Consider the following 72,089-nt stretch of genomic DNA (forward strand, 5'->3'; position numbering starts at 1 on the left):
ATCACAGCGTGCTAGGCCGCAAAATGTCTGCCAAAGTAGGAAGAGTGCAGTGTGGCACTTTTTTGAACAAAATCCTCATGATAAGGCCAAGGTTATCTGTAAGAAGTGCGCAAAGACCTTTAGCCGAGGGAAAAATCTGAAAAATTTGAATACCAGTTGCATGCTTAGACATTTAACCAGCATGCACTTGCAAGCGTGGACACAACACCAAACCTCAAGTGCCACATGTGCAACTGATCACAACGAAGGTAGTCAGCAACGCTACATTGTTTCCCCCACTGTAAGCCCACCGGTTAGCACAGCAGCAAATGTTGAGGTGTCGTTGCAAGGCCACAGCAGTCAGGGAATCCCACTGTTATATCAACGAAAGACTGATTCTAGGACATCAGAAAGAACACCAACTCCATCGCCATCATCAACCCTCTCTCAGTCCGCCCTGTCCACCGCTACTTCCACCATATGCAGCTCTCAAGTCCAGCTCACCCTCCCAGACACTATGAGTAGGTCAAGAAAGTACTCAGTCTCTCATCCGCGTACACTGGGTTTGAACGCCCACATTGCCAAACTAATCTCGTTTGAGATGATGCCCTTTCGGTTGGTGGAAAGCACAGCTTTCCGCGAACTCATGGCCTATGCAGTACCACGCTATGACCTACCCAGTCGCCACTTCTTCTCTCGCAAAGCCATCCCAGCCCTCCACCATCATGTGAAAGACCGCATTGTCCATGCACTCAAGCAGTCAGTGAGCGGAAAGGTGCACCTCACAACTGATGCATGGTCCAGTCGGCATGGCCAGGGCCGTTACGTGTCCATCACTGCGCACTGGGTTAATGTGGTGGATGCAGGGTCCACAGGGGACAGCGGTGGTGGGACAGTGCTGCCTAGCCCATGGTATAGGAAACAGTTGGCTGTAGGCGTTCGACCCTCCTCCTCCTCCTCCTCCTCCTCCTCCAGAAGCGAAAGCTCGTCCACAGAGCGCAGTCGTACGAGCACTCCATCTGCAGCTGCCACTGTTGCACACGATGTGTCCCCCTATCGAGCAGCTAATGGAAAGCGTCAGCAGGCTGTGTTGCAGATGATGTGTTTGGGCAACAGACACACCGCCGAGGTGCTGGCCGAGTACTTGAAGCGACAAACTGAGTCATGGCTGGGCAGTGTACATCTTGAGGCAGGCAAGGTAGTTAGTGATAACGGCCGTAATTTTGTGGCAGCCATAGCCCTTTCAAAACTCAGCCACATACCTTGCTTGGCTCACACCTTGAACCTGGTGGTGCAGTGCTTCCTCAAAAATTATCCGGAGTTAACAGCCCTGCTCCAGAAGGTGCGAAGACTGTGCGCGCACATCCGCCGGTCGCCTGTACACTCCGTTCGTATGCAGAAGCTGCAGCGATTGCTCCACCTTCCCAACCACCGCCTCATTATCGACATTGCAACAAGGTGGAACTCCACCCTGCACATGGTGGAGCGGCTGTGCGAGCAGAGGCAGGCCATAATGCATTTGTGGGAGGATACACGGCCAGGCACTTTGAGAGCAGACATGGAGTTGACAGGTGTGCAGTGGTCGAAGCTGAAAGACCTCTGTAAAGTCCTTCAGTGTTTTGAGGAATGCACACGGCTGGTAAGCGCAGACGACGCCATCCTAAGCATGAGCATCCCACTTATGCGTCTGCTCATGCAAACTTTGACGCACCTTAAGGAGCAGGCGTCTGCAGCCAATGTTGATGAGGAGGAAGAGGAGGAGGGAATCCTTGATGACATTCAGCCATTGTCTGCTCAGGGACCTCTCCTGGACGAGGTGGAGGAAGAAGAGGAGGAGGAGGATGATGATGGTGATGATTACTTAGGGGAGGAGGATGTATCTCGTGGGGCAAGTGAAAATGTTGGCGTGGCAAGGTCTGGTACAGGGTTTGTGCGTGACTGGAGGGATGTGGATTTGCCAGAAAGTGCTCCTCCACCCAGCACTCGCAGTGCATCATTGACACCGGGAACATTGGCCCACATGTCAGATTATGCCTTGCAGATCCTAAAAAGGGACCCCCGCATTGCCAAAATGATGAACGATGACGACTACTGGTTGGCCAGCATCCTGGATCCATGCTATAAAGGCAAATTACAAAACATCATGCCACAGGAGAACCTTGACCCAATATTGGCTAATAAACAAGCAACTCTGGTAAATCGGTTGCTTGAGGCATTCCCAGCACACAGCAGCGGTGATGGTTCTCACACGAGCCGTACGGGCCGGGGGCAGCTTGGCAGAGGTGTTCGTGGTGCACACAGCAGAAGTGGCGTTGGAGACAGGGGTTTCATGACAATGTTGTGGACTGATTTTTCAAGTACCGCTCACACAACTGGTAATACTGCATCGATGGAAAGTGACAGGAGACAGCAGTTGTCAACTATGGTTACAAACTACTTTTCCTCCCATATCAATGTTCTCCCACACAGGTCATTCCCCTTTGACTATTGGGCCGCTAAACAGGACACCTGGCCTGAATTGGCCCAATATGCCTTACAGGAGCTCGCTTGCCCAGCTGCAAGTGTGCTATCGGAAAGAGTCTTCAGTGCAGCTGGATCAATCCTGACAGAAAAAAGGACCCGTCAACCCAAAATGTGGATGATCTAACCTTCATTAAAATGAACCATGCATGGGTTTCCAAGGATTTTGTCCCACCTTCCCCTGATGACACATAGGGTGACAGAAAAATGGCTTGCTTTGGTCGACCTCTTCCTGGGACTTCACCTATTTCGCCTTTTGCATCAGCTGAATGTCCAACATCAACATATGCCACTTTCTAAAACTCCCTAACTGTGCTGCCTCCCCCCCCATGGCCGGGGTCACCACCTAGCGCACGACACCGTGCGAGTGCCGTTGCCCTGGACAGGTGGGTAGGCCGACTCTTGGGCGAGGGCACTGGCACAGGGTCCCTCATAGTGCAATCAAGTGTCTCTGACGGTGGTGGTGCACACCCGCCTTCACACACACCGCTGTACTATGAGGGGCCCAGTGCCAGTACCAACACCCACGAGTGGGCCCCCTTGCTTGGGCAGGGCCCCAGCATTTGCAATCTTTACCTCTCCCTGCTCCTCCGCTGTGTAATCTGGGCCGTCAAATCCATACTGTGCCTGACACCGTCTGAGCCTGCCTCCTGATGTATAGACATATATTTTGAATGTGTACGCTATCCATACATATTATCCGGGGAAACGGTACCATTTCTAACCTTTGTGCAATCACGTGCAATCCATACTGGGCCTAACACCGTCTGAGCCTGCCTCCTGAGACATATATTTTGAATGTGTACGCTATCCATACATGTTATCCGGAGAAACGGTACCCTTTCTAACCTTTGTGCAATCACGTGCAATCCATACTGGGCCTAACACCGTCTGAGCCTGCCTCCTGAGACATATATTTTGAATGTGTACGCTATCCATACATGTTATCCGGGGAAACGGTACCCTTTCTAACCTTTGTGCAATCACGTGCAATCCATACTGGGCCTAACACCGTCTGAGCCTGCCTCCTGAGACATATATTTTGAATGTGTATGCTATCCATACATGTTATCTGGGGATACGGTACCCTTTCTCACCTTTGTGCAATCACGTGTAATCCATACTGGGCGTGAGAACGGCTGGCGAGCTGTTAAGCAAGCTACAGCACCTGTGGTTTGCACACGTAAGTTTTTCATTTTTTCAGGAATGACGGTTAGGCCTAATTCCGGAACTGCGGTTGACCTGCACTTACTGGGAAATCATTGTTCGCGGGTAATAATTGTAATCAGTGATCCCCATCACTAACGTTGTTCAGCGGGTTATCTGCACCTGTAAGCGACAAACGCTGGCCTTTTCAGTGTAGCGCACATGCAGCCACGGACATGTAAGGGCATGACACACCAGTTATTGGCCAATCTCATGTGCCAGAGCCTCACGTGTCCCTCTAGTAAGCCGGACTCGGACCGCGGGGCATGACGGAGTCTCGTTCGTTAACGGAATTAAGCTTGCAATGTGTGCATCTGTTCTGTAGCTGGCATGGTTGAGGTTTCCCAGGTGGAGTCGAATTTAACCGTAGGCTCCACTCCTGGTGGTGCCCTTCTGGACATTCCTTTAAGGTTCAGCTTTGCAACCATACTGCCCACGTAAAACAAACACTTTGCCTTCATGAACGCTGTTTGGAGGGTCATGACTCGTGGGAATAACGCCGCCCAATCAGTTAACCTGCTAGAGAGATCCTTCATTGCTCCCAAGCATGACATCACACTCCCTAGGAAGAAGGTAATGCCACTGTGGCGACCGTACTCCTGGGGGAGACACAAGTGCACTGATGCCCAGCCACTGCTCGATGAATCTGCTGGTACATTGACCCAGACCACTACATTCCCCTCGCATGCTACACGACCTAAATCTGACCCTGATGAAACTCAGGTTACCCTTCCCATATACAGTTCCATCTTACACGGTGACAAAGAGGAAGCTGCAGATGAAAGTGCAGGTTCGGCCCACCCGCCATCAGACACACCACCGTACTATCAGGGGCCCTGTGCCAGTGCCGTCGCCAACGAGTGGGCCCCCCCTGCTTGCCCAGGATCACAGCACTTGCAAAGTTGAAATACTGTGCAGTGAGATGGAAGATGGGGACGGCGAGGAGTCCAGACAAGTACAGGGATTCCCTAGTGAGGAGACTTATTTGATTGTTTTCAATGTTGGGACAGCAATTTTTGGGGAGCACTATACTCTGGAGAATGATAGATGGGGCCCACCATACACTGGAACATTCCAAAGGTGGACATCAGACACTGGAGCAGCATTTACAGGGCCCATTATACACTAGAGCATTAGAAATGGGGCCCATTATGTTTGGAGCATTATTTGGGCCCATAAGACAGTGGAGCTTCATCCATGGGGACCAACATATACTGTAGCACTATGTGGAGCTCATCATATACTGTTTCAAACATTATATGGGACCAATGATTCTGTATGGAGAAATAGATGGGCCTCGTCATGAGATGTAAAAAGTGAGGTATTTTTCATTGTACTATACCGCTATTTCTCTGCCGTATCGGAGCATGATGAGTTGTGGTATGTGTTAAAGGGGCGCTCTTTCGCCCAGGGCACATGAAAACCTGCAGCCAGCCCTCCCCCCCCACAACTTTAGCCAAATAACCCCCATTTTTCAGTGCGTAACTTGCATTATGAAGTTAATTAAGGTTGACAAGCTTAATGTGACGTCTGCCTGCGGTCTGGGCTGCAGCCAGACAACACCCTGAGAAACACTGATACCCTTTACCCCTATACAGGGATCTGGATTTATAGCAGAGCCCAGGAGGTGCTGTCTGAATAGGAGCAATGACCAGAGCAGGACGGTCGCCAGACAGGTGTTCCAACACAGGACACAAAGGCAATGATATCCGAGACTAAACCAGTCAGGCAGAAAAGGTATAAAAACGGTAGACAGCAGCAAAGACAGATACCAGGTCGAAGCCAGAGTCATAAACCAGGGGAGTCGCAGAGGTACAGAATCGTTAGGCAGAAGCAGAATCAGAATCCAGGCCGAAGTCAGTGTCATAAACCAGGAGAGTCGCAGAGGTACAGAATCGTTAGGCAGAAGAAGGGTCAGAAGTCCAGGCAAAAGTCAGAGTCAGTCAACAGTAATACACACAGTAACACGCATGGGAACCAAGAATATATCCGGCGGCCTGCAAGAGCAGTCCCGAGGTATTTGAGGGATCAGGTCATCCCTCACAGGCCCGTGGGCTGATGATGTCATCCAGACCGCCCCCAGGACCAGGCTGGATGGTGATGCACCAGCCCCTTCATGACTGACCGAGGAGCGAAGCCTGCGTCCAGCGGACGCCTGCGCAGGAGCCTCATGACTATCACCGCCACCACTCGGGGTTGAAGCACAGCGCCTCCCAGAGACCAAGGCCGGGACTGCAGGCCACGGGTCAGACGGTGATAGGACAGTCCGGCGCCTCCTAGTGGTCGAGGCCGGGACAGCAGGCCCTAAGTCTGACGGCGAAGTGATAGTTCGGCGCCTCCTAGTGGTCGAGGCCGGGACAGCAGGCCCTAAGTCTGACGGCGATGTGATAGTCCGGCGCCTCCTACTGGCCGAGGCCGGGACAGCAGGCCCTGAGTCTGACGGCGATGTGATAGTCCGGCGCCTCCTACTGGCCGAGGCCGGGACAGCAGGCCCTGAGTCTGGCGGTGACGTGACAGTACCCCCCCCTCTAAGAGCCTCTGGACCCTCAAAACCCGGTTTGTCAGGGTGGAGGAGGTGAAACCTTCTAATCAACCGCTTAGCACGAATGTCACTAGCGGGGACCCAGGACCTCTCCTCTGGGCCATAGCCCTTCCAATGCACCAAATATTGTACCGAGTTTCTCACTAGATGGGAATCAAATATGCCTTGGACCTCGTACTCCAAGGCGCCCTTGACCAAAACTGGAGGAGGAGGGGACTGGACGGGACGAATTGGGGAATGGTATACCTTGAGGAGGGACTTATGAAAAACGTTAGGAATTTTAAACGACTGCGGGAGCTTTAACCGAAACGCTACCGGGTTAATTACCTCTAAAATTTCATATGGGCCGATGAACCTGGGACCCAGTTTGGCCGACGGTACCTTAAGTTTGATGTTTCTTGTAGAGAGCCAAACCTTGTCACCAACTCCCAGGTGCGGCCCCTGGGATCGTCGTCTATTAGCCGCCGAAGTCTGTCTAATTTGAGCCCCTTTTAAATTAGAGTTTACTTCGGACCAAATAGTCTTCAGACGATGTATATTTTGCTCAACCCCTGGGATTTCCGACATCTTGGCCGAAAATGATCCAAAGCGCGGATGTAGTCCAAGGTTACAGAAGAAGGGGGTAGTTTTGATGGAGTCTTGGTATCTATTATTGAGAGCGAACTCTGCCAATGGCAAATGTTCCACCCAATCTGACTGATGTGCTGAGACATAGCAGCGGAGGTATTGCTCCAGCGTTTGGTTGGCACGCTCAGTTTGGCCATTCGTCTCGGGATGGTATGCCGAGGAGAAGGACAACTCAACACCAATACGTCTACAGAACGCCTTCCACAACTTCGAGATGAACTGGGTACCCCTGTCGGATACGATATTTGCCGGAACGCCGTGCAAACGTACCACGTGAAGAACAAACAACTTGCTTAAGGTTTCAGAGTTGGGTAAGCCGGAAAGGGGAACAAAGTGACTGTTTACTGAACCTGTCCACCACCACCCAAATACAAGTTTTCCCCTCGGAGGGTGGCAGGTCTGTATTGAAGTCCATGGAGATGTGGGTCCATGGACTGTCAGGGGTGGGCAAGGACTGAAGCCAGCCAGTAGGATGGTTATGGGGGGACTTGGCGCGGGCACAGACTTCACACGCTGAGACGTACTCCTTACAGTCCTTGGCCACCGTTGGCCACCAAAAGTTCCTGGTTACCAGCCTAGTGGTATTATTGAGACCCGGGTGGCCTGCCAGGACGGAGTCGTGAGATTCTTTTAACACTCATAAGCGAAAGGTAGCTGGAACGAATAATTTTTTGGGGGGCGTAGTGTCAGGAGCTCGTTCTGATGACCTACGGATCTCCTCCAGAAGGTCCAGAGATACTGCCGACACGACAATGCCATTAGCCAATATGGGACCTGGTTCATAGTCCTCGGTGTGTGTGTGACAAAAGCTGCGGGAGAGGGCATCTGCCCTCACATTTTTGGTTCCGGGGCGAAAGGTGATTAAGAAATCAAACCTGGAGAAAAACAAGGCCCACCTGGCCTGCCTAGGGTTTAGTCTTTTAGCCGACTCTAGGTAGGTTAGGTTTTTGTGATCGGTAATAACAGTAACTTTGTGTTTGGCGCCTTCGAGGAAGTGGCGCCATTCCTCGAAGGCCCACTTGATTGCCAATAGTTCTCGGTTGCCGATGTCATAGTTTCTCTCTGTGGCAGAGAATTTGCGGGAGAAAAAGGCACATGGACGAAGCTGAGTGAGGGATGCAGTGCCTTGTGAGAGCACTGCTCCCACTCCGACTTCGGAGGCATCTACTTCCACAATAAACGGGTGGTCCAAGTTTGGTTGAATCAACACCGGGTTGGCCACGAAGCACTCCTTTAGTATAGAAAAAGCCCGGGTTGCCTCAGGATTCCAATTAGTCACGTCCGCCCCTTTCCGGGTAAGGTCCGTGAGTGGCTTGGCAATCTCTGAGAATCCCCTGATGAATTTGCGATAATAATTCGCAAATCCCAAAAATCGCTGCAGTGCTTTCAGCGATTTGGGTTGTACCCAATCCTTAATGGGTTGAATCTTGGCAGGATCCATGCGGAACCCCTTGCCTGAGACCATGTATCCTAAGAACTGCACCTCTTCGGCAAAAAAAACACATTTTTCAAATTTCGCGAACAAAGAGTTTTCGCGCAGTCTTTGCAGTACTGAACGTACGTGTAGAGCATGTGTCACAGGGTCAGCAGAATAAATCAAAATGTCGTCCAGATATACGACAACATACACCCCACAAATATCTCTGAAAATATCATTGACGAGGTGCTGAAATACTGCAGGAGCGTTACTGAGTCCGAAGGGCATTACCAAGTACTCAAAATGGCCAAGGGGTGTATTAAAGGCCGTTTTCCATTCGTCCCCATCTCTTATGCGGACCAGGTTATATGCCCCCCGGAGGTCAAGCTTAGTAAACCAGCGAGCTCCCAGTAACTGATTAAACAGATCAGGAATGAGTGGCAGTGGGTATTGATTTTTTACGGTTATGGCGTTCAGCTCACGGTAGTCAATGCATGGTCTGAGTCCACCATCTTTTTTCTCTACAAAGAAAAACCCAGCTCCTACAGGTGAGGTGGAAGGTCTAATGAAGCCCTTTTGAAGGCTGTCTGCTATGTATTCCTTCATGGCTACACGCTCAGGACCAGAGAGGTTGAATATTCTCCCCTTAGGGAGACGGGCACCAGGGACCAATTCAATAGGACAATCGTATTCTCTGTGAGGAGGTAGTTTCTCCGACTCCACTATAGAGAAAACATCTTCATAATCCCCAAACGCATAGGGAATAGAAGGTGTTTTAATTTTAATCTGGTTTACTGAAAAAGACATACAGTTTCTCTGACACCATGGACTCCAGCGCACAACGTCACCTATGCGCCAGTCAATAACCGGATTATGTTGGTGCAACCATGGCATGCCTAACACAACTGGATCTGATAAATTATATATAACAAGAAATGACATTTGTTCGTTATGTAATGTCCCCACTGACATAGAAATTTCGGCAGTAACGAATTCCACGCCTCCTTGGAATATAGATGTACCATTAATCGCAGTAGTCTGAATAAGCGCTTTAAGCCTTGACAGAGGTACACCAAGGCTCTTAGCAAATAAAAAATCCATAAGGTTGCCAGCAGCCCCACAATCTACTAAAGCCTTCACACACAGACGTTTCTTAGCAAAAGAAAGGGAAACTGGTAACAACAGTTTGGCCGCATTTGCGGGCAATACCTGACCCCCAAAGCTGTCCAGGGGGTGATGATCCCGGAGTGTGGATTTCCAACAGCCAGCTTTTTCCTTGAAGCTTCCAGGCTGCAGCATGCTTGAGCCTGAGAGTAACCTTCCAGGCTGTGCAATGTAACAGGTGTTTGGGCCAAGAATCAGCTCAGTCAGGAGGAAGGAAAAAAAAAGGTGAGGAAAACTGCTTTTATATGTGTTAAGTGTAGACACAAAAAGCAGTTTTATTTTTTGGGCCGGATATAATGTGACGTCTGCCTGCGGTCTGGGCTGCAGCCAGACAACACCCCGAGAAACACTGATACCCTTTACCCCTATACAGGGATCTGGATTTATAGCAGAGCCCAGGAGGTGCTGTCTGAATAGGAGCAATGACCAGAGCAGGACGGTCGCCAGACAGGTGTTCCAACACAGGACACAAAGGCAATGATATCCGAGACTAAACCAGTCAGGCAGAAAAGGTATAAAAACGGTAGACAGCAGCAAAGACAGATACCAGGTCGAAGCCAGAGTCATAAACCAGGGGAGTCGCAGAGGTACAGAATCGTTAGGCAGAAGCAGAGTCAGAATCCAGGCCGAAGTCAGTGTCGCAAACCAGGAGAGTCGCAGAGGTACAGAATCGTTAGGCAGAAGAAGGGTCAGAAGTCCAGGCAAAAGTCAGAGTCAGTCAACAGTAATACACACAGTAACACACAGGGGAACCAAGAATATATCCGGCGGCCTGCAAGAGCAGTCCCAAGGTATTTGAGGGATCAGGTCATCCCTCATAGGCCCGTGGGCTGATGATGTCATCCGGACCGCCCCCAGGACCAGGCTGGATGGTGATGCACCAGCCCCTTCATGACTGACCGAGGAGCGAAGCCTGCGTCCAGCAGACGCCTGCGCAGGTGCCTCATGACTATCGCCGCCACCACTCGGGGTTGAAGCACAGCGCCTCCCAGAGACCAAGGCCGGGACTGCAGGCCACGGGTCAGACGGTGATAGGACAGTCCGGCGCCTCCTAGTGGTCGAGGCCGGGACAGCCGGCCCTAAGTCTGACGGCGATGTGATAGTCCGGCGCCTCCTACTGGCCGAGGCCGGGACAGCAGGCCCTGAGTCTGACGGCGATGTGATAGTCCGGCGCCTCCTACTGGTCGAGGCTGGGACAGCAGGCCCTGAGTCTGGCGGTGACGTGACACTTAAGTAAGAAGAATTGATGCTTTTGGCATTCAAATGGGCACTGTTGGTGTGTTTCCTGTCCTCCTCTCACTGCTGACTTTTATTCCCCATTGACTTACATTGGGTTTCGTGTTTCGGGACGACCCCGACTTTTCCCTATAATCGGACGATCTTGCTCAACCCGACTTTTGGAAAAGTCGGGTTTCACGAAACGAAACGCGACCCTAAAAAACCAAAAGTCGCTCAACTCTAGTTTTTAGAGTATAATGAAATAGACAAGGGAAGAAGAAATTGTACTCATCGCACTTACTGCTTATAGCAAAGCTCAAGGTATTTCAGGTGTTTGCTAATTTTCGGTGAAAAGTTAAAACACGGACATGTGAATGGCACCATAGATTATATTGGGTATGTGTTGTAACTGTGAAAAAAACAGTGAGTGCTGCCGTAATTGATTCCTTGGACCTACATGTCTACTCTGACACTGCAGGATTTGAGCACACACAAAGTGTCAATGTGTGTGTGCTCTCATCCCTCTCTCCTGTCAACAGTGCTCTCACTGCACACAGTATCACAGTAGCAGGTGACTGCTGCAGACAGAAAAATGATAGTGCGCCCATATTGACACAGTATACATGCAATCAGCTCCTGCAATGTCAGTGTAGACGTCCATGGCGAAGAACTCAATTCAGGCAGCGTTTGCTCTGGGCTAGTGATCGCTGTCAATCAAGCTAAGGGGAGGTGCGCAGCATGTTGATTGAGTGTACAGAATGGTGCAGATTATTATGGCATTTTGTTTGATCTGCTATTAACAGCATTTAGCGATATGGAGTACAGTTGCTTTATGGGTAATAGGAGGAAAAACTAGAGAAGCATATTGACTTCCATAGGAAAGGGTTTATTTTTTTGAATTCATGTAACATGTGTGTAAGGGAGTGACAGAGGCCATTATATGCCTCCCCCTCCTTGAACAGTGTTCACATTAAATACATGCGGTTCCATAGAGTTTATGAATGTTAATGTATTTGTTTACAGTTATTTTAATGTGTATGTACTTTACATGTATTGTGAATAGGATTAGGTATAGATGATAGAATTGAAGGGTATCAGTAGCATAGGATAACAGTGGGCATAGATTAGTGGGGCATACTAGAGATAGGGAATAAGAGTTCCATCACATGCATAGTTAGCATAAGGGGTTTTCCAGACTTGGAGGAGTTACAGATGGGTGTAGTGCAGTGTATTGAGTGATAGTGAGGAGACTTCCTGTTTAGAGGGAAGAAGTGATGCAGCAGTGAGAGAAGGCAGTCAGATAGCTGTGGGGGTGAAGCTGCTGAAGCAAGAAGGGACCCCAGGCTGAGCAGCGTGTGAGTGGTCACCAGCTTAAGCAGTAACCATTTCAAAGATGATCTGGGGCCTACGGCCGGGACTAGGCAGAGCTGAGCGTGCATTTTACCTTTCCGTATTGAAATCAGACAAGGGAATTGGGAGGAAGTTGGTGGATCTAGGGGCACGGGCGACACAGAAGAGAAATGAGTATCTGTGGGACAAAGATTGTCAGAAGAGACAGAAATTGTCAGAAGAGACAGAGATTGTCAGGAAGAGACAGATTGTCAGAAGGGACAGGGACACAAGTGCCTTCAGGATGGAAGCTATGTCAGAGAAGACAGGGAGAATGCAAGGAATGCCCATGCATGTAAATTGTGCTACGTCTGTACCGAGAACTCTGTTTTCAAGTAAAGATGAACTTTTGAGTATGGACATGGAGTCTGGAGTTGTTTGTGTGAACCATGAATCTGGAGCTGGGATTGCAGAATCCGGAGGATCCCTGGAATCTAATGTGAGTGTTCTACTTGGTACATATCACACATAACAGACGGGACTTTGTGTTTCCTTTTTGGGGTGAAAGGGTGTGGAAACGCAACAGCTCCTCGCCATGACTACCATCCTGGCCTCCTCACTTCTGCATAGGTCATTGTGCAGGAAGGGGGAGCAGATAAGCTGTATCCATCACTTATCGCAAAGTTTCCGTTTAGTGAGAACCTCAGTAGTCAGATTGAAAACTGCAAGATTTCAGGCACATTTAATAAATAATAACCACTTTAAAAAAACAGCATCACCCAAAATTTTTAGAAATATGTTTAATATAAAAATGTGAACTAAACAATAGGTCATTCTCTGATGACACAATCTTTTCAAATGTGTTTATTATGCTGATAAATTCAGTACTAGAAAACTAAACTAACTAAAAACAAGAAGCTAAGTAAAAATACTAGTCTTTAAGATACAAGTTATATAGAAAAGTTATTCACTCATAAAGCAAATAACATACTGTACATAACACTGCAAATAGACAAGGCGTTCTGAGAAAAATATTTCTGGCTTGGCCATCTGGTAATGTATGTCTGGACATAATTGTGCTGGTCATTTTCTTACCAGTCGTATTTCTGAAACGAGAGCTATGTTCTAGTCTTTTGTTGTACTCTGAGCTGTCACTCAAACAAGCGTATAACTCGGACAAGTGCTATCCGATGTTTTATGCTATCCAATGTTATTCCATGGGGCAGTGCTGATCATCAATTTTTTCCCATGCCAATTCAGCACAAGAAAAAACTTGCAGAATGTTGCTAGTGGCTCCACAAATCAGATCACGCACATCATGTCTATGGGTGCGTTTAAAAAAAATCTGACATATGCGGACAATGGAGAAGATGGAGAAATTAAGTTCTCTGTCTTCTGTCATTAGCATAATTGAGCTGATTCTCTCGCATGAGAGAATTATCGCTCGTGTGTTCTCGGTCTGACTCTCTAAATCACACAGCTTCTTTTCTGTGGAGCAGATGTTAGTTTCTCTATGCAATCTATGTAACTCAAGAAAAGACTCTCATGGGAAAGCACAGAGAAAACTGACTTCTGGTCCATACATAAAAACCTGTATGTTTTTCGGAGTGGGGGTCATAAGGTACAACTACAGGACCAGAACGCAGCTGATTACCCGGGAATACAGTGACCAGTAAGAAAATAAAAGGGCAAATTGATGTTGAAACAGAATCCCTAATTCCACTGATGTGTCACTTACCAGGATTCTTGATGTAGTTTTGATAACATCAGTTTTTCATCACAAAATTATCACTGAAAGACCTACACTTTCATGAGCTCTTTATAGCTCCACCTCCACCACTGATTGGTAGCTTTCTGCCTATGCACAGTGCAACAGTAATGTAGGTAGGGGTATACAGAGCTCAGTATTCAGAGAACTGGTAGGTCTGCTGCAGAAAAAAATAGTGATTTTAATAAAACTACAGAAACCAGTAAAGTAAGTAATACAGGTCTCTGACTCTACATTAAGCTCAGATGAGGTAACAAAGACCTGGTGGCAGATTCCCTTTAACAGCACAGCTCTGTTTATCACCAACAAATGAAAAGATACATTATTTCTAGGAGTGCATCTTAAAAAAAAAAAAAAAAACATTACCACCCACAACATAAAAATGATTGTAATAGTAAATCACAGAACCATTTTGCAAAAGTGACAAAAGGAAGTCCAGTCATATTGGTTATTAACTTTCTTTTAATGGTGGTATAATTGCTACTATACTATTGAAGGGGTTATCCACTGTTAGGACAACACTTTCTCTTTCCTCATATTTGGCCTCGTTAAAATAAAAAAGCTTATTCTCACCTCCTGTGTCGGGGTGTTGGCACTCGCGTACCCGGAGCTCACGTGAGGTTCTTATGACACGTGAGCCCTGCGCCCAATCAGAGTCATCTTCAGTCTCTCCTCCTTCAATCAAAAGGAAGTGAGAGCTGCGGCCGTCCGCTCACGTCTTGTTACTTATACATCTGAAGGCGGGGACAGTGACGCCAGCAGTGATTGGACACAGGAGTCACATGTCATAAGAACCTCATTTGAGCTCCGGGAACACGAGTGCCGACACCGCTGGAACAGCACCAGCATCAGAGGAAAGTATAAGTGTTTTTATTTTACCGGGTCCAAATATGGGGAATGAGAAGGGGATGTCCTAGTAGTGGACAACTCCTTCAATTCAAGATTCTGAGCAAGTTACAAATATATGTAGTATTATATGTACAGTAGTCATTAACTACTCAGATGCTAACGTGGATGACAAGAAGTATGACTTTACTTCCTGTTGTTACTTTTGCTACCACAACATGGTCTCTATAAGTGAAAAAACAAATTTTTCTCAGATTTTACCACTGTAGGAAACATATTATTTACATTTACTTACGAAGTTATTTTTATATATATGATTTATTTTAAATTTGATGGCTCCTTCCATCAAAATCGGCAGAAAATCTGTATTTTGAGGATAGGGATTTATATTTATTTTTATTGTCTTAGTTAACAGGTAATGCCAAATAACTTGTAGTATGTGTTAAGAAAATACAGTAGTGAAGGTCAGACTACAATTCTCATGCTTTTATACCATTCTCAGTCGTTGTGCTATAGTCATAGCCTTGCCAATTATAACTGTATTCAATATGTACAAGCACATATAATGTTAATAGACATATAACTGTTATTTTAGGCTTATGTTGTTTGTATACAATGTCCTGCTAATTGGTATACCAGATTTTTGGATAATTTTTAGGCTGGGTTTATACAGTATGTATCAATCGCATCAGGCTCAGGTTTTTTTGCCTCATGTAAAAAGGTATCAATTACTGACCTTTTCCCCATTTATCCCCATGTGCAGATCTAAAACACATGTCCGACAAAAAAATGGATGCACCGGGCAGGATCCATTGCAAATAATGTGATAAATTTCTCCATCAGTGTTCATCCTGAGTTTCTGTAATACGTCAGATGGAAATAGTGACCTAATTCTGGCCCTATGCAATCCCAGCCTTAGTAATAGGTAGATTATGACTCTAAAAAGTGAAATATTCACAAGATTGATCTTTTACAGTTTACTTCTTTTACATGGAAATGCAATAATATCACCCCAAGTCTTAAGAATATTAAACTTCACCCAAACAAATACTTCTAGATTTTTAGCATGAGAGCAAATAAAATGCTCACAATGAACAGAAAGCTGCAGTAGTACCAACTGTGAGAAGAATGTGCCGAGTCCTTTTTTTTTGCAAACATCTTTGTGGTTGAATATATTGGAAACTTTATGCAACTTCTATTATACATTATATAGAGTGGAATTTATTTTGACCACATTTATGCATACTAAGTCTTGTGAAAAAATAGGAAACGTTGGCTAGTTTTAGATTCAATGGTCAAGGATCCAGTAACTTCCAATGAAGTCAAATATACTGAAGCAATCTTAAAACAGTGCTTCTATGGAGAATGTCCCAGTGATTAGATGTGAAGACTAATTCTTTCATGCTTGATTCTGCTGCTTCATTCTCATCAGTACCACATGGTTCTTCTTTTTCCTGTGATAAAGTACACAAGCAATAACTGTACAAACAACTGCTATGCAGCACAAAACAATTATTGCAATAACTACTCCAACCATCTTGCTTCCACCATGTCCTTTTTCATCAGTAATTAGGTCTTCATCTGAGGCATCAACAATATCATAATCACCATTGTTATCAACTGAGTCGCCAGATTGTGTTGTGGTGGAAGTGGTTGTGCTACTAACTTGTTTGGGTTCTTCAGAAGTTTGGATTGAGACATCAGTACTAATTTCTTCATAAATAGATGTTGTTTCACCCATTTCTGGAGCTACTGTGGATGTCAAAGATAATAGTTGTTCTTCGTTAACCTCAGCTATGGGTGTTCCTACAAAGGGAGAGTTGACACATACAAGTTGGCTTTGGTTTCCAAGTTTTCCCAAATTGTTAGCAATCCAATTCTTGAAAGGAAGAATGTGATGGTCGCATTTCCATGGATTATTGAAGAGTCTGACTTCATTTACATGTTCTAAAGTATCAAAAATGTCCTCCGGCAGATACTCTAGAGAATTATTTTGCAGTTGTATGGTCACTAAAGAATCCATATTTCTAAAGACTCCTGCAGGAAGATTTTTAATCTTGTTGCTATGAAAAGAGACGTTTTGCAGCTTGTACAGGCCCTGGAAGACATCTTCATTTAAAGTGGACAGTGCATTGGTATGAAGTGAAAGTTCCAGGAGTTCATCCAATCCATTGAAGGCATCTCTAGAGATAGATTGGATTTGATTCCTGGATATAATCAACAGTTGTGTCTGTGTTAGATTGGAGAAGGCATTATCCACAAGTTCTTCAAGATGATTATCATATAACCAGAGTTCTTTTAATTTTGGCATTGGCCCAAACACACCCGGGGAAATGTGTTTTATGGCATTTTCAAATAAAGTTAGTTTAGACAGTTCTGGTAGATTCACAAATAATCCTTGGGGCAACGATGTGATCAAGTTATTTGATAAGTATATTTTCTGTAAATTTGGGTTGTTAGAGAACATGTCAGCAGATATTTGACTTATCTGATTACTTTGCAATGCAACTTCTTGTAGGCTTGTAAGTGTTTTCAGTAATCCTTCAGGGACATCCTTTAACTGATTTTCATATGCTCGAAATGTTTCAAGTTTAGTCACTTTATCTAAAGTTTTTGCATGTAGACGTGTAATATAATTTTTAGCTAAATTCAGCTTTAAAAGTCCATTCATCTGATCAAAAGCTCCTCTTGGTATGGACCTGAGCCTGTTTCCTAATAAGCTGAGTTCCCGCATGCTAACTAGTGGAGCAAATAGTGACTGGGGAATCTGACCAATCTGGTTGTTTGACACAAAAAGTGTTTCCAGCTTGGCTAGGTCTTTAAATACACTTTCAGGCAATTCTTGCAGTTTATTGTTGGCCAAACTTAAATAACGGAGAGAAATTAGGTTTTTGAATGCATTAGGACCAATCACAGATAGTTCACTTTTTTCAATTCTCAAAATTAGCAGAGATGTCATGTTTTCCAAGACTCCGTCTTCGATTTCAGAGACTTCAGTGTTTATGATCTGTAGATTTTTGGTGTTTTGAGAGATAGAACGTGGAACTTCAACAATATCTGCTCCAAAACAGTCTACCTGACCAGCTCGAAGGCATCTGCATTCTTTAGGGCACTGGCTGTAAGTTTGATGACTCATAAGGAAAAGCACAATCCCAATGACATGACAGGTCCACATTGTGACACCTAAAATAAAAGGGAAAGAGTTACATTTTGTTTATTATTCGATCTTATCCCAAAATAATGAACGTTCTGATAAGATGATAAAAATGCAGGCATTGCCTAAAACTAATGTAACAAATCAGCATAAAATACTTTGTCTATTACACAGAAAAAAGTCACAATGGTGTCTGCTAAATTTTGCAATTTTGAAGTGAAGGGGTATTCGGTATTACAGTTTATGAATTGAACTGTTGTGCATAAAAGAATTTTGAAACTTTACATTATATATATATATATATATATATATATATATATATGTATATACACAGTGTATATATATATATAATTATTATAAAGCTGTATTAATACTTCCACAGAACTGCTCTTCAGCATTCATTTCTAACTCAATGTCTGTACAATATCTGTACAGAACTTCTGATTACTTTAATTTTTAGAAGTGTACTCCTTATGCCAGGCAAGGAGAAATTAACCATCCCACTTTATTACAGAACTTCAGTATTAGGAGTTGGAGTGGTGGCAAATTGGTCAATTGTTTCCAAATATAAGTAACATAATAGCAATTGAAGATTGGGCAAAAGTAGAGGTTAACTCTATATAATCGGTGCGAGATACAGTATGTGAAGAATTTCCAGGAATATGCAATAATATTCTGAGCTACAAAATAAAAAAAATAAAATGTCAGCCAACCACTTTTCCACTTTTCATATGTTTTATTAATTCCGATTTATTTTTCCTTCCAAAAACAGCACCACTTTTGCTTAAAGGCTGTATCTAATATCATGACTCCTCTCACAGACAGAAAAGGGTTCCTGTGCAAGAACAATACGAGGGGGTAGGCAACAATATGATGATTGCTTATTCACATTTTTTTATTCATGAAAACATCTTGAAAACATTAATCCCCTTCAAAATCCTATCCATTAGATGATATAATAATAATAATAATACATTTTATTTCTATAGCGCCGACATATTCAGTAGCACTTTACATTTCAGAGGGGACCTGTACAGACAATAGACATTACAGCATAACAATAATCAAATAGATCATAACAGATACCAAGAGGAATGAGGGCCCTGCTCGCAAGCTTACAATCTATGAGGAAAAAAAAGTGAGACACAAAAGGTGGGTGGTAACAGTTGCCCTGATTGTATGGACCAGTCATAATGTTAAGTGTGTAACAGTACAGACACAGAGGGCTAATGGATGTATAAAGCATGTGGGAACATGATGCGGGGAACCTGGTTATGGTAAAAACTTTTGGCTGTGCCACATAGGGATAGATTAGGTTAATGTGTTGAGGCGGTAGGCCAGTCTGAATAAATGAGTTTTCAGGGCACGCTTAAAATTGTGGGGATTGGGGACTAATAGTATTGACCTGGGAAGTGCATTCCAAAGAATTGGTGCAGCACGCGTATAGTCTTGGAGATGGGAGTGGGATGTTCTGATTATTGTGGTTGCTAACCTCAGGTCATCAGCAGAATGGAGGGCGTGGGTAGAATGGTATACTGAAACAAGGGAGGAGATGTAGGGTGGTGCTGAGTCATGGAGAGCTTTGTGGGTGAGGGTAATAAGTTTGTACTGGATTCTGGAGTGGATGGGTAGCCAGTGTAATGACTGGCACAAGGTAGAGGCATCGGTGTTACGATTGGTGAGGAATATGATCCTGGCTGCAGCATTCAAGACAGATTGGAGGGGGGAGGGTTTGGTAAGAGGGAGACAGATTAGAAGAGAGTTACAATAGTCGAGACGAGAATGAATAAGAGAAACAGTGAGAGTTTTTGCGGAGTCAAAAGTAAGAAAAGGTCGAATTCTAGAAATGTTTTTGAGGTGCAGATAACAAGAGCGAGCCAGTGATCGTATGTGGGGGACAAAGAAAAGCTCGGAGTCAAGTATGACCCCAAGACAATAGGCATGTTGCTTGGGAGTAATAGTGGAACCACACACGGAAATGGCAATGTCGGGTATAGGTACATTAGTAGCGGGAGGAAACACAAGGAGTTCAGTCTTCGACAGGTTCAGTTTCAGATATAGTGAGGACATGATGTTAGACACAGGTTTAGACAATCGCTGGTGTTTTCTAGAAAGGCAGGCATGATGTCAGGAGAAGAAGCGTATAATTGGGTGTCATCAGCATAGAGATGGTACTGGAAACCAAATCTACTGATTGTTTGACCAATAGGGGCAGAGTACAAAGAGAAGAGGAAGGGGCCTAGGACTGATCCTTGAGGAACCCCAACAGTAAGGGGAAGATGAGAGGAGGAGGAGCCAGCAAAAGATACAGTACAGGAGCTGTCAGAGAGATAGGAGGAGAACCAGGAGAGAACGATGTCCTTGAGGCCAATGGAATGGAGCATAGTGAGGAGGAGGAGGAGGAGCTGATGATCCACAGTGTCGAATGCTGCAGAGAGATCCAAGAGAATTAGCATGGAATAATGACCATTTGATTTAGCTGTTAGTAGATCATTAGAGACTTTAGTGAGGGCAGTTTCAGTAGAGTGTAAAGAGCAGAAACCGGATTGGAGAGGGTCGAGAAGAGAGAGAGATAGCAGAAAAGACGGGAGTGGACCAGGCATTCCAGGAGTTTAGAGATGAAGGGAAGATTAGAGACAGGTCTATAGTTAGCGGCACAGTTTTGGTCGAGGGATGGTTTTCTAAGTAGTGGATGTATGATGGCATGCTTAAATGAGGAGGGAAAGATACCAGAAGAGAGAGAGAGGTTAAATATTTTAGTTAGGTGAGGGGTGACAGCAGGGGAAAGGGACGGGAGGAGATGTGACGGAAATGGGTTACTGGTGCAAGTGGCTGGGCGAGAAGATGCAAGGAGCCTGCTTACTTCTTCTTCTGTGACTGGTTCAAAATCAGAGAGTGAGCTAGATGCAGTGGGGGAGGGAGGACAGTGCATGGTATGAGGGGATTGGGAGATAATTTCCTGTCGGATCAGGTCAATTTATGATATGCACTTGTACCAACAGTTTTTCCACTGCTCGAAACATTTTATATACTCTTCTAAACTAAGTTCCTCCAGCTATTTTTTCAGAACCTCTTCTACATCCTGAAAGCGCTTTTTCTTTAGGTTTTTCTTCATTCTTGGAAATAAGAAGTCACATGGGGCAAGGCTGGGCGAGCAAGGGGGGTGAGAAACCGTTGTGATGCTGTTTTTTTTGCCAAAAACAGATTGATTTTCAACGCTGTGTGAGCAGGTGCGTTGTCGTGATGAAGCAGCCAGTCAGTTTTTTTCTGATGGCCTCACCAATCGCTTCAGCACTTGTAGATAGCAATGATGGTTCACTGTCCTGTCCTGAGGAGCAAATTCAACATGAACGACTTCTTTGATGTCGAAAAAACAAACCATCATGGACTTCAAATTTGATTTCACTTGCCGTGCTTTTTTTTGGTCTGCGCGATGAAGATATTGTCTTTTACTGGCTGGTCTGCTGTTTTCTTTCAGGGTCATAGGCGTAACACCAAGATTCATCCCCTGCAATGACTTTTGACAAAAAATCAGGGTCACCTCCTTACTCGTCCAACCTAGCCTTTTGCGACTTCTTCTTATTCCCAAGAATGAAAAAAAGCCTAAAGGGAAAGTGTTTTCAGGATTGTGAGTTAGCTGCTTATAACAACCAATTACATTCAAACTTAATTATCTAATTGGTTACTATAGCCAAGTCTGCCATTTTCATCTGGACAAGTTTCCCTGTGTAAATGGTCAATGGTACTGCAACGATCTTAATAATGTAAAGGGAATCAATAAACGAACTCAGATTCTGGATCCAATAGAAACTAAAGAAAATATTCTGCCAGATTTACTAACATCTTTTTTAATATAGTGACAGTATAAGGCTACGTGCCCACGTTGCAGAAATGCTGCGTAAATGTCCGCAGCATTTCCACAACTCCCTGCTGTAGGTAAAATGCATGTGGAATTCGCATGCATTTTCCTGCAAAACAGCAGCGTTTTTAGCTTGCAGAATGCTAGCGCTTTCCAAGCTATTTGAAGCATCGCTTGGAAAGTGATTGACAGGTTGGTCACACTTGTTAAGCACAGCGCTTGACAAGTGTGACCAACTTTTTGCTACTGATGCTGCCTATGCAGCATCAGTAGTAAAAGATAGGAGGTAAATATAATAAAAAAAAATAAAAAATTGGGATATACTCACCTTCTAATGGCCCCTGGAGTTGTCCCGCCTCTCAGCGACGCTGCCGACAAGCTCCGTCACCCCAGATGACGTAGCGGTCACACGACCGTGACATCATCTGGGGTGATTCGCGCAATGCATCCCTGGCACCAGAAGATGCTGGCAGTGTGGCTGAGCAGCGGGAGAGCTCCGGGGGCCAACAGAAGGTGAGTATATCCCGATTTTTTATTTTAATTTTTTTTACAGGGATATGGTACCCAGGGCATGAAGGAGAGTCTCCTCTCCTCCAGACCCTGGGTACCATCCGCACATGAAGCGCTCACTTTATGCGTGGTGGGCATAGCCACGTGCGTAAAGTGAGCATTTCAATGCAATCCTATGGTGGTGGAATCACTGCGATTCCGCAGAAATAATGAACATTCTGCAGATTTTACCGCTACGCAATTACGCAGCGGTAAAATCCGCAGCATGGGCACAGCAACTGCGGAATCCCATAGGATTGCATGGGGATGCTTTTTATTAGCGTTTTTTAAGCGTTTCTGCTGCGGCAAAAACGCGACGGAAATGCATAAAAAACGCAATGTGGACTGGAGAAGGTTTTACACGTCCTTGAAACATGAATTGGTCTCACATCAGAAAACCCACCCCAAACTGATCTGAGCTGTTTGATAGATATGTATTAAGCTGGTAGTTTAGGTTGGGACATGCTGAGGTCCATTTCAAGGATGTGTGACATTTCAAGGACTAAATAATATGAAAATTCACCAAATTCATCACCATGGCTTATGTTGGATGATAAATCTGATGCATGTTTAGACATTTATGTCTGTTTTTTACATCGTATCTTGATTAGTTTACTTTTAGAACACAGTATATGGGCACTTTGCAGTCTAATAGCTCCTCTTAATGCACAATTTCACCTGCTTTGAAAATGAAATTGGCCCCCTTACCTGTTCCACCCCTGAGCACCTGCAGAGGTTGTACCACTGATATGTCCGCCCCTATTTTAGACCAATTTTGTGTGCCACATTTTAGCACATATTGGAGCCTCAGAAATCATGCCCTCTTCTCAACTATGCCACATAGTTGGGGGTAAATTGATTTGAAGAAAGTTGTCCTGAGTTTAGGGCGTGTACACTTCTGCTCCATTCTTTTTTGACTTTCAGAGAATAATACACAAATGATGTAATATGGTATCAATCTCATACAAATTGCAGCCAGTATGTGCCTAATCTGTGGGTTCAAAATATTCGCTATCTCCAGGAAACTAAGTTATATTGTCTCAGTCATGTCAGACAAGCTCGGGGAAGAGAGAGGAAATAAAAACAAGACTAATGCCGGCCACATGTGTCTGAGGCTTCAACTTCCAGCTGTGTTCAATACAGACATCTTTATTCTTTCAAGATATAAATAGAGCGGGGATCAGCCAACGTGTAGCACGTGATAAGGATTAGTTGTCCTTAATGTGCTGCTCCGTGCATACATCATTGATGGGTCATGGAAGTCTCTTGTTTTACATTGTTTTGGTGTTACTTCAGATTCCGATCCAATACTGACCACAGGTTCATACAAGGACTCTAACAATAGGCAATACATATCTAATAGAGATATCACTTATGATGTGTTAGGTATTATTGACTATGGACAGCAATAGATTTCTGTTTTATAGGATAGCATTAAGCAGTCAAGAGAATGAAGTATTTCTCGAGCCAAGAAAATGCTGAGGTTCTAACATCTCAGTTTACAGACACGGGACTGGTTTTTTCCATGTGTCAGTTGTAAAAGTGAACTGAGGGCACAGTCACAGATGACTTGCACCATTTTTTATCAAACTGCTGATACGACTTTCCATTGCAATTATTCATGTTTTAAACTCTTTAATAAATTTTTTTTTACCCTGGGTTCACACTACACGAGGTCCTCTCTCAGCACACCATGGTGGGATACCATATGACTATTCAAAAACCATTATTCCGACATTGCTGATGTCATTAATTTCAATAAAGCAAACAGAGTCCAAAAATTAATTGCTCTACTCCATTTGAACTCCTTTTAGGAAATAAGTTGAAATGGAGTCTAAAGTATTTACATCAAAGGGTATTCAGATGGAAGTCATCAATTAAATGCTAAGCAAGGATGAAGACATGGTGTGAATTCAGATAGACCCCATACACATTACATAAAAGTCAGCCAAAACCACCAATTTATGTAGGATTGGCCTGCTATCAAAAGTGCATTGGGAGCCACCCTACTGTCCCCAACAGATTATCTTGGGGAACATAAGGATCATGGGATTGGAACTCAATTGATGATTCTGGCAGCAGCACTCTCACAGATAACATAGGAATGCTTGGCCAAAGCTAGCATTCCTGCGTATGGGGGAGTCAAGAGAGAAACTTGTCAGCCAAACAATAGTTCAGCCGTCAGTTAACTAATGTGTAAGACCAGCTTTATGCTGTTGTCACACACTATGCAACAAATCATTTCTTGTGCCATATTGATACACTCCAACAAGAGGACAATGGTGATCAGACATAACAATAAAATATGGATCATGTTTTTTTTGGGTAATTTATATGGGCACACATTTCCTAACACTGTGTGAATATAATTAATTTACTCATTGTACTGATTTATCTCCATCACCTCATAAAGCAAATAATCTACACAGCCCCAATTGGACAGACCATCAGCAGATTAGTGAGGCCGTACTAGGCCATAGGCCGTAAGAGGGAGGCCATCATGACAGGGTTGAGAGGGAGAAGTAGATACTGTGGTTGTTGGTGAAGACAAAGTAGAGAAAGGGGTTAATTTACTGAGCTGGCTGAACGGGGCTGGGTTAATACAGGGGAGGGTCAAAGGTAGGGGGGGTCACGGGCTGCTAGTATAAATAGGGGGAGCCATCTTAGAGGGACGACCATTTTAGGTACCACTTAGTAGCTGTAGGAATCTTTTAGGTACCTGTCATTATGGAGATTGAGCCCATTCTCCAGATGCTGAGGGATGCCACGGGTTCCCGGGGTACAGGATAGCTTCAGGCTTCAGTTCAGGGCCTGCTTCAAGGGGTGGCGGGGCCCCCTCAACCCCAGCCAGAAGGACGCCGGCCACGGAGAACGAGGCCTCTGGTGCGCCTCAGTCCTGAACCCATCCCTCGGGCCCGGCGCCACATTAGGAGCCCCTCCAGGGACCCACCGGTACAAGCTGCGAGCTGCAGGCCAGGAGCTCGCAGGCAAAGAGCCAGGAGGAATCCTGTCATGCGGCGGGGCCTACAATGGGGAGAGAAATTGGCTTCCCTTTCTTTATCTTCTGCAAAAGGGAGGCAGGATCCGGGGTCAGGTATGGCAGGAGCCCACCCTGGAACGGGCCCCGCTCGGCATGGGCAAGGAGAGGCGGTGAGCCAGCGGAGGCCTGCGGCGCAGGCTTCTCAGCGTAGAAGCGGCAGAGAGGAGATGAGTCGTAGCCCCGCCCACCGGCCGGGATCACAGGCGGACGGAGGACGCGACGCTGATGGCCGGGACGTGGGGGCGGTGGGGCTGCAGCCTGACACTGCGCCCGCTCAGTGAGGCCAACCCGAGGTACCGGGAGGACGGGGGCCAGCTCTACTGGCACTCAATTGCGGCAGCCAGGGTGGCGGTAGCTCCGCCCACCCACTTCCGCTTGTCAGGCATAGCTGCCAGCATTTGGATGCCCTGGGTGGGAGGGAGTGCTGGGTCTGCTGTAATCATGGGAACGGGGTGGGAGCCAGGGTTGAAGGGCAGCGCTCGGCTGTCTTGGTGGGGAGGGACTGTCGGGGTTGCAGTGTTCATGAGAGCGCAGAGGGGACACGTGACGACGGGAAGCACCCGGCTGGCCTGGGGAGGTGGGAGAGAGAGGCTGCGACAGGCATGATGGCTCTGGAGGACCTCAGGAATGCGGGCAGCATCCAGATGGCCTGGGGGAGGGATGTTCGGGGCTGCATTGGGAGTGGCAGCTTAGGGGTATGCCAGGATAGCAGGCAACTGCCGGCTTCACCAAGGGGGAGGGAGGGAAGGGGTGCTAGTGGACATCTGGTCGCAGAAGGATTTCAGGACGTCAGGCAGCAATCGGCTGGCCTATCAGGACACAGTACAGGAAGCCGGACGACGTCACAGAGGGGCACATCACGGCGGGCTTCTACGGATGACGATGGCAGCCAGCCATGCGAGCCCCTGATTGACCCAGGGATTGGTGCTGTCTTGTCGTGTCTGGACTCTGGATCTTTGGCTGCTGGGACCACAGCACTCAGGCAGCAAGGTGAGGCATATCATGAACAAAATGTTAACCCTTCTTTGTCTTTTATTGATAGCAGAGGTAGCGTCGGGTCTGTTGGGGAGGCTAGTGGCAGTACAGTGTCCCTGTTACACGGCCTACTTCATCTAGTTCGTTTGTGGGATTCGGGGAATGTTCGGGGTGGGGTTTCACCCGCGCTAGCATGGTTGGGTGTTGATAGGGATACAAGGAGCCAGGGACAAGTTGTGGGGTCAACTTTACCAGGCTCGCTCTCTGGGGTGAGCGCGGCCGGTTCAGCCAGCAATGCGGCAGCGGCTGCCGAGGAGATAGGGGTTCAGGGTTCAGGAGCCACATCTTTAGAGGTAGTGGAAAAGGATAAAGACGAAGCTGCTCGGGTTGGCGATGCTGCAAAAGGGGAAGTTTACGTTTGTTTTGAAGGGCCCCTGGGGTCGCATTTGAAACAGTAGGTTAGGGAGAAGATATGGAAGGGGGAATACGTTGAGATATTTTCCCTACTTCCGTTAGAGTACTTTAACCTAGATAGGGTGAGAAGGGAAGACAGTAGGAAAGAGGATGAGGAGAGGAGGAGGTTCCGTTTAATTCCTAGAACCTTTTCCAATTGGTTGCAAGCGTTCGCTATATTAGCTAGTATAATCGGGGAGAAGGCCCCAGACAATTGTTCAGGCCTTTTTTGCTACATGGATGCAATTGGGGACGCATATAAGGTTTATGGAGGGCAGGGTTGGTTACGGTATGACGAACAGTTTCGTCAAAGAAAAGCGGTTAGGCCTAGCATCCGTGGGGAGCATAAAGACATAGCTTTATGGATGAGGGGGATGGATCCACCTAGAGCGGGCCAAAGTTCTCAGTGGTTTCAAGGGTGCACCGGGGGTTCAGGACAGTCAGGACACTTGGTGGCAATGCAAAAAGGACTGTGTTTTTCCTTTAATGATGGCCCCTGCAGATTTGGAGCAAAATGTAAATTTAAACACAAGTGTTCCTCTTGCGGGGGCAGTCACGGGTCATCAAAATCGAGGGGCAGATGGTGCTGAAAAAAGGAGTGACTCCGGTTCGTCTGGGAGAGATGGAGCACTTTCTTAATAAGTATCCCGACAAGGCGGCAGTATTGTTATTAAGGGAACGTTTTAGGGACGGGTTTAAGATTTCTTGTGTTGATGTTGAAGTTAGTCTTTCTACCAAAAATTTGAAATCGGCCCTTCAGTTTCCTGAGGTGGTGTCTGAGAATTTAGCTAAGGAAGCTTCGTTGGATAGGATGTCAGGGCCCTTTAACTCAGTCCCTTTAGCTAACTTGAGAGTTTCTCCATTGGGTGTGGTACCGAAAAAAGAAGTTTAGGCTCATTCATCACCTCTCATTTCCGAAAGGGTCTTCCGTGAATGACAGGATTGACCCGTAGTTGTGTTTAGTGATGTATACATTCTTTGATACTGCCTTGGATTGGGTATGTGCATGTGGAAAAGGTGCGTGGTTAGCGAAAACGGATACTGAGTCGGCTTTTCGGTTATTGCCAGTTCATCCGGATACTATGTACCTGCTCGGTTGTTTTTGGAATGGGGGTTTCTACGTTGACCGTTGTTTGCCCATGGGATGTTCATTGTCGTGTTCTTATTTTGAGTCATTCAGTACGTTTTTGGAATGGACTGTGAAGGAAGGGTCTGGTCTGAGATCATGTATTCATTACCTCGATGATTTCTTGTTCATCGGTTCAGCGCAGAGTAATAATTGTTCATTGTTGTTGCATACCATGGAGAGTTTAGCTAAATGTTTTGGAGTTCTGTTAGCGCAAGACAAGACAGTGGGCCTGGTTACCTCTCTGAGTTTCTTGGGCATTGAAATCGATTCTCTAAAAATGGAATGCAGGTTACCCATGGATAAGGTGTTGGACATGCGAGCGGAAGTTCATCGGGTTAGTGACTTGAAAAAAGCGACACTACAGGAGGTGCAGTCCCTGCTAGGCAAATTGAATTTCGCTTGCCATATTATGCCCATGGGGAGGACATTCTGGCGCAGGTTGTCTTTGGCGACGGTTGGAGTTAGGTCTCCGAACCATTTTATCAGACTGAAGAAGGAAGTTCAAGATGATTTGAAAGTTTGGGCGCTTTTCCTTGATTCCTGCAATGGCAGGTCTATGTGGATTGCGCTGGTTCTGCCAGCTGAGGAGCTGGGTCTTTTGGTGGGTCAAGCAGATGGCAGCGGTTTTTGCTTATTTTTTCAAGGAGATTGGCTGGTTGAGGCTTGGCCCCAAACCTGGAAGGAAGAGGGTTTATCGTCTAATCAGGTTGTTCGAGAGATACTCCCCATAATTGTTGCATTGTCGTTATGGGGGTTGAGAATTCAGAACAGAAAAATTTGTTTCAGGTGTGAATCGTTGGACGCGGTTAGGGCCCTGAACTCCTTATCTTCTTCGGATGGTGCTGTTGTGAGGATGCTACAGCATTTGGTTTGGATAGGATTGAGTAATAATTTGTGGATTGTGTCAGAGGTTAATTCTGGAGTCAAGTTCCCTATTCTTGAAGCTCTTTTTACTTCACAGTGGGATCGTTTTCGGGAATTGGCACCTCAAGCGGCACCAGGAGGGTTGAGTTGTGCAGCGGAATTATGGAACGTCCCATTGACGCGGTAAGGGAATTATTTACAGGTCGTTTTCAGCGGGAACCTGGGCTCACTATAGGAAATCTTGGAGCATTTGGGAAGAATGGAAGGTTTCCTTGAACGATGACTTGGATGAGGAAAGTAAGTTATTGATGCTGATGGGTCACAGTTGGGAGTTGGGTTGGTCAGTTTCAAATATTAATAATTTTATGTCTGGTTTAGCATTTGGCTTTAAATTTAAAGGTTTACGGGATCTAAAAAAAAAAACCTTTTTAGTACTGCAGGCGGTGAAAGGCTGGAAAAAAGGTTGGAAAGTTTTGGACGGAAGATGGCCAGTATAGTATGAAATATTGCTAATATTGAATGATCAGTTAGGGACAGTTTGTTTTTCTCAATGGGAAAGGGCTCTTTTCAGATTAGCATTTTCTTTGGCCTTTCGGATTGGGGAATTAGTTAGTCCATCCAGGGAGAAAAAAGGTGGGCTTATGAGGCAGGACGTGGACGTTTGTGGGGATAGGTTAGTTATATTCATTCGTATGTCTAAAACGGATAGAGTGGGTAAAGGTTGTAAGATTGTTCTTTTCGAGGTCAAGGGTTCTCCCATGTGTCCAGTCACGTGTTTAAAAAATTTTTGGGGGGACTTTGGCATACCGGAAGCTCCACTTCTGGTCCAAGAAGATGGTTCATTTTTGTCGCGCTTTCAGTTCGTGACGGTGTTTCGGTCTTGTTTAGAAAAGGGGGCATTCCAGCCAAAATCTATAGTGGCCACTCTTTTCGGATTGGAGCGCCACGGAAGCAGCAAAAAGAGGTCTGGGCAATGAGGTGGTTAAGAGAATTGGGCGTTGGGAATCAGAGAGGTACGGTTCTTATGTTCGCCCTACTTTGGTTTAAGTACAATAATTTCACATTCGATTGTCTGTCTTTGACGTGGTTGGTATATTTTGTTTCTTTTCAGAGTTCGGACATCTCTTCTGTTGGATTATGGGGCACTCGTTCGTCTTTTGGGGCGGCATTGAGAGCGGCAGTTCATCTGGACGGGAGACAGCTGAGTGTGCCACGTGATGTAGCAGTCGTGAGATGGATCGGAAAGCGGTGCATGGTCTGGAAACAGCTTCTTCCGGAATTTCACAGATTCGTAAGACTCGACCAACCTCCGGATTTACTAGTAGTACAGTTGGGAGGTAATGACCTAGGGAAGCGGCCTTGCCGCGAATTGATTAAAGATATTAAATTTTGCATGTCGCGCTTGTGGTCCATGTTTCCTAAATTATTGGTAATCTGGTCGGATATTATTCCGAGGAAAGTTTGGCGTGGGGCTCGTTCTGTTCAGGGTGTTAACAGGGCCAGAATCAAGTTAAATAGAGCGGTTGCACGATTTATTGCACGGAACGGGGCAATAGTAGTTCGTCATTTGGATTTGGAAGCGGGACAATGTGAGTTTTGTAGGAAAGATGGAATTCATCTCATTGCTGTGGGGCTGGATATGTGGTGCCTGGCTGTGCAGGAAGGTATTGAAAAAGGCTTGCAGGTGTGGAGGGAAACAAATGTTTGAGGGGGTCAAAACATTTGTGCTGGTGGCGCGGGGGTGGTCCTCGAAGTTGGTGATCCTGGACGCTCTGGGGGGGATCGGAATGAGGTCCTGGACTCCCTCCAGCGTGGGCTCAAGTGGACGAGCATTTTTTTATATATTTTTTGGTGGTCTACATGCTCCATGTGTCTGTGTTTGAAAACACGTAGGCAGTAGGCGCGCTGTCTGGGTGTTATGTTTGACATCAATCTTTGCTTCACCTCCCATATACAATCTCTTGCCCTCGCTTGTGGCTTGCACCTAAAGAACATCTCTAGAATTCACCCTTTTCTCACCATGGAAACAAAGACCCTCACTGTTGCTATGATCCACTCTCGCATGGACTATTGTAATTCTCTATTAATTGGCCTCCCGTTACTTGACTTTCTTGTCTCCAGTCCATCCTTAATACAGCAGCCAGGGTTGTCCATCTGGCTAATCGGTGCTCTGTGCCAGTCATTGCACTGGCTGCCCATACGTGATAGAATCCAGTTTAAACTGCTTGTTCTCACCCACAAGTCTCTCCACAGTGCGGTATCCCCCTACATCTTCTCCCTCTTTTCTGTTTATCAACCTACCCGCTCATTACGCTCCGCAAACGACTTTTGACTAACCTCTGCACTAATCCGTACCTCCTACTCCAGGATCCAAGACTTCTTTCAAGTTGGACCAATCCTTTGTAATGTTCTACCCCAAGAAATTAGAACCAACCACAGTTTTGGGCGCTCCCTAAAAATACATGTGTTTAGAGTGGCCTATCATGTTCCCTAATCTAACTCCTTTTATATGTATCCTGTTCACTACTTCTCTGAACATAAATCTCCATTAAACTCCACCACACCGAAAAGCACTACAAATACTGGCTGGCGACTAGCTCCTGCAGCCTTTATCTAGCCCCTATTTCCTCAAAATGGCTGGACCATCATTGTAAATAAGCACCTGTACCTTGTGTCATGCCCACTTCATTGTAGATTGTAAGCTCTTACGAGCAGGGTTGTCATTATTATAGTGCTTTGAAAAAAGCACTATCTTGTAATCCGAACACTGCTGACTTATTATAGTGCTTTGAAGAAAGCACTATCTTGTAATCCGAACGCTGATAACTTCTTCTTCTTCTGCTTCTTCTTATTAAAGTGGTTTGAAAAAACCACTATATTGTAATCCGAACGCTGCCAACTTATTATAGTGCTTTTGAAAAAAGCACTATATTGTAATTCTTATTATTATTTAGTTGATTTCCGCAATTAATGCGGCCTGAACCGCTACACGCACAGACTCCGTTGAGGTGTCGTTTCGAAGCCAGCGTCTACGAGTGGTGTACTAAGTATTTTTCGTGTCGATCGGATTTGTAGTTTTTGCGCAATTTGCGTTTGAAAAAACATTTTCCCGTCATTGGAATGTATTGTCTCAATGCTTTTCAATGGGAAAATTTTGCCACAGAGAAAACATGCCCTGAGGCGATTCAAATGGCAGTTAATCTCATTGATATGCGCAGGCACACCCAGTTACTATGCCAACGCCTATGAACTTTACATGACGTCCCCAGGACACAGATTCTGCCAGATAATATCAGCTCTTAAAGCGAAACCCACAGCACAAATGCAAATCTAGCTTCATCACATGACGCATGCCCCTGAGAGAGAATGTGCGCCAAAGTGGATTTAGAAGCCCAGGGCACCAAACTGGCTCTTAAAGGGCCGATGCGCCAAAGTGATTCTTAAAGGGCCAACGCACCAAAATGAGTCTTAAAGGGCCGGCACGCCAAATCGAAAGCTGAGTGACCCCAGGCTCCAAATCGGAGGCTGATTGACCCCGGCCTACAAATCGGACCCAGAGTGGCCCCACACAGCAAATTGGACCCAGAGTGGCCCCGCCCATTAAATTGGACTCTGAGGGGCCCGCCCACCAAATCGGATGGAGAGTGGCCCCACCCACCAAATTGGACCCAGAGTGGCCCCCCACCAGATCGGACCCAGAGTGGCCCCGCCCACCAAATTGGACCCTGAGGGGCCCCGCCCACCAAATCAGACCCTGAGGGGCCCCGCCCACCAAATCAGACCCTGAGGGGCCTCGCCCACCAAATCGGATGGAGAGTGGCCCCGCCCACCAAATCGGACCCAGAGTGCCCCCCCCACCAAATAGGACCCTGGGGGCCCCACCCACCAAATCAGACCCTGAGGGGCACTGCCCACCAAATCGGACTCTGAGGGGCCCCGCCCACCAAATCGGACCCTGAGGGGCCCCGCTCACCAAATCGAACCCTGAGGGGCCCTGCCCACCAAATCGGACCCAGAGGGGCCCCGCCCACCAAATCAGACCCTGAGGGGCCCCACCCACTAAATAGGACCCTGAGGGGCACCGCCCACCAAATCGGACCCTGATGGGCCCCGCCCACCAAATTGGACCCTGAAGGGCCCCGCTCACCAAATCGGACCCTGAGGGGCCCCGCCCACCAAATTGGACCCTGAGGGGCCCCGCCCACAAAATTGGACCCTGAGGGACGCCGGCCACAAAATCGGACTCTGAGGGATCCTGTCCACCAATTCAAGCCATGAGGAGCCCAGGCCACCGAATCGGATCCTGAGGGGCCCCACCCACCAAATCAGACCCTGAGGGGCCCCACAGGCCAAAGTGGCCACTGAGAGGCACCCACAGTTAAAACGGATCCTGAGTTGAAAGTCTTGCAGGGGCAGCAGGCAAGTCTCTCTTAAAGGGGCAGCCCGGGCTCCATTTCAAAGCACTATCTGTACTTCCTTCAGGAAATACACATCTAGTTATAGTGGTTTGAAAAAACCACTGTATTGTAATACGAACGCTGCTAACTTATTCTTCTTTTTCTGCTTCTTCTTACTATTATTATTCAGTTGATTTTCCACAATTAATGCGGCCCGAACCGCTACACACACAGCCTCCATTGAGGTGTCGTTTCGAAGCCAGCGTCCACGAGTGGTGTGCTAAGTAATTTTCGTGTTGATCGGATTTGTAGTTTTTGCACAATTTGCATTTGAAAAAACATTTTCCTCAATGCATTTCAATGGGAAAATGTTGCCACAGAGAAAACATGCCCTGAGGCGATTCAAATGGCAGTTAAGCTCATTGATATGCGCAGGTACACCCAGTTACTATGCCAACGCCTATGAACTATACATGACCTCTCTAGGACAGAGTTTTTGGCAGATAATATCAGCTCTTAAAGCGAAACCCACAGCACAAATGCAAATCTAGCTTCATCACATAACGCATGCCCCTGAGAGAGAGTGTACACCAAAGTGGATTTAGAAGCCCAGTGAGCCAAACTGGCTCTTAAAGGGCCGACGAGCCAAAGTGATTCTTAAAGGGCCGGCGCACCGAAATGAGTCTTAAAGGGCCGGCGCGCCAAATTGAAAGCTGAGTGACCCCAGGCTCCAAATCGGAGGCTGACCCACCCCGGCCTCCAAATCGGACCCAGAGTGGTCCAGCCCACCAAATCGGACCCTGAGGGCCCCCGCCCACCAAATCAGACTCAGAGTGGCTCCGCCCACCAAATCGGACCCAGAGTGTCCCCCTCCCACCAAATCGGACCAGAGTGGCCCCGCCCACCAAATCGGACCCAGAGGGGCTCCGCCCACAAAATCAGACCCTAAGGGACCCACCCACAAAATCAGACCCTGAGGGGCCCCGGCCACAAAATCGGACCCAGAGTGTCCCCCTCCCACCAAATCGGACCAGAGTGGCCCCGCCCACCAAATCGGACCCTGAGGGGCCCCACCCACCAAATCGGACCCAGAGTGGCCCCACCCACCAAATCGGACCCAGAGGGGCTCCGCCCACAAAATCAGACCCTAAGGGCCCCCACCCACCAAATCAGACTCAGAGTGGCTCCGCCCACCAAATCGGACCCAGAGTGTCCCCCTCCCACCAAATCGGACCAGAGTGGCCCCACCCACCAAATCGGACCCTGAGGGGCCCCACCCACCAAATCGGACCCAGAGTGGCCCCACCCACCAAATTGGACCCAGAGGGGCTCCGCCCACAAAATCAGACCCTAAGGGACCCACCCACAAGATCAGACCCTGAGGGGCCCCGGCCACAAAATCGGACCCTGAGGGGCCCCAACCACAAAATCGGACCCTGAGGAGCCCCGCCCACCAAATGAGACCCTGAGGGGTCCCCGCCCACCAAATCAGACCCAGAGTGGCCCCGCCCACCAAATTGGACCCTGAAGGGCCCCACCCACCAAATCGGACCCTGAGGGGCCCCGGCCACAAAATCGGACCCTGAGGGGCCGCACCCACAAAATCAGACCCTGAGGGGCCCCGCCCATCAAATCGGACCCAGAGTGGCCCTGCCCACCAAATCGGACCAAGAGTGGCCCCGTCCACCAAATTGGACCCAGAGGGGCTCCGCCCACAAAATCAGACCCTGAGGGGCCCCATCCACAAAATCGGACCCTGAGGGGCCCCGGCCACAAAATCAGACCCTGAGGGGCCCCACCCACAAAATAGGACCCTGAGGGGCCCCGTCCACCAAATCGGACCCTGAGGGGCCCTGCCCACCAAATCAGACTGAGGGGCCCCACCCACCAAATCAGACTCTGTGGGGCCCCACCCACCAAATCAGACCCAGAGTGGCCTCGCCAACCAAATCGGACTCTGAGGGGCCCCACCCACCAAATTGGACCCAGAGTGACCCCGTCCACCAAATCGGACTCAGAGTGGCCCTGCCCACCAAATCGGACCCAGAGGGGCTCCACCCACAAAATCAGACCCTAAGGGGCCCCACCCACAAAATCAGACCCTGAGGGGCCCCGACCACAAAATCAGACCCTGAGGGATCCCGTCCACCAATTCAAGCCCTGAGGAGCCCAGGCCACCGAATCGGATCCTGAGGGGCCCCACCCACCAAATCAGACCCTGAGGGGCCCCACAGGCCAAAGTGGCCCCTGGAGGCACCCACAGTTAAAACAGATCCTGAGTTGAAAGTCTTGCAGGGGCAGCAGGCAAGTCTCTCTTAAAGGGGCAACCCGGGCACCATTTCAAAGCACTATCTGTACTTCCTTCTGGAAATATACATCTAGTTATTATTGTTATTTGCTTTAACCAATTCACATGTTTCTGTTTTCTTGCTCCCCTTCTTCCCAGAGCCATAGCTTCTTTATAATTCCATCAATATGGCCATGTGAGTGCTTTTTTTTTGTACTTTTGAATGACACCATTGGTTTTCCAAAAAAATTCAAAGTGTGGTGAAATTGCAATAAAAGCGCAATTCCACTTTTTTGTTTTTTTTTTTACCATGTTCACCAAATGTGAAAACTGACCTGCCATTATGATTCTCCAGGTCATTACGAGTTCATAGACACAGAACATGTATAGGTACTTTTTTATTTAAGTGGTGAAAAAAAATCCAAAGTTTGATAAAAAATAAAAATTGCATCATCTTCTGAGACACGTAGCATCTCCATTTTTCGTGATCTCGGGTTGGATGAGGGCTTATTTTTTGCACACCAAACAGACATTTTTATTGATACCATTTTGGTGCAGATACGATCTTTTAATCACCCGTTATTGCATTTTAATGCAATGTAGCGCAACCAAAATAAAACAAAATTCTGGCGGTTTTCCTTTTTTTTCTCGTTACGCCGTTTACTGATTGGACTATTTTTACATATTGATAGATCAGGTGATTCTAAATGCGGTGATACCAAATATGTGTACTTTTTATATATTTTTTCTTTATTTTGAATGGAGCGAACTCAATCTTTGTTTCATCAGTCCACAGGACCTTCTTCCAAAATGTAACTGGCTTGTCCAAATGTGCTTTTGCATACCTCAGGCGACTCTGTTTGTGGCGTGCTTGCAGAAACGGCTTCTTTCGCATCACTCTCCCATACAGCTTCTCCTTGTGCAAAGTGCGCTGTATTGTTGACCGATGCACAGTGACACCATCTGCAGCAAGATGATACTGCAGGTCTTTGGAGGTGGTCTGTGGATTGTCCTTGACTGTTCTCACCATTCTTCTTCTCTACCTTTCTGATATTTTTCTTGGCCTGCCACTTCTGGGCTTAACAAGAACTGTACCTGTGTTCTTCCATTTCCTTACTATGTTCCTCACAGTGGAAACTGACAGGTTAAATCTCTGAGACAGCTTTTTGTATCCTTCCCCTGAAAAGCTATGTTGAATAATCTTTGTTTTCAGATCATTTGAGAGTTGTTTTCAGGAGCCCATGATGCCACTCTTCATAGGAGAATCAAATAGGAGAACTACTTGCAAGTGGCCACCTTAAATACCTTTTCTCATGATTTGATACACCTGGCTATGAAGTTCAAAGCTCAATGAGGTTACAAAACCAATTTAGTGTTTCAGGAAGTCAGTAAAAAGTAGTTAGGAGTGTTCAAATCAAGAAAATGATAAGGGTGCCCATACTTTTGCACCGGTCAAATTTTGTTTAAATGCAGATTGCACATTTTCTGTTAGTACAATAAACCTCATTTGAATCCAGAAATATAACTGAGTCCATCAGTTATTAGATATATGAAACTGAAATAGCTGTTGCAAAAACCAAAATTGTTATAAAGAAAAAAGGTTAACATTAATAGGGGTGCCCAAACTTTAACATATGACTGTATGACAACCACAGGGGTCTGCTGCAGACTCCGGGTTGTCATGGCAATCTATCGTTGACCCACGGTCGTGTAACAAGGGCGCCAATGGGCAGGGCCGATTTTAGGCAAAGTGGGGCCCTAGGCAAAGATTAAAATGGGGCCCCAAAAGCTAACATATTGCACATCACACAGAAGCATTTCGGTTGTATTTACATGCGCTGAGTTCAGGTCACTAAATGAGTGTGAGCGACAACATTGAAGTCATTCCACACTTGTTTTCAGGCCTCTTTCCTCCGTCTGAGAAAGAATAATGGGGACAGAACCATCACTAATGGATCACTAACAGATCACCATACAGTATCATGTTATCAGCAGCACATCTACAGTTTACACCCCATGGTCCTCCATATAATATAAGGTGCCCCATAGTCCTCCATATAGTATAATACATTCCTCAGTCCTCCATATTGTATAATACACTCCCTATAGTCCTCCATATAATGTACCCCATAGTCCTCCATAAAGTATAATACACTCCTCAGTCCTCCATATAGTATAATACACTCCCCATAGTCCTCCATATAGTATAATACACTCCTCATAGCCCTTCATTAAAATACACTCAGTTCTCCATATAGTATAATACACTCCCCATAGTCCTCCATATATTAAAATACACTGCTCAGTCCTCTATATAGTATAATACACTCGTCATAGTGCTCCATATAGTATAATGCACCGCCATAGTCATCCATGTAGTACAATTCACTTCACGTAGTATAATGAACACCATTATTCTTCATATAATGTATTCCCCATAGCCCTCGATACAGTATAATGCAGCCCACATGTAGCATAATGCAGCCACCCCACCGAGTATAATGCAGCCCCACCATACAATATAATGTAACCCCCATAGAATATAATGCAGCCCCCCTCTTATAGTATAATGCAGCCACCCCTTAGAGCATAATGCAGCTACCCCTGAGTATAATGCAGCCATTCCACAGAATATAATGTAACCCCCCATAGGATATAATGCAGCCCCTCCATAGAATATATGGCAACCCCATCATAGAGTATAATGCAGCCCCTTATATAGTATAATGTAGCCCCTCCATAGAATACAATGTAGCCCTTCTCATATACTATAATGCAGCCCCCATAGAATATAATAAAGCTCCCGTACAAAAAAATCTAGCCCCCCAAAGATTATAATGCAGCCCCCCATAGAATACAATGTAGCCTCCTCTTATAGTATAATGTAGCCCCCTCATAGAGTTTGATGCAATCACCCCCCATAGAATATAATAAATATAATACAGCCCCCCATAGAATATAATGTAGCCCCAAATAGAATAAAATACAGCCCACCTCCCCAGAGAATATAATGTAACCCCCATATTATATAACACAGCCTCCCCCATAGATTATAATGTAAAATGTACCCCCCTTGGTATATAACACAGCCGCATAGTATATAGCCCAGCACCACATGGAATATAGCCCAGCACCACACGGTATATAGCCCAGCATCACACGGTATATAGCACAGCACCACACGGTATATAGCACAGCAGCACACGGTATATAGCACAGCACCATCATGGTATATAGCACAGTACCACATGGTATATAGCACAGCCCACCATGGTATATAGCCCAGCATGGTATATAGCCCAGTACCACAAGGTAAATAGCCCAGCATGGTATATAGCCCAGTACCACATGGTATATAGCCCAGCGTAGTATATAGCCCATCAAGGTATATAACCCAGCACATGGTATATAGCCCAGCATAGTATATAGCCCAGCACAGTATACAGCCCAGCGTAGTACATAGCCCAGCATAGTTTATAGCCCAGAACAGTATATAGCCCAGCATAGTATAGAGCCCAGCATAGGATATGGCCCTGTATCGGAAATAGCCCAGCACAGTATACAGCCCAGCATAGTATATAGCCCAACATAGTATATAGCCCAGCATGGTATATAGCACACCAATGCCACCATAGTATATAGCCCAGCACAGTATACAGCCGAGCATGGTCTATAGCCCACCAATGCCACCATAGTATATAGCCCAGCACAGTATACAGCCCCCCCGAATGGCCCCACAGTCCATTACTCACACTGATATTAAAAAAAAGCAAACCACTATTCTCACCTTCTCCTCGTGCCCTTGCTGTTGGCTGCTCCTGTCTCCTGCTCTGCCGGCACACAGTGAGAGCGTGATGATGTCATCGCGCACCCGCTGTGTCAGAGGCAGAGTGGGGAATAATCGGCTGACGCTCTCTCCTCCATTATTGCTTTGAACTGTACCGGCAGTCGCTGGTATAGTTCAATGCGGTGGTGGGGGGAGTCGGCGCTGGGGGCAAGCAGGCCCCCCTGCCTCACAGGGGCCCCATAGCGGCTGCATGATGTGCCGCTAGCTGGGGGCCCTGGGGGTGCGGGGGCCCTAGGCATCTGCCTGGTCTGCCTGCCCATAATGCCGGCCCTGCCAATGGGCTGGATTAGTGACGCGATTCCGGCGCGATCATGTTAAATGCCAATGTCAGAGATTGACAGCCACATTTAACAGGTTAAAAGCCACGGTTGGATCATGATTCCACCAGGGGCTGTTAGGGGCATATGTCAGCTGTTCAAATCAACTGACATGTGCAGGAAAAGAAGTGGGCTCAGCGTCGGAACCCACATCAAAGGGGGAGACCCCCACAGGCGCCGTACATGTACGACGCATGTCGTAAATGGGTTAATTATTGTACCACCTTTAACTTTGCTACTTATGACTGTTGTATATGAACTACTGAATTGTAATGCGCTGCGGAATATAAATAAAGATTAAGATTAATTGACCACAATCACATATGCCTTCCCTATGGACAACACCGCTATAACAAAGGGAGTGAAAATTAACTTATACATTTCCAGGAGGAATTACAGAGGATTTCAGAATAATAGAGGAATGTCACAATACAGAGTCCCAAGTAAAGATGCTCCAATTTTTTTTATTTTACAAGCTATATTTCTTCTAGTTCAGATAGAATCTGAAGGCTGAAGCGGTCGTGTAAATTAATTTACCACTCAACGGATGTCAGTTCCAATAAGCTGATGAGGGACACAGTACAGAGTGAGGTAGAGAAGCACCACCCTGGGGGGTGACTAAAGGTTAATTTTTTATTTTATCTCACTTGGGTCAACCCCTATAAGAGCAATCATTTGTAAACTGAGCAGCATGTTTAAAATATGTCACATTAGGAATACAATCTGAACCACCCACTAGAGATATGAGAAACTTTAAAGGGTAACAGTACTTTCAAGAGCTTTTTCAGAGTAAACTGTCTTGTGTGTGTATACGAGGTAAAACACTGTTTCTAGTCATTATAAGACTTCTGCATTTTCACCAGTTCTCCACCTCTGAAGGTTCTATCTCTAATTGTATGTAACCCCTTCTCATGTACAGCACCATGGAATCAATGGTGATATATAAATAATAATAATAATAATAATAATTGCAATTAACTCTGAGATGATGGTAGGAGACTAGGTGCTATGATATTTCTCATACACACAGATGGATACTCGTTATTCACTCCTTAATTATCACACAGACGCAGTAGAGGTATGGAGAAAATTACACAGTGGTACTCAGCAGTGTAAATGTGAATCCAGCTCTGAGGGGAGAGGGTAAGGTAAAAGTCTTGTAAGAAAGTTCTGCACAGTCTTTCTGTTTTGCCCTGTTTCTGTTTTCTCACTATGCTCGTTACGTCTCTCCCCTTCTCCAAAGACTATAGTGGGCCATGTCACATGACACCAAGTTGTGCTGACAGTCCTTCTTCTGTGAGCAAATTGAATCTGAGCTGTTTTTTGTAAAGTGGATGGTGAATTCTGGAGGCAGGAGGGAAGAGGAAGAAGTGGCTCATATGTTGGGAAGGAAACAGATTTCCCTGATAAGATATGTTACAAAGTTTCTTTTAAGTGGGAGACCCTGTTTATAATTCATCTTCAAAGCAATAACCGTATTCTGGCAGATGGATGTCGTTCCCTATAATGTTCTGTATCTGGAAAGTGTCGCTGGTTTGTTTGTCTTAGTTGGTTTGTTTTCAGTTACTACAAGGTCAGAGGTAAAGATCTATAACAGAACAGGTTAAAACAGCCATGTGTCCATTCCAAATAAAAAAAACTGAAAGCCTTTCCATTACAGTGGAGCATTTCCATTCAGTGTTTCCGCATTACCCCTTTCAGTGGTTAGCCGGCATGTCTCAGCTGCCAAGTTTAGGACGTTAATTCAGTTACTGTATTCAGCGGAAAGTTAAGGCAGCCCATTGCAGAATAAAATCTCGAAGAGGGTTGGCAGCTTTACCTTCACGTCCTTAGGAACAGTATGTTCTCAGTGATTTCATAGGGAAATGGATTTCTTTCTTCCTTTTTCAAACATGTATTCTAGTATATTTCATTGCTTATATAAGGCTGCAAATTAAATGTATAAATACACAGAGCATATATATACTGTATATACAGTGGGTGCGGAAAGTATTCAGACCCCTTTAAATTTTTCACTCTTTGTTTCATTGCAGCCATTTGTTAAATTCAAAAAAGTTAATTTCTTTTTCTCATTAATGTACACTCTGCACCCCATCTTGACTGAAAAAAAAACATAAATCTAGACATTTTTGCAAATGCATTAAAAAACAAAAACTGAAATATCACATGGTCATAAGTATTCAGACCCTTTGCTCAGACACTCATAGTTAAGTCACATGCTGTCCATTTCCTTGTGATCCTCCTTGAGATGGCTCTATTCCTTCATAGGAGTCCAGCTGTGTTTAATTAAACTGATAGGACTTGATGTGTAAAGGCACACACCTGTCTATATAAGACCTCACAGCTCACAGTGCATGTCAGACGAAATGAGAATCATGAGGTCAAAGGAACTGGCCAAATTACCTCAGAGACAGAATTGTGGCAAGGCACACGTCTGGCCAAGGTTACAAAAGAATTTCTGCAGTTCTCAAGGTTCTTAAGAGCACAGTGGCCTCCATAATCCTTAAATGGAAGAAGTTTTGGACTACCATTAGTCTTCCTAGACTTGGCCATCCAGCCAAACTGAACAATCGTGGGAAAAGAGCCTTGGTGAGAGAAGAACCCCAAGATCACTGTGGCTCAGCTCCACAGATGCAGTAGGGAGATGACAGAAAGTTCCACAAAGTCAACTATCACTGTAGCCCTCCACCAGTCGGGCCTTTATGGCAGAGTGGCCCAACGAAAGCCTTTCCTCAGTGCCAGTCATATGAAAACCCGCATAGAGTTTGCTAAACAACACCATGCGGCCCTCCAAAGAAATGCCACCCCACACTATTACTGACCCACTGCCAAACTGGTCATGCTGAAGGATGTTGCAGGCAGCAGATCACTCTCCACGGCGTCTCCAGTCTCTGTCACGTCTGTCACATGTGCTCAGTGTGAACCAGTTTTCATCTGTGAAGAGCACAGGGCGCCAGTGGCGAATTTGCCAATCCTGGTGTTCTGTGGCAAATGCCAAGCGTCCTGCATGGTGTTGGGCTGTGAGCACAACCCCCATCTGTGGATGTTGGGCACTCAGACCATCCTCATGGAGTCGGTTTGTGGCCTGCTGAAGGTCATTTTGCAGGGCTCTGGCAGTGCTCCTCCTGTTCCTCCTTCCACAAAGGCAGAGGTAGTGGTCCTATTGCTGGGTTGTTGCCCTCCTACAGCCCCCTCCAATCTCCTGTTGTACTGTCCTGTCTCCTGGTAGCGCCTTCAGCCTCTGGACACTATGCTGACAGACACAGCAATCCTTCTTGCCACAGCTCGCATTGATGTTCCATCCTGGATGAGCTGCACTACCTGAGCCACTTGTGTGGGTTGTAGAGTCCGTCTCATGCTACCACAAGTGTGAAGGCACAACCAACATTCAAAAGTGACCAAAACATCAGCCAGAAAGCATTGGTACTGAGATGTGGTCTGTGGTCCCCACCTGCAGAACCAACTCCTTTATTGAGGGTGTCTTGATAATTGCCAATAATTCCATCTGTTTTCTATTCCATTTGCACAACAGCATGTGAAATTGATTGTCAGTCAGTGTTGCTTCCTAAGTGGACAGTTTGATTTCACAGAAGTTTGATTTACTTGGAGTTATATTCTGTTATTTACGCATTCCCTTTATTTTTTTGATCAGTGTATTTTTCTATTGACTTGCATAAACTAATTTACTCCAAACTGTCTAATCTATTGTGCAAGCAGTAACCCTCATACTAGCACCCCCGATGATGTTTCCAATCACAGCTGAAAGCAGAGCAGCACGGTGCCCCTGTCCTGACATCACATTGAGCTTCTACAATTACATGATTACTTTGTAACTTTTTTTTTCCTGAGTGACTGTTGAGAGCAGCACAAAATCCAAGAATCCAGGCAGCAGCCTCTTATCCTCGTCTGCCCTCCCATCCTGGCGGTCCAGCACAATTTACAGTCTACTGCTCTAGGAAGACTTCCAAACACTGCCGCCTGCTCTGTGCTGTGCATCAGAAATGAAAACCAAACCCAAAATAGTTAATATATATGATACCGTATATGCCAGGATCTGCCCATCCCGTTCACGCACAGATGTTTATTACATCTAATAGTCAGCATAAACGCGGATTATGTAAAGAATTCAGGTTATTTTAAAAGCAACTCAGGATAAGATCAAGACATTTCACATAACTAAATACAGCACATAATGAGGAGGTGATTGATGGATACAGGCAAGGGTTTATTACTTTATTGCCATCTATTACTGATGAGCGAACATGCTGGGATAAGGTGTTATATGAGCATGATTGGGTGCTAACCAAGTGTCTTCAGCGTGCTCGAAAAATATGTTTGAGTCCCCGCGGCTGCATGTCTCACGGCTGTTCTACATCAGCAACACATGCAGGGATTGCCTAAAAAACAGGCTCTCCATACACGTGTTGTGACTATGAAACAGCCTTGACACATGCAGCTGCGGTGCCGAACAGGTGATTATCAGGAGCGCTCCAGGTATCCAGGTCCCTGATGCAGCTATTCAGTAAGCGCTATAGCTACTCAGATAAGGACTTATCCGAAGCTATTTGATCAACCCTAATTATCATTATTGTCCCCATTGTGGCTCACAATCTAAAGCAAAACTATGCAGGCAATTTCATCTACCTGGATCAGTGATAAGGTGGTCAAAATAAGATCACTGGGGCTCAGACTGCTGGCGCCTCCGATTGCTCCCTAAATCCTGTGTGAATGGGGAAGTAGAAAACACGTGTGACAGCCTCTCCATTCACGTCTATGGGTTTATGAGAATGGTAGTGTCCATATGTGACCATTGCTCCCAGTGACTGGAGTAGTGGTAACACATGAGCTTCACTCACACCGGGCCGGGCATAAGAGACCTCTGTTCTTATGATCGATAGGAGTCTCAGAGGTTGACCCCATTGATCATACAGATCACCTATTCTGGGGATAGGTGATAAATAATATTCGCAGGATAACTAGGCTAAGCAACGGATGGGATCTATTCACAAAAACAAAGATGTCTGATTATCTTCATAGTCACTTATTAGACAAAAAAATCTCTCCTGTCACCTGTTATAAATCTGCTTTTTACCAGGTGTAAATGCCGCTGTTCTCCTGATTCTGGCATTATTCTTCCTTTGTTCTTGTGCATCTGCGCTCCTGAGATATGGTTCCTCTTTCAGTATATAAATGTGGACTTTTTATCCAACTGGTCGTGGTCCTCCACAAGAATCACTTAGAGAAGAGTAGGGGATCACACCCACCAGGCTAAAAATACTAACTTTGTGTGAAGGGAAGAGGGGGCCCATATCTCAGGAATGGAGAGGCACAGGTAAAAAATAAAAACAACATCAGAATCAGGAGAACAGAGGCATTTATATTTGGGTAAATACCCATTTATCTCAGGTAATAGGTCCCCTTTATTAGGTGACCTGTCCCCTGTCATACAGAAACCGTTGCTTAGACTAGTTCCTGCTCTTGCCGTTGCGTATCTTGTGGTTAGCCATATTTCCTGAGTCAGTACAAGTTCAGTGGGCAGATGGTTAGGTTATCCAATAAAAGGTCATATCTACAAATCTTGATGATACGAATTACAATATATGTTGGTTTTGAGCTGTTTGATATAAAATGCCTATCCTAGCAAATATATTTATAGCGCAGCCAGCAACGATAGTCTTCTTATGCGCCTAGCTAATCTATATATCAGCCATTAATAAGTCTTTTTAGGAAGTTAGTAAAAAAACTTTTAGTGATTCTTCTATATACTGCAGGGAGGATTCATCAAAGATTTTATCCCAGAAAACGAGCATAGAATGCTTAGAAAAGCCTCAATATGTTAGCGCAACGCAGAGTTGCGCAAAGACTTTGTAATTTATCGTATTTTCACGCTAATTTGAAAATGCACTGAGCCGGTGAGCAGTTGGGGTGAGATGGGGTTATGGCTGTGCCGGACCGTCAAATTTTTTCTTGCAAGACAAATGTGACTGGAGTAGCATTTGTGGCTATATGCACGCAAGCACACGCCACAGAGGAGGCGCGCAAAATTCATTACGTGACATGTGCATCTTAATGAATTCGGCTCAGCGTACTCCAGTGAACCCATTATTAAGACTACTGTGGGCAATACCAATCTTAAAGGGATTTTCCAAGCAAAACCAATAAGTCTGCAGTCACTGTGTGCTGCGGGGATTCGTCGGCCTCAGACCCGGGACCAGAGGGTATGTATGAGTTATACATTCCCCCGGTCGCTCTCCATACACTTGTATAGAATGAGGCCGCACCCTCTAGTTGGACAGGCCGACCGATTGTCCACGTCACTAGAAGGGGCGTCACCCCGTCTCTATGCACATGAATGGAACGAGGCCACGCCCACTGGCAGGTGGAATGTATAACTCATACATACCCTCCAGTTTCGGGTCTGAAGCCGGTGAATCCCCGCAGTGCACAGTGCGTGAGGTGGGGGAATTCATAGAGTGACTGCAGACTTACCGGTTTTGACCAGACAACCCCTTTAATGAATGTACCCCAATATTTTTGCATAAATGTACCATATTGAAAATGAGAACCTGCACTTTTTATAAATGTATTATCCAATTTTTTCAATTGTAAAGTGCAGCTTAGCACTGGATACAGTCATATCTGTGCTTATAGACACTAATATAAACACATGCGAGATCTGTACATGTGAGAAGCAGACCGTGTCTGGTAGTGATTAGCATAAACAAGGGATGTCAGGAAGCTTGGAAGTAATGCTTGAATAAACTCCAAAGTGTTAGTTACACAGGTAATGGCGCCCACACATGCTGAAAGCTGCTGGGTGGCTCTCCAGAACCATCTTTACGGTCTATATTATTTGCTTTGAAATATACCGTTAAACAAAAGTGAGACCTTTTAAGGTATGAAAACATGGAACATTTCCGCTGTAGACCTTCTGAGCTGCAGCAACATTTGCGACAGTAAAAACTACTGCAGATTTTGATGTGGAATTATTGAGGTTCAGCTGCAAATTACAGATCTGCAGTGACATCCACAGCATGAAGTGATGTGCTACACATGTGGCGCCCCTAGGAGTATGGCCGCCACAGTGGCTTTGCCTTCCTCCAGGGAGGGTAATGACAGGCTTGGAAGCAGTGAAGGGTCTCTCTCGCAGTTAACCTATACATGTGTGGGGAGGAGGACCCCCATATAGTGTTTGGGCTGGAACCAAGGGGACCGCCATCAGAGTTATTGAAGGAAGCACAACAGGGGAATTACAAAGGGAGACATGCGACTGAGGTTGTCAGGGCAACAGGGGGAGGGGCTAGGGTAAAAGGAGCAGGGGACGCGCTGAAGTGGCAGTTGGGGAAGAGAGGGAGTGAAGGCAAGACGCAGGGTGACTTGCAGGGGCACCGAGAGGAGCCTGCGAGGAGAAAGCAACCGATTTACCGACAAGAGAGACGTGAGAGACTGTGCCCAGAGACTGCTCCCCGCTCCCGTTCTGAGAGAATTATCCCCGCTAACCCCCGCCTTGAAGGGAGAGGAGCTATACCTCTGGTTGTGGCCGTGAGTACTGGTAACCAGGCCTCAGAGACCTGGGCCCTTCCCCCCAGCCTTCCCCCATCATGCCGACCCGGCCATCATCGGCCTCAAGATACGCCACATTGTCACAGGCGGGATAAAAGGCTCGCTACCCTGGCTTAGGAAGAGACTCCTTGGTAAAGGACGGCTACGGGCCTTTCTGGGGAACTGCGTCATCACCGCGCGCCACCTCCATCATTTACTTCAGGGCCCGTTGAGCCCCAACGGCACTGCTTTCTTCAGGTCCTGTTGCGCCCCAGCGGCAGCGTTTTCTTCAGGGCCTGTTGCACCCCAGCGGCAGCGTTTCCTTCAGGGCCTGTTGCACCCCAGCGTCAGCGTTACCTTCAGGGCCTGTTGCGCCCCAACGTCCCCGTTTCCTTCAGGGCCTGTTGCGCCCCAACGTCCTCGTTTTCTTCAGGGCTTGTTGCGCCCCAATGGTATTATTTTCTTCAGGGCCTGTTGCCCCCACCAACGTCACTTTCCTCAGGACAGCCGCCTCAGCGACCTCAACGCGGCCACGCTACTGAACCCCGCAGTCCCTGAAAGGCTAAGTGAAACTATATTTGGTTAAGTTTGTTGAGTCCCTGCGTGGACTGTTGGTGTTGTTTCTTTATCCTTGTTTTGTTCAGCCTAGCCCATCGGCTAGAGTTATATAAACGTGATTTCAAAAACCACCGTTCATCTAGTGTCTCGTCACTGCATCCTGTGAGCCTGTCCAACCCTACACATGCAACACAGTTCCACTCCAGGCCAGCAGGGGGGACTCTGAACCGGAATTAAGGGGAGGAGTGCTCTCTGGGGGCCAAGAGGAAGGAGTGGGTAGTTAGTCTGAGGAGGGTGAAGTGTGCAGATGTGAGGAAGAAGCGCGGAGATCGAGCAGAGAGAAAAGGCTCATCTCCAGTGAGAGCGCACGAACTGGAGCCTGGTCTCCACGGTTGTATGGATACTAATGGTCCTGCAACAGACACCAGAGGAGTAGGAAGTTGCAAATACTTGACTCCCACCTAAGACTCGGAGGCACAACAGCACGGTGTGAGCCAAGAGAGAAATAGCGGCTACAGCTGTCTGCCATAAGAGGTATTCAGAGAAACGATAGTAAGGAGGAACTTCAGTGTAACTCGGTACTGGAGACACCTCAAGCACAAGCGCTAGGAAGGAGACTGCACAGCCCATCTGCTGAGAGAGAATCCCTGAGTTGCTTCCAGGCTAACCTGCTCTGGTACCATCTGTAATCAGGACCCTGTACTGCATTTGCCAAGTAAAGGTACATAAACTGCACCTCGCTGTGTCTTTGTCTGCTTCCTACCCTTCCAGCACCGCTACATCCCCGTGCCAATCACATCTACACTGCCCTGGGACTACAGCTTCACCTGTGGGGAGCTTTTACATCTTTGCTGCACCATCAGTCCCAGCGGATCTGCATGCAGCGTCGGCTTAACACCTCCCTTGTCGAACACCACAGGTGGCGTCACAAACTATTCATTCAATTAACTACATTCCACCAATCTCCCTATTACTTGGGCGCCCAGGGCCACGGACCAGGTCACTGCTGCTGTGACACATCCCGCTGATACTGGCCTGGTACCGAGTACCCCACAGCCCTGGGAGGGCGACCCACACACTTCACAGCCTCCGCCCCAGTCAGCTTACGTTAAACATGTTCTTTGCCACGTGATTTTTTTTTTAAATGTTGAGTGAGATGCAATGGCAGAAACGTGATCTGGTGTCTGATTGGGATCATTTGCCACATTTGGAGTCATCTTCAAAACTGTATTCACAAGTTCAGGCTTTTGATGCAGTCATCAAATCCAAAAACGCATTAGAGAGAAGTTGTGGGCATTTTAGGAACCTCTTTCTATGATCTATTTCTGGCTTTGACTTCAAAAACGACATAAAACACATGAACATGGAAAAAAGTGTAGCTGTCATTTTCATTTTTATTTCATAAATCAATAGTGCACATGAAAATAACCAAGTGTGTAATATATCTCATCAGAGAAATCTGCTTTTTCCTCTGCCAAAAGTAATCAGTCATTATCAAAATTCTAGGTAAAATCTGTATTCAGTGAGGACTTTCCCATTACTGAGAGGGGATGGCCGCTCCTACTGATGAGAGTCTATGTAGATAGAGAGAGGAGCTCTGCTTCTAGCTCCTCCCCCTCCTATCTACATAGACTTATCAGTAGCAGCGGCCATCCCCTCTCAGTAATGGGAAAGTCCTCACTGAATACAGATTTTACCTAGAATTTTGATAATGACTGATTACTTTTGGCAGAGGAAAAAGCAGATTTCTCTGATGAGATATATTACACATTTGGTTATTTTCATGTGCACTGCTGATTTATGAAATAAAAATGAAAATGACGGTTACTCTTTAAATATTATTCTTTTTAGCTAGGGATGAGCGAGCATACTCGTTAGGATTCAGTACTCGGCGAGTAATGCTGTACTCGCGGTACTCGAATCCTGGCGAGTATTTCACTACTCGCCTTGCAATATTCGGCACAGCCCGCACAGTCCTTCCACAGCCCAGCACAGTCCCCGCACAGCCAAGCACAGTCCACACACAGTCCAGCACAGTCCCACACAGCCCGGCATAGTCCCCACACAGTCCCCGCACAGGCCAGCACAGTCCCACACAGCCCTGCATAGTCCCCGCACAGTACCTGCACAGCCCAGCACAGTCCCACAGAGCCCAGCATAGTTCCAACACAGAAGCTGCAAAGCCCAGCACAGTCCCGCACAGCCTGGCACAGTCCCCTCTGAATACCTGCACAGTCTAGCACAGTCCCGCACAGGCCAGCACAGACCCACACAGCCCGGCATAGTCCCCGCACAGTACCTGCAAAGCCCTGCCCAGTCCCAAACAGCCCAGCAAGTCTTCTCACAGGTCAACACAGTCCCGCACAGCCTGGCACAGTCTTCGCACAGGCCAGCACAGTCCCGCACAGCCCGGCACAGTCTTCGCACAGGCCAGCACAGTCCCGCACAGCCTGGCACAGTCTTCGCACAGGCCAGCACTGTCCCGCACAGCCCGGCACAGTCTTCGCACAGGCCAGCACAGTCCCGCACAGCCTGGCACAGTCTTCGTACAGGCCAGTACTGTCCCGCACAGCCCGGCACAGTCTTCTCACAGTCCCGCACAGCCCAGCACAGTCTTTGCACAGGCCAGCACAGTCCTGCACAACCCGGCACAGTCTTCACACAGTCCCCATCCAGCCCAGCACACACACAGCCCATTACTCGCATTCCCATAGACTTACATTGGACTCGTTACGAGTACCCGAGTATTAGGAGGTACTCCGACTCGTAACGAGTACAGCGAGTCCGAATACTTCACTACTCGCTCATCCCTATTTTTAGCATCTTAACCTTTTTTGGTAACATTTTATCTGAATCCTGCTGTTGTAGGTAACCAATAAACATATAGATTTACTATAGACGCTTAGTAACATCTATTCATGCATGTAGAATGATTGTAACAAGTTTTCTATATGTTACATAAAAATCATTTTAAGGGTACCTGTACACTTAGGACACGTTCACATGACATCTTTTTCAGGCAGATTCTGCGCTGAAAATAGCCTGAAAAGTGCTAAATAAGCTATGTAAAAATGACTCGCTGTTCACATGGTCAGGCTTTTGAACATCTTCTAACTACTACTTCATGTTTCTGAATATGCCAAATGGTTAAAAAATGTGAGCAGACCATTCTTTGGGTGTTTTCCGCTCTCAACATGCTCTACACTTTCTTCTAGTAGTCAATTGGCAGGCTCAAAATATGCCAGGCAGATATCGAGCAAATTTTTCTTAGTGTATTTCAAGCATTTTTGCTTGAAAAACCAAGAGCAGTTTCTTCATTATTTATGGGGTTAAAAATGACCGAAGCACAAAAGACACCACAAAAACACTATAAGAACACAAAAAAACCCGTTGGCATCCAAAAAGCATCTAGCTTCCTTTAGCGTTTTCCTCTGTAATTCGCCTGCGCTGAAAAAAAAAGACATTGTGTGAACAGACCCTGAGAAGTTATTTTTTTTTTTGCTGAAGGTCTCAGAACTGTGTTTCAAAAACCCCATCCAGCCTTACCGTGAACTATTGCGCTATACACCCACAAGTCAAGTACAAGCACACATGTAGGAGACGGAAAATGATACACTTGCAGTCTACAATTTATGACTATTGAGATATAAAAAGACTTAGTTACATTCCCAGAATTCTGCAATGGTAAGTGAAGATAAGAGATGCACGGAAAGATCACAACACTGTGTGCATTAAAGGCCCCGTTACACGCGTCAATGTCCCAGCAATCCCACCAACGATCTGACGTGGATGGGATCGCTGGGACATAGTTAGCTGATCGCTGGTGAGCTGTCACATAGACAGACCCACCAGCAATCAGGACCAGCGAGCAAGCTGGCATCCAATGTAAACAGCGGGTATCTAAGAGCCGCGCGGCTCTTAGTTACCCGCTGTTTACATTGGATACCAGATCCCAGCGTGGCTGATCGTTGCTCTCCCGCTGCCACACGCAGCGATGCGTGCTGGCTAGCGGGAGACCAATGATCAAAAAATGGCCCAGGACGATCCTGCATGATCAGTGATACCCGGCGGGGGGGCGCGGTCACTGATGCGTGCCACACACAGCGAGATCGCTGGCGAGATGGCTGTGACGTCACAAAATCAGCGATCTTGCTAGCGATCTCACTGTGTGTGACGGGGCCTTAATCCTTCCAGAATGAAAACAGTACAGGACTATTAGGGCCATGGTGCTCCATGGCCAGTCTGCACGACTGTCTGCTTAGGATTGCTATAGGGACCTGACCGTGGGGAACGTGGTGGCATGTGTGGGTGCAGCACTCTGCTCATAAACATGCACATTGCCATATACTTTAGCAATGTAAAGAAATATCACAACTGTTCACTAGATCCATTTTTTTACAGAAGGTAAAATACAAATAGTATCCATTTAATGTTCTATCCTAGTGTGATATTTACGGTGGGACAATCCCTTTGGTGAATTATCTACAAATTCCTAGACTGTGCTTTGAGACCATGTAAGAAAAAAAAATCATAATGTGCTCAATTTCATGTATGCTGAACCATACTACCCTAAGTATGAGGCTACTACAGGGCAATGCCGAGCCTCCAGGAGGCGTCATATGTAGGGAAGGTGACCTGACGGACGGATGTGTCAGTAGGGAGAAGGGATGGTTTGTGCACTGTAGACAGATGTTGGCAATGACAGAAGGGAAACAGCTGGGGAAAATGGAATAGGAGTGCAATACCTAAGTTTGACCACAAGATGGCAGGGGAGAGCGTAATTCAGGACTTGACAGCAGCTTAGGGCTTTAGAAACCGCTTAGTCATGGGGGGGCAGGGAGTTAGGAACCCAGGAGGGAATTTCCCGAGGAGGGAGACAAATAGGACAGGGGTGGGTTCCAGAGGGTTCTAGTCTCGGGAGGAGCTCCGGAGAAGAACCAGTACGGAGAACTGACAACAGTGGAGAGCTCGACCAGGGGACTGACAGGAAGAAACAGTCAGGGGGGTGGCCCTGACACTAGGAACCGCAGGACAGACGAGGCCCCGGGGGTACCGATTGGACGACGACCTCGGACTGGTGAAGCGCTGGTGGTAGATAGGCCTAGGGCAGCCCCAGCAAGGATCCGTGAGGAACGTCACTACGACTGAAGGAAGGTGAAGGTACCCGGGCCTGAATACGGAGAGCTGTAAAGGTGCTGCGGTGTATGGCTACGGACGTCAGGAGGACGGCCAATAAACTCAGACCTGTTGCAACCAAAATCCGCCTTCGTCTGGTGTCTGTGTCGTCTGGTGGTGGTAAGCAGTGGACCACCCCCAATCCGGGCCCCTACCACACATACAGAAACATACATTTGTTAATGGATCCAAAACACAGACCTGTACTCAATGTGCTATTGCATAGACTCCGTGCACATGAGCCCTAAACCTGGGCTTGAGAAGGCTTTCTTTCTTATTTCTAGTAGGCTAAGCTCTCATGAAACATATTTGCTGCATCCCACAGTGATACCTGCAGCAGAACAAACCACAGCGGATATCTTTGCAAAAAAGGTGCGAGGAAGCCACGCATTTCACTCTTTGCATGGCAATAAGAGAAACTCGCGTCTATATCTGCAACAAAAAATGATATGCTGCAGATCTCAAACCCACAGCTCCTGACGGTTTACACTGCGGATGTATTTCACAGCATGCGCATGAGATCTCTTAAAATCTCATGATCTTCGATGCACCAAAATTAAAGCAGCCTTTCTACTAATTTCACAGCCTTAAAACTCTTCTACTTTGGATGGCAAGTTTAGCGCTGCAGACAATACTTTTCTTGACATAAAAAACACAGGAATCTCAAATAGCTGGAAGAAAACAGAATGCCAGGAATACATTGGTTTAAGGAATAAGGGATGATAAAATGTCATTGTTTCCTATTGTACTATCACATATGGAAACCACAGAGGCAATTGCAATTTTGCAACTGCTATTTTTCTATTAAAGTCAATAAGATATAAAAAAAAAATATCACAAAAATACTAGAAAAATAACACAACTGCATGATAATAAACAGCAGAGGGTCAAAATGCACAAACCATTAGGATAGAGGGGTATCTGGGGGGGGGAGGCGGCAGGGGCGCAGTCGGGATGACCTAATGTGTCAGTTCCAAGTATCTCCCCCAATGGCTGCATTCTGCCACCCCCCCCCCGGATTGGGAGTTAGCAGTTCTTCGAGACAGCTGTCAAGCTGATAGCTGGCACAGAGCAAGTGCAGCGCGCCGGCTCCCAGTGTTCAATAGTACTCACGTTTAACAGATGCGAGTACAATTGACGCTCTGACCGCTGGGTCACAGAGACTCTAGCAGTGTGATCTTGTCATGTGATCACGCTGCTGATGTCACTCGCCGCTGCAGAGGTACAGATGGGTGGTAAGTGCTCCACATTAGCGGAGCTGAAGACACTGAAGGTAAGAGGGGGGTATTTACTGGGTGATGTTTACTGGGGGTGATGTATTTAGTGTGTGGGGCAGTATTTGCTGGGAGGGTAATATGTGTGTGTGTACAGGGGGATATTTACTGTGTGTGTGGGGTATTTACTGTGTGTGTGAGGGGGGTATTTACTGTGTGAGCGGGGTATTTACTGTGTGTGGGGGATAATCACTGTGTGTGTGAGAGGGGTATTCACTGTGTTTGCAGGGTTTATTTACTGTGTGGGGAGATTTAATGTGATGAGGGTTTTTGGCGTAACGGGACTGAGTGATGCTCTGTTGACGTGAAATCACAGAAGCCACAGATTCACCGTCAGGAGCCGACGCTGGGCACAACAGGCAGGTAGTTACTACAAAATAAATAAAATAGTGCTGGATAACCACCCCATTAAAACACAAGATGAGACTGTCTCTTCACCCAATCAGACAAAAATTAAAGGTAACCTGACCGTTGATACCTGGTGCCAGATCAACAGGAAGCATGCATTACAGACCCTGGCTGTTTGATATCAGTCGTGTATGTCTGACACTGAAAGGCTTCAGTGTTTCAGAGAAAAATATACGGTACTTTAAGAGCTGACCATGACTAATTCGCACAGGAGACTAGTCAGATAGGTGGGTTCTTGCTGGCTTTCCCTGCCCTCTGTCAGATATGGACTCCCTATGCGAAAACACACAGAGATGCCCATCTTCAAAGGGGAGCAATTTGGGAGAAGACGCCAGAGACCGACCTTTCTGACTGGTCTCCAGTACGGCTTAGTCCTCGGCAGCCTTTAAGGCTGTGTGCCCACGATCAGGAACAACAGCGTTTTGGATGCAGTGTATTTGCGCTGCATCCAAAGTGCAGCATTCTATATTACAAGCAGAATGTATGGGATTTATAGAAATCCGGGGCCACTGTGCTTTTGTATAACGCTGCGTAAACTCATCCATGGTGCAGGTTTACGAGCAACAGCAGGTCAGTTTCTGCAGCATTTCAGTGTCAAATATACACGACTGAAATCATACAGCACGTGTCTGATACCTGCCTCCCGTAGATCGGGCACCATGCGTAAGCTGCCAGGATCACCTTTAGCTACTTGCCTAACATAGTTTTAGGATCATGGAATCAAACTGCACCCTCTTTGTAAATGATAGGAAAGCCAACTCTTACTGTGTCACCCCACTAATCCAAGACCCCCATCCTTTTTACTACACTGTGTCACCACACTAATCCAATAGTCCAAGATCCCCATCAGTGGTTAGCACTGCAGCCTTGCAGCACTGGAGTCCTGGGTTCGAATCCCACCAAGGACAACATCTGCCAGGAGTTTCTATGTTCTCCCCGTGTTTGCATGGGTTTCCTCTGGGTGCTCCGGTTTCCTCCCACACTCCAAAGACATACTGATAGGCAATATAGATTGTGAGCCCCATCAGGGACAGTGATGATGATAATGTGTGCAAACTGTAAAGCGCTGCGGAATATGTTGGTGCTATATAAAAATAAAGATTATTATTATCCTTTTTACTAAACTGCATCACCCCACTAATCCAATAATCCAAGACCCCCATCCTTTTTACTACAGGTGTCCCAGTTCTAGATTATCACATACCTTTATAACCTATCCTGTGTAAAAGTGATAAACATTAAGCCCCGTCTATAAGAGCGTAAAATGAGTATTTTTCCCAATCAATGGGTCTCAGTAAAAGAAACAAGGAAGAAAAACTTTTGTAAATGAAAGCAGAAACCATAAACACAAAATGAAATTGTAAAAATCTAGACGTAATCTAAATGTAATCAGTGATGGAGTGAAAGCCTCTATTGAGTTCATTTCTGTCATGTGCTTTTCCTGAGAGCTGCATCTAACGTGATCACTTCCATGGAGCTCCATTACAGGGACCAGTGTTCTGCACAAATTCCTTCTTCTTTTCCTCAATGACCGTATTTCAGTAAATCCCTAAACACTAGTACACAGGCTGCATTTTATCTTGGAAACACATTGAGCTCAGCCAAGACTTTGTCTTATGCTTGTAGGAGGATTTCCTGACAAACATATTCATGTGTTCCCAATATTCTATTTTACGTGAATTGAATCATTGCGTTTGTATCCAAAAGGTGACGTCATTTGAATTGGAAAATTTCCAGGTCAACTCTTCTAGGTCTGAAATCTGTGCACTTCACCATTACATGTGGATGGCTGAGAATTGGCTCGTGTATACATTGCGTTGGAAATGTTTCATTAGAATCTGGGCCGAGCTGGATTCGGTCGGAGCACATTAATCTATCGGTGCACATGAGAAATGACTGTCCATATTTTCAGGTTACAAGACATGTCCTAAGCGAATCCAAGTATTCATTCACGCTCCAGACTGAAGGGAGCAGTCGCACACTAAAAACTTGGAAAAGAGGGACATGCAAAATCTGTTTTATTAGCGGCTTCCTGAGACAAGAGAAATTTTGGGGACAAAAAAAAACAATCTGTACTGTCTGGCTGAAGTTTCCCTTATAATTAAGACCCCTAGACCACCCAAAAGGTATTTAACCATCTGTAAAGTAAGATTGCATAAGGCAGTCGGTTCATAAAATATTACAAAATTTCAATGTTTGCTTAACGCTTTCACACAAATATCTTTGGATAATCCAGAAGATTTCAGGAGAAATTCTTTTTGGGAAAGAAGAAAAATTAGACAAATATTGTGAGAATATGAGAAAGATAATAGACTCCAGATGTCACCTACCCTGGCTGCTGGATATCCTGGAGCTCTCCGAGTTGCAGCTCTATAGACTGAGGAACGGTTTTGGTTCCCTCCTATATAGAGCTTGTAGATCAATGAATCAGCAGAGGGGGATGTGTCAATAGGTTAAAACATTTCTTCACTTTTTCCAGGAGCAGTTTTGCTGGTTGGTGGGTACTGCCCTCCTCCTCACCGCTCGCCTGTCTGTGGAATGGGATTTCCCGCTGATTAAGCTAGTAATACATGGGACAAAATAGTTTTTGTTTGGAGATCAGTCCTGTGCTTGAGCAAAAGTTCAATTTAACAAACTATGGGAAGAAAAGTTTCACTCTGGCTCCTTCACTCCTAGAAATGATGAGTATTTAAACAACTGCATACTTCTGGCCATAGGAGGAGCAGGGCAGGTGGAGTTTCTTGGAAAGCTACGCTGAACTTAGATCCTAGAAAAAACTATGATTTTTTTTTTTACTTTAATTCAATTTGTTATAACACTAAGCATTAGGTTTACTTATTATAGCCACTGGCATGCCTAAATCTACTTCTGTATTCACTTATATTCATAAAAACAGATCAATTCCTTTTGGAGGCTATTTTTCTTCAACAAACTAATGTAAAATAGACTTTAGATTTTGACATTACTGTAAAAGATTTATTAAGGAACTGTACATACAGTATGTCACAATGCAACAGCTACAAGATCATCAAATTGCAAGCACTAAGTGTGAATCATAATGTGTACAGGGGGCATGAATACGATAGTTAAAGGGAATCTGTCAGCAGGTTTTTGCTATGTAATCTGAGGACAGCATGAAGTAGGGGTTAAAACACAGAATTCAGCGATGTGTCACTTATCAAGCTGTGTGCTGTTTACTTACAATGATGGCTATCTCACTAGAAGATTATCATTCCCAGGCCTGATGTGCAGGAGCTTGCTAGTCTGAATCCACCCTCCTCCTCTGATAAGCAGCTCACTAGCAATTTACAATGTACATAGAGAGCCTGGTGTGGGCGGGGTTCGCTGTGGTGGGGGTGGGGTTAGATTTTGCAGCTCTGCTTCATGATACATCTAAGAACTCTGTGTCAGAACTGCTGCACCCAGTAAACTAAGTGATACATCATTGGAATCAGAATGTCTTACCATACATTATTCTGCTGTCAGATGAGGTAGCAAAAAGTTGATAACAGACTCCCTTTAACTCTTCCCAGAAGGCTTTCTACTATATTTTGTAGTGTGTCAATGGAAATTTGTGCGTATTAAGGAAAATGATCTTTTTTTATGTCAGCCTGAAAAATAAATCAGATCAATTGTGAAATGCATTGCTGTTTTTTAATAAATGTTTGTGGGGTTTTTTTACACCTCATCCTTGTCTTCATGGTGAGGTCAGATGCTGATGTTGGATGAGGTCTGACTCCCAATGGCATTCCTATTATCTGCAAGATGTTTGCACTGGTTGAGCTCAATGCTTTATACTGGTCATTCCAGTTTCTAGACACCAAACTCATCCAATGTGTTGTTATGAACCTTGCATTGTGCAGAGTCACAGTGATCCTAGGACACGGAATCGTCAGGGGAATTGTTGCCAGAAGCAACTACATTTTTTACACCGTAGCACTAAAGGTTTAATTTTTATCTTTTTAAATGGATTTTGTTGGATAATGCTCACTAAAACATTTTTGAGATATTAATACTTGTTTACAGTTCCCTGCCTAGGAGACCAACCGGCACTGCTGTCTACCTTGATGGCCGGGATAAAGAGGTAACAGTACAATCCAACAATCCTGACAGTATTAAAACAGTGCTTACAAGCTCAATAAAAAAGAGCTTGAAAACACTGGGCATGTTCTGCACTTTAGCAGCGGAGGTTGGTATCCATGACATCGAGCATTTAAAATTGAAATGGTGATCTTAAACTAGCAGGAGACTGCAAAGAAAGGGGTCTAGCCAATTTCTGCTCTAACTGGAGAGGTTGAGGAAGGCGAGTTTCAATGCTCCTTTCATTTGGTGTCGGTGGTGTGTGGCGGCCATTGTTGCTGTGGTTTTGTGCTGCTGGGTCTGCGCGGTCTGCAGTTATGGGGACTCTGCCTTGCAGCACGGGCGCTGTGAGGCATGAGGTCATCCGCCCTGCCGGTGTATTGTCGCGGCAGCAATGGTTGGCACACGGCTCCGTTGCATTCGTTGATAGGGATCCACTGAGACTGTGGTGGGATTCAAATTTTTAACAGCAGGTTCTGTGTTTGTGTGTAGGAAAACCATCCCCATTTTTAAGCCACACTCATTTTACGCCACACCCATTATTAAGCAACACCCATTTACACGCACAGGTCCCCAATAGGCAGCATTGTTCCCCAATAGGCAGCACAGGTCCTCAATAGGCAGCATTGTTCCCCAATAGGCAGCATAGGTCCCCAATATGCAGGCACAGGTCCCCAATAGGAAGCATTGTTCCCTATAGGCAGCACAGGTCCCCAATAGGCAGCATTGGTCCCCAATAGGCAGCACAGGTCCTCAATAGGCAGGCACAGGTCCCTAATAGGCAGCACAGGTCCCCAATATGCAGGCACAGGTCCCCAATAGGCAGCACTGCTCCCTATAGGCAGCACAGGTCCCCAATAGGCAGCACTGGTCCTCACTAGGCAGGCACAGGTCCCTAATAGGCAGCACAGGTCCCCAATAGGCAGCACAGGTCCCCAATAGGCAGCACAGGTCCCCAATAGGCAGCATTGTTCCCTATAGGCAGCACAGGTCCCCAATAGGCAGCATTGGTCCCCAATAGGCAGCACAAGTCCTCAATAGGCAGCATTGTTCGCAAATAGGCAGCACAGGTCCCCAGTATGCAGGCACAGGTCCCCAAAATGCAGCATTGTTCCCTATAGGCAGCACAGGTCCCCAATAGGCAGCATTGGTCCCCAATAGGCAGCATAGGTCCTCAATAGGCAGCACAGGTCCTCAATAGGCAGCATTGTTCCCCAATAGGCAGCACAGGTCCCCAATAGGCAGGCACAGGTCCCCAATAGGCAGCATTGTTCCCTATAGGCAGCACAGGTCCCCAATAGGCAGCATTGGTCCCCAATAGGCAGCACAGGTTCTCAATAGGCAGCACAGGTCCTCACTAGGCAGGCACAGGTCCCTAATAGGCAGCACGGGTCCCCAATATGCAGGCACAGGTCCCCAATAGGCAGCATTGTTCCCTATAGGCAGCAAAGGTCCCCAATAGGCAGCATTGGTCCCCAATAGGCAGCACATGTCCTCACTAGGCAGGCACAGGTCCCTAATAGGCAGCACTGGTCCCCAATAGGCAGCACAGGTCCCCAATAGGTAGCACAGGTCCCCAAAATGCAGCATTGTTCCCTATATGCAGCACAGGTCCCCAATAGGCAGCATTGGTCCCCAATAGGCAGCACAGGTCCTCAATAGGCAGCATTGTTTGCAAATAGGCAGCACAGGTCCCCAATATGCAGGCACAGGTCCCCAATAGGCAGCATTGTTCCCTATAGGCAGCACAGGTCCCCAATAGGCAGCATTGGTCCCCAATAGGAAGCATTGTTCCCCAATAGGCAGCACAGGTCCCCAATATGCAGGCACAGGTCCCCAATAGGCAGCATTGTTCCCTATAGGCAGCACAGGTCCCCAATAGGCAGCATTGGTTCCCAATAGGCAGGACAGGTCCTCAATAGGCCGCATTGTTCCCCAATAGGCAGGCACAGGTTCCCAATAGGCAGGCACAGGTCCCTAATAGGCAGCACAGGTCCCCAGTAGGCAGCACAGGTCCCCAATAGGCAGCATTGTTCCCTATAGGCAGCACAGGTCCCCAATAGGCAGCATTGGTCCCCAATAGGCAGCAGAAGTCCTCAATAGGCAGCATTGTTCGCAAATAGGCAGCACAGGTCCCCAGTATGCAGGCACAGGTCCCCAAAATGCAGCATTGTTCCCTATAGGCAGCACAGGTCCCCAATAGGCAGCATTGGTCCCCAATAGGCAGCATAGGTCCTCAATAGGCAGCACAGGTCCTCAATAGGCAGCATTGTTCCCCAATAGGCAGCACAGGTCCCCAATAGGCAGGCACAGGTCCCCAATAGGCAGCATTGTTCCCTATAGGCAGCACAGGTCCCCAATAGGCAGCATTGGTCCCCAATAGGCAGCACAGGTTCTCAATAGGCAGCACAGGTCCTCACTAGGCAGGCACAGGTCCCTAATAGGCAGCACGGGTCCCCAATATGCAGGCACAGGTCCCCAATAGGCAGCATTGTTCCCTATAGGCAGCAAAGGTCCCCAATAGGCAGCATTGGTCCCCAATAGGCAGCACATGTCCTCACTAGGCAGGCACAGGTCCCTAATAGGCAGCACTGGTCCCCAATAGGCAGCACAGGTCCCCAATAGGTAGCACAGGTCCCCAAAATGCAGCATTGTTCCCTATATGCAGCACAGGTCCCCAATAGGCAGCATTGGTCCCCAATAGGCAGCACAGGTCCTCAATAGGCAGCATTGTTTGCAAATAGGCAGCACAGGTCCCCAATATGCAGGCACAGGTCCCCAATAGGCAGCATTGTTCCCTATAGGCAGCACAGGTCCCCAATAGGCAGCATTGGTCCCCAATAGGCAGCATTGTTCCCCAATAGGCAGCACAGGTCCCCAATATGCAGGCACAGGTCCCCAATAGGCAGCATTGTTCCCTATAGGCAGCACAGGTCCCCAATAGGCAGCATTGGTTCCCAATAGGCAGGACAGGTCCTCAATAGGCCGCATTGTTCCCCAATAGGCAGGCACAGGTTCCCAATAGGCAGGCACAGGTCCCTAATAGGCAGCACAGGTCCCCAGTAGGCAGCACAGGTCCCCAATAGGCAGGCACAGGTCCCTAGTAGGCAGCACAGGTCCCCAATAGGCAGCACATACGTACAGTAACTGACCTCGCGTTGGCCTGTACCATACACAGGCTGAACTGAAGACTGAAGTAATCCCGCAGTTGAGGCCTCCTGGATGGCCAGGCCCCGCACCGCCCGTCCTGCTCCTCTGGGTGTGCACTGCACAGAAAGCAAATCACGCTGCTGCACCGCCGGTGACCGGGCCGCCAGGGATAGAAATTTTGGCACACAGGCAGCAAAGAAGGCAGAGAGGCAGGCAGCAGGCCACACACAGACGACGAGTGTCCAGGCTCAGGCTCAGCTCACATTGACTGGGCAGCGGCGGTGACTCCTCCAGCGAGCTCCAGACTACTTACCCGCCAATAGCCGCACTGCGCCGCAGGAATCAGTGCGCGGGGGCCGCCGGGGTGTGCTGTGCTGTACTCTGTCGAGTAGTCAGTCAGACAGAGCAGCAGAGTATGTATCAATGCGCGGTATCTGGCGGGAAGCAGAGCAAGAGTCCTCCTCTGCTCCTTGCCTGCAGGCAGCAACTTCAAAGTACCAGATCGCGGCTCTGGATCTCCCATGTTCGGGCAACCAGCAGCAAACAAATGTGTTAAATGTTAATACATTATTTCAAGAATGGCTAAAAATTTAAATAAGCAGTAAATTGCAAAATTACTTGTATTTACAAGTACTATCAAACAATACCAATCTATGAAGATAGGGACAACCTTTTAAAGACTATGTCTGTGCAGAGTTTTTGCTAAATGTTAATTTGCCTCCAATATGCAACGTTTAGTACCTAAATAGCCTTCATTTAAAATTTTCTACCATGTTGCTGCTGAGAGTAGTTGTAAGGGCTCGCTCCCTCTTACAATTAAATCGGGCAAATGTAATCTGACACGTTATCCCCTGGCACTCTGCCATCAAACACGATTGTATGGCACCCCTGAGGCTTCAGTCGCCACAGAGGTTCTGCACCTCCTCCTGAGGTGTGGTGCCCCACCATCCAGGTAGGGTGGGAACTCCTAACCACGCTCCAACACCTGCACACCTCACCACAAAGTAGTGTAGCAAAGCCACATTGCGGCTCCTTGCTTAGAGAGTAGCAGAGCACCTTTGGTGGTTCCCTGCTTGGAAACACGAAACGTGCTGGGAGGTGGGTGGAGTTTAGAATACATAAAAGAGTGGGAAGGTTTAGAATTTCAGTGAGTAATTAGTTAGTAGTCAGTCGGAGAGAGTCACTCAGAGAGGAGTGAGGAGGGAAGATCCCTAAGAGAGACGGATGGAGGAAGGAGTGCTGCAGCTGCCTCAGTGATCTGAGCCAGCTGGCACGGGAAAGGAAAGGAGAAAGACATTGAACTGAAGCCTGAGCTTCCATAAGAAAGAAAGACAAGTATGGAACATAGGAGTAAAAGGGAACACAGAGGACGTGGGTTAGAGGAAGAACCCTGCCTAGAAGTTCTAAGCGCAAGGCCGGGGCCCGGCCCCCGAGGCTGTATGGACACTAATGGTTCTGCAGCAGACACCGGTGGAGTAGTGGGCTGTAAATGCACTACTCCCATCTAAGACTTGGGGCACAAAAGCAACTTGGATAGTGAGCCGGGACTCAGGAGTAGGGAGTCCCCGAAGCAGGCTACAGCTGTCTGCCGTACAAGTAGAGTTCTTGGGAACATCTGTCAGGAGGCACTCTAGTGTAACTCAGTACTGGAAGTACTTCACTTAAAGGCGCTATAGAGGAGACATTCAGAAAGGTACATGTTGGCGGAGTGTTGGAAGGGAGCATCCTATCTTGCCTGGAGGTTGACTGAGCACAGGACCCGGAAGGCCCAGCACGGAGGCAGGCATCTGTGTGAACTGCAGACTGTGAGTAAAGCTTTGGAACTACATGCCCTGGTGTCCTCCACTTATTCCCGCACCACTACACCCCGCACTACTACATCTGGGCACCAGCCTCTACACCGCCTGTGCCTCTCCTCCATTGCTACATCTACACTGCCCTGGGACTACAGCTCCACCTGTGGGGAGCTCCACCATCTTGGCTGCAACCCACCACCAGTCCCAGAGGATCTGCATGCAGCGTCGGCCTAACACCTCACTTGCCGAACACCACAGGTGGTGTCACAAACTATTCATAAACTTTATTTCATTGTTCATTCAGCCCCCTTTTGCCATGGAGCACCAGGGCCACGAACCGGGTCACAGCTTCCGTGACAACTCCCATTGAGATCAATGGGCCCGGTACCGAGTACCCCGCTAGGCCCTGGTGGGGCGCTCCAATTGCAGTGTTCAGGGGGTTTAGGGAAGCATCTGCAGGGAGGGGGCTCCATCCGTGCTTCCCTGAGACCCCTGTAGCAGCGCGATGTGCAGCTCTGCTGTGGGGGCCTCCTTCCCTGCAGGTCCCCGGATCCAAAATGGCGGTGGGGACCTTCGGGGGCCTGCAGGGAGCCGGCTTCCTCAGTGCCTGCAAAGTGGCGGCATGAGGAAGCCTCCAGTACTGCCTGTGACAGATCGCTGATCTGTCACAGCGATCTGTGATGTGACAGATCAGCAGTGATGTCCCCCCTGGGACAGTATAATAAAGTTAAAAAAAGTGTAAAAGTAATTTATAAAAAAAAAAATCGCTAAATAAATGAAAAAAAAAATATTCCCTAATAAATTCATTTTTTGGAAATATAAAAAACCAAAACAATAAAAGTACACATATTTAGTATCGCCGCGTCCGTAACGACCCGCCCTATAAAACTGTCCCATTAGTTAACCCCTTTAGTGAACCACTTAAAAAATAAAAAACAAAGCAAAAAATAATGCTTCATTATCATACCGCCGAACAAAAAGTGCAATACCGTGCGATCAAAAAGACTGATATAAATAACCATGGTACCGCTGAAAACGTCATCTTCTCCCACAAAAAACGAGCCACTATACAGCATCATCAGCAAAAAAATTAAAAAAAAGTTATAGCTCGCAGAATAAAGCAATGCAAAAATAATTATTTTTTTTTATAAAATTGTTTTCATTCCATAAAAGCGCCAAAACATAAAAAAGGCGTAAATGAGGTATCGTTGTAATCGTACTGACCCGAAGAATAAAACCGCCTTATGAATTTTACCACACACGGAACAGTGTAAACGCACCCCCCAAAAGAAATTCTTGAAATGCCGGTTTGTGTTCATTCTGTGTCACAAAAATCAGAATAAAAAGCGATTGAAAAATGTCACGTGCCCGAATATGGTACCAATAAAAACATCAACTCGTCCAGCAAAAAATAAGACCTCGCATGACTCAGTGGGTCAAAATATGGAAAAATTATAGCTCTCAAAATGTGGTGATGCAAACACTATTTTTACAGTAAAAAGCGTCTTTTAGCGTGCGACAGCTGCCAAATATAAAAACCCACCATAAATAGTAAATCAAACCCCCCTTTATCACCCCCTTAGTTAGGGAAAAATAATAAAATTAAAAAAATGTATTTATTTACATTTTCCCATTAGGGTTAGGGTTAGGGTTAGGGCTGGGATTAGGGTTATGGGTGTGTTGGGGTTAGGGATGGAGTTATAATTGGGGGGTTTCCACTGTTTAGGCACATCAGGGTCTCTCCAAACGCAACATGGCGTTTGATCTCAATTCCAGCCAATTCTGCATTGAAAAAGTTAAATGGTGCTCCTTCCCTTCCAAGCTCTGCCATGCGCCCAAACAGTGTTTTACCCAGACATATGGGGTATCAGCCTTCTCAGGACAAATTGCAAAACAACTTTTGGGGTTCAACTTCTCCTGTTACCCTTGGGAAAATAAAAAAATTGGAGACTAAAAGATCATGTTTGAGGAAAAAATATGATTTTTTTTATATTCACGCCCGGGCGTTATAAACATCTGTGGAGCACTGAGGGGTTCAAAGTGCTCACCACACATCTAGATAAGTTCCCTAAGGGGTCTAGTTTCCAAAATGGGGTCACTTGTGGGGGGTTCCACTGTTTAGGTACATCAGGGGCTCTCCAAAGGCAACATGACACCTGCAGACCATTCTATTAAAGTCTGCATTCCAAAACGTCACTACTTCCCTTCCAAGCCCCGACATGTGCCCATACAGTAGTTTTCTCCCACATATGGGATATCAGCGTACTCAGGACAAATTGGACAACATTTGCAGTCCAATTTCTCCTGTTACCCTTGGTAAAATAAAAAATTTGGACCTGAAGTAATTTTTTTGTGAAAAAAAGTTAAATGTTCATTTTTTTTTAAACATTCAAAAAATTCCTGTGAAGCACCTGAAGGGTTAATAAACTTCTTGAATGTGGTTTTGAGCACCTTGAGGGGTTCAGTTTTTAGAATGGTGGCACGTTTGGGTATTTTCTATTACATAGTCCCCTCAAAGTGACTTCAAATGTGATGTGGTCCGTAAAAATAAAATGGTTTGCAAAAAGGAGAAATCACTGGTCAACTTTTAACCCTTATAACTTCCTAACAAAAAAAAAATTTGGCTCCAAAATTGTGCTGATGTAAAGTAAACATATGTGAAATGTTACTTATTAAGTTTTTTGTGTGCCATATCTCTGTGATTTAAGGGCATAAAAATTCAAATTTGGAAAATTGCGAAATTTTCGCCAAATTTCCGTTTTTTCACAAATAAACGCAAGTTGTTTGAATGAAATTTTACCACTAACATGAAGTACAATATGTCACAAGAAAACACTATCAGAATCAGTGGGATCCATGGAAGCGTTTAAGAGTTATTACCTCGTAAAGGGACAGTGGTCAGAATTGTAAAAATTAGCCCGGTCATGAACGTGCAAACCACCCTTGGGGGTAAAAGGGTTATTAAGTAACATCTCTCACATGTCTAATTTACATCAGAACAATTTTTGTTACATAATTTTTTTGTTAGGAAGTTAGAAGGGTTAAAAGTTGACCAGTGATTTCTCATTTGTACAACAAAATTTACAAAACCATTTATTTTAAGGACCACTTCACATTTGAAGTCACTTTGAGGGGTCTATATGACAGAAAATACCCCAAAGTTACACCATCCTAAAAGCTGCACTCCTCAAGGTGCAAAAAACCACATTCAAGAAGTTAATTAACCCTTCAGGGGCTTCACAGGAACCAAAGCAATGTATAAGGAAAAAATGAACATTTAACTTGTTTTCACAAAAATGTAACTTTAGACCCAATTTTTTTTCACAAGCATAACAGAAGAAAACAGACCCCAAATTGTTTTGTGCAATTTCTCCTGAGTACAGAGATACCCCATAAGTGGATGAAAACCTCTGTTTGGGAACACAGCAGGGCTCAGAAGGGAAGGAGCACAGTTTGACTTTTTGAATGTAAAATTGACTGGAATCAAGAGCGGACACAATGTCGCGTTTGGAGAGCCCCTGATGTGCCTAAACAGTCGAAACCCCCCAGAAGTGACCACATTTTGGAAAATGGGCCTTCAAGAAACCTATCTAGATGTGTGATGAGCACCTTGAACCCCCAGGTGCTTACCAGAAGTTCATAATGTAGAGCTGTAAAAATGAAAAATCACATTTTTTCCACAAAAATGATCTTTTAGCACCAAATTTTTATGTTAACATGGGTAACAGGAGATAATGGGAAAACCCCTAATTGGGCACACCACAAACCTTAACGAAATGGTCTGTACACACCATGTCTCAAGTTTTTAGAGCCCCTGATGTGCCTGTATAGTGGAAACGCCCATATACAGTTCTGGCAAAAATTAAGAGACCACCACATCAAAACCCTGTCATGGGCAGCCCATTCTCCAGACGTGAACCCCATTGAAAACCTCTGGAATGTAATCAAGAGGATGATGGATAGTTAAAAGCCATCAAACAAAGAACTGCTTAAATTTTTGCACCAGATGCAGTGTGAAAGACTGGTGGAAAGCATGCCATGACGCATGAAAGCTGTTTTTAAAAATCATGGTTATTCCACAAAATATTGATTTCAGAACTCTTCCCGAGTTAAAACATTAGTATTGCTGTTTCTAAATGATTATGTACTTGTTTTCTTTGCATTATTTGAGGTCTGAAAGCACTGGGATTTTTATTTATTTTGACCATTTCTCCTTTTCAGAAAAAAAATACAAAATTTATTGCTTAGAAATTCGGAGACATGTTGTCAGAAATTTGTACACTAAAAGACCATTTTTCATTTTACTCAAAAATATACCTGTAAGGGCTCATACTCACTTGCGAGAGAATCGCAAGATTCTCGTGCGAGTCTCTCGCATGAAAACCCTGCAAAGCCGCCGGCACTGGGACCGGACCGGAGCGTGCAGCTGCATAGAAATACATGTAGCCACACGCTCCGGTTCGAATGCCGGCGGCAGTGCCAGGTTTTCATGCAAGAGACTCGCACGAGAATCGTGAGTATGAGCCCTAAAGAGAAAAATCAGACAAACTGATCATTTGGAAGCGGTGTCTTAATTTTTGCCAGAGCTGTATGACCCTATTATGGAAACTAGACCCCCCAAGGAATTTACCTAGATGTGTGGTGAGCACCTTGAACCCTCAAGTGCTTCACAGAAGTTTATAACGTTGAGAAGTAAAAATTAAAAAAAATCAAATTTTTTTTCACCAAAATTTTTTTTAGACCCAATTTTTTATATTTTCACAAGGTTAAGTTCATTAAAGGGGACCTTAGAAAATAATTTCAATGTAGATAAAAATTAACCTTTATTATCAATGTGAAATGAAAAAAGAAGAAATATGCAGCACTCACCAATATAGCTGAAAAACTGTGCGTCTTTATTTCACATGAATTTCATCAATGGATATGTGGACATGCAGGACGTTAGAGGAATGCTAGGGGAGGGAGGTGCCGGACAACGGCCGTTTCACGATTACTCGCTTCTACGGGTCTTTTTTCATTTCACATTGAAATATTCATGTTTTTTCATGCAAGCACCTCCGTTTTTTGACTGAAATATATACCGCAATACTTCAGATAAATAACTCCGTCTGTTAATGTGGTGATTTATGTGCCCTAGTTTGCCGTTCATCTGTTTGCTCTTTGCTGGGATCATTAACCTTTATTATACCTATTAAAACAAGACAATACCATGCAAAAAACAAGCAACCGTGCTGGCTACCATCACCCTAGATACTCAACAACTATTTACAACCCTGCCTACCAGCGGAGGTTAGCACCCTAAACATACGAGATTGGCGCCCCCGCTCCTCGTCGGCTGTCCCTATTGCTCCTGATTGTCCCTATGTGGGTGCATTACGTAGTCACCCATTTAACCATAGAAAGGAGCATATAGGGGTTGCCAATCAAGGATGATTGTTAGGTAGGCAACAATAGAAAGTATGTGCAAAAAGAAGTGAAATGGCAACACAACAATAAAGTGACATGTGCAAACAATGAAAGTATCTTACTATACTGTTCCCTGTTGCTGTATAATTTTCCTGACAGCGGAGGTTGGCACCCTACTGGTCAGCAGAATGGCGGTCCCGCTCCACGGTGGCTATCCCTTGGATTCCCTAATCTGACTCAAATATTAACACAAGGGTAGCCAAATAATCAATTGATGAAAAAATTAATATGGAAGGTGCCAGGGAAACAGATAAACTTCCACATGGAAATATACAGCACTAATGAATATACTTGATCTAGATGGTGGCCCGATTCTAACGCATCAGGTATTCTAGAATATGTATGTAGTTTATTTATGAAGATTCCGTGCCAATATCACTGATTGAGGCAAATCCGTGCTGCAGGAGATGACCGGCGGCAACCGTCGGGAGATCAGCGGCTAGCGCCGCAGATCTCCCAATGTAGCGGTGGTGTGCGTCGTTCGAATTCTGCGCCAATTCGCGGCCGGACTGTGCCTGTCGCTGATTGGTCGCGGACAGCCGGGCGCGACCAATCAGCGACGTGGGATTTCCGTTACAAACAGAGAGACAGACAGACAGAATATCTAATATATAAAGCTCAATGTGGGTGTGTATTTATGTATGTATGTGTGTATTTCCGGGATTGGCATCCACACCGTCGCAGTTACAGCCACAAAATTTGGCACAGTCACACGTCTGGACCCCGAGAGTGTCCAAGGCTGTGTTGTGAGGTGAAATTTTAACTCCGCGCCTTCCAATTCACCAAACAATTTTGCCCCTATCTACATAATGGGGAAAAAGTGTGTGTGTATCAAGCCCCGCCCCTCATTATGATGTCATAATGGTTGCCATGGCGACGCTGATGTCATCATAGGTTGCAAGCCCCGCCGCTCATTATGATGTCATAATGGTTGACTATGGGATGGAGGATGTGTGATGGGTATATAGGCACTGGACTATGGGATGGAGGATATGTATGACGGGTATATGGGCACGGGACTATGGGATGGCGGATATGTATGATGGGTATATGGGCACGGGACTATGGGATGGAGGATATGTATGATGGGTATATGGGTGTGGGACTATGAGATGAAGGATGTGTGATGGGTATATGGGAACTCGACTATGGGATGGCGAATATGTATGATGGGTATATGGGCATGGGACTATGGGATGGAGAATATGTATGATGGGTATATGGGCATGGTACTATGGGATGGAGAATATGTATGATGGGTATATGGGCACAGGCCTATGGGATCGTGGATAAGTATGATGGGTATATGGGCACTGGACTATGGGATGGAGGATAATTATAATTTGCTATAACTAACCACAGCTGGTTACTATCCCCAGGCAGCACCGGGCTCTTCAGCTAGTATATATATATTTCTCCTCATACAGACGTGTATAAATATATATATTTCTCCTCATACAGACGTGTATATATATATATATATATATATATATATATTTCTCCTCATATAGACGTGTATGTATATATATATTTCTCCTCATACAGATGTGTATATATATATTTCTCCTCATACAGACGTGTATATATATATATATATATTTCTCCTCATATAGACGTGTATGTATATATATATTTCTCCTCATACAGATGTGTATATATATATTTCTCCTCATACAGATGTGTATATATATATTTCTCCTCATACAGACGTGTATATATATATATATATATATATATATATATATATTTCTCCTCATATAGACGTGTATATATATATATATATACGGTATATATATTTCTCCTCATATAGACGTGTATGTATATATATATTTCTCCTCATACAGATGTGTATATATATATTTCTCCTCATACAGACGTGTATGTATATATTTCTCCTCATACAGACTTGTATATATATATTTTTCCTCATACAGATGTGTATATACAGTATATTTCTCCTCATACAGACTTGTGTATATATACAGTGGGGCAAAAAAGTATTTAGTCAGTCAGCAATAGTGCAAGTTCCACCACTTAAAAAGATGAGAGGCGTCTGTAATTTACATCATAGGTAGACCTCAACTATGGGAGACAAACTGAGAAAAAAAAATCCAGAAAATCACATTGTCTGTTTTTTTTTCATTTTATTTGCATATTATGGTGGAAAATAAGTATTTGGTCAGAAACAAGCAATCAAGATTTCTGGCTCTCACAGACCTGTAACTTCTTCTTTAAGAGTCTCCTCTTTCCTCCACTCATTACCTGTAGTAATGGCACCTGTTTAAACTTGTTATCAGTATAAAAAGACACCTGTGCACACCCTCAAACAGTCTGACTCCAAACTCCACTATGGTGAAGACCAAAGAGCTGTCAAAGGACACCAGAAACAAAATTGTAGCCCTGCACCAGGCTGGGAAGACTGAATCTGCAATAGCCAACCAGCTTGGAGTGAAGAAATCAACTGTGGGAGCAATAATTAGAAAATAGAAGACATACAAGACCACTGATAATCTCCCTCGATCTGGTGCTCCACGCAAAATCCCACCCCGTGGGGTCAGAATGATCACAAGAACGGTGAGCAAAAATCCCAGAACCACGCGGGGGGACCTAGTGAATGAACTGCAGAGAGCTGGGACCAATGTAACAAGGCCTACCATAACTAACACACTATGCCACCATGGACTCAGATCCTGCAGTGCCAGACGTGTCCCACTGCTTAAGCCTGTACATGTCCGGGCCCGTCTGAAGTTTGCTAGAGAGCATTTGGATGATCCAGAGGAGTTTTGGGAGAATGTCCTATGGTCTGATGAAACCAAACTGGAACTGTATGGTAGAAATACAACTTGTCGTGTTTGGAGGAAAAGGAATACTGAGTTGCATCCATCAAACACCATACCTACTGTAAAGCATGGTGGTGGAAACATCATGCTTTGGGGCTGTTTCTCTGCAAAGGGGCCAGGACGACTGATCCGGGTACATGAAAGAATGAATGGGGCCATGTATCGTGAGATTTTGAGTGCAAACCTCCTTCCATCAGCAAGGGCATTGAAGATGAAACGTGGCTGGGTCTTTCAACATGACAATGATCCAAAGCACACCGCCAGGGCAACGAAGGAGTGGCTTCGTAAGAAGCATTTCAAGGTCCTGGAGTGG

The 72,089-nt window shown here is 46.0% G+C and overlaps 1 protein-coding gene across 1 annotated transcript; it reads right to left on the reverse strand.

Moving 5' to 3' along the window:
• Positions 1 to 15,578: 15,578 nt before the first annotated feature.
• LOC141092497 (uncharacterized) lies at positions 15,579 to 57,028 on the reverse strand. Its single transcript, XM_073578682.1, has 2 exons — positions 56,775 to 57,028; positions 15,579 to 17,799 (listed from the first exon to the last, which is right to left on the reverse strand). Exon 2 carries the CDS (start codon positions 17,789 to 17,791, stop codon positions 16,016 to 16,018), a length of 1,776 nt encoding a protein of 591 aa, XP_073434783.1. The 5' UTR covers positions 17,792 to 17,799; positions 56,775 to 57,028; the 3' UTR covers positions 15,579 to 16,015.
• Between the last annotated feature and the right edge of the window lie 15,061 nt (positions 57,029 to 72,089).

The sequence above is a fragment of the Dendrobates tinctorius genome, unplaced genomic scaffold (assembly GCF_039654945.1).
Source record: "Dendrobates tinctorius isolate UK_male_01 unplaced genomic scaffold, ASM3965494v1 ptg000060l, whole genome shotgun sequence".
Lineage (NCBI taxonomy): Eukaryota > Metazoa > Chordata > Amphibia > Anura > Dendrobatidae > Dendrobates > Dendrobates tinctorius.

Bases quoted from the DNA above. Each gene is read 5' to 3' on its own strand.
- LOC141092497 (XM_073578682.1), bottom strand. From the start codon at position 17,791: ATGTGGACCTGTCATGTCATTGGGATTGTGCTTTTCCTTATGAGTCAT.